A 72,089-nucleotide genomic window follows, 5' to 3' on the forward strand; every position below is an offset into this window, starting at 1 on the left:
AGCTGATGGAATACGCCTATCTTGCAGACTTAACATACAGAATAAGAGAACAGGAAAAACATACATTTAAAGAAGACTGGAAATTGTTTATTGAATAAATGGGGGGAAATTGTGTACAGTCGTACCTTGGTTTTTGAACAGCTTAGTTCTTGAACGTTTTGGCTCCTGAACACCACAAATCCAGAAGTGGGTGTTCCAGTTTGCAAACTATTTTTGGAAGCCAAACATCCAACAGGGCTTCCATGGGTTCCATTTGACTGCAGGAGCTTCCTGCAGCCAATCAAAAGCCTTGCCTTGGTTTTCAAACGTTTTGGAAGTCGAACAGACTTCTGGAACGGATTCCGTTTACTTCCAAGGTACGACTGTATGCTTGAAAATGATGGCAGCATTAAGATAAATTCAACAGTGTAAATAAGTTTTGATGGATGTAATAATGGAATACTGGATGGTTTAGTTTATGTAAAATATGCAGGGATTTATGATATGTAAAACAAACCAAGGAAAGAGAAGGGAAATCACTGAAATTGTAAGGATGTTTAAATGAGTATTTAAAATTGTTAAACAGAAAATCTAATAAAAATTAGTGTGTGTGTGTTCCATTCATTGGTCATCCGAGTACGATGGGGTGGAATGCACACACAGAGACACGGCTCCAAGTCAGCCTGCCACACCACGGAAATCAAAATGGCCGTGCAGTCATGGGATCTGCCTGTCTGTGCTGCCACAGGGTGACCTGATTTCTCCACTTACACTTCGGTAAGGAGGACAGATGGCATTGTGCTTATGAGAGGATTATCACATGGCAAATCCATGTTCTTATCCCTTGCCAGGCAGAAGGTGAGTCAAAGGGAAATTGTGAACTAAGTTTCCCCCCGCAACTGAAGACAGTGACGGGAAATGAGGTTCAATGGTATGACTCATTAGCAGAGATGTTGGAAGGTATGGAGTTATCTGACCTCTGCACTATCTGAAGGCAGCCCTGTACAGGGAGGGTTTTTTAACGTTTAATGTTTTAATATGTTTTTATATATGTTGGAAGTCACCCAGAGTGGCTAGGGCAACCCAGTCATATGAGCAGGGTATAAATAGTACTGTTGTGGTGGTTGTTGTTAATAGGAAATCCCTATTTTCATTCGAGAAATGTTGGAGGGTATGATAGGCTTGTTGGGTGTTTTTCATGATAGCTGTTTATTTACAAATATACATTATATAAAGATATTTTTTTTTGTGAGGGAGGCACCAAGTACCCATACAGAGCTAAGCCACTTTCTTTTTAGCTGAACACATGCATATTATTATTATTATTATTATTATTATTATTATTTAGGACATCCATATTTTCATTGGAGAAACGTTGAAGGGCATGATAGGTTTGTAGGGTGCTTTTCATATTATTATTATTATTATTATTATTATTATACCACCCTATACCTGGAGGTCTCAGGGCGGTTCACAAAACAAAATCAAAATAAAGGTAAAGGTAAAGGGACCCCTGACCATTAGGTTTAGTCGTGACCAACTTTGGGGTTGCGGCGCTCATCTTGCTTTACTGGCCAAGGGAGCCGGCGTACAGCTTCCAGGTCATGTGGCCAGCATGACTAAGCTGCTTCTGGTGCACCAGAGCAGTGCATGGAAATGCAGTTTACCTTCCCGCCAGAGTGGTACCTATTTATCTACTTGTACTTTGACATGCTTTCGAACTTCTAGGTTGGCAGGAGCAGGGACGGAGCAATGGGAGCTCACCCTGTCCCAGGGATTCAAACCGCCGACCTTCTGATCGACAAGTCCTAGGCTCTGTGGTTTAACCCACAGCGCCACCCGCGTCCCAAAAAATCAAAATACCAAACCACAAAATACGTAATCAAAATAAAAACAACGACAGCCCAATAACCCCCCTCCAAAAAGAGCCACATTTTAAAAGGGCATAGGATGTCAATAAAATCATCCAAAGGCCTGGTGAAAAAGGAACGTTTTTGCCTGATGGCTAAAGGTGTATAATGAAGGCACCAGGTGAACCTCCCTGGGGAGAGCATTCCACAGACAGGGAGCTACTGCAGAGAAGGTCCATTCTCGTGTTGCCACCCTCTGGACTTCTCGTGGAGAAGGCACACAAAGAAGGGCCTCAGAAGATGATCAGGGTCTAGGTAGGTTCATATGGAAAGAGGCAGTCCTTGTGGTATTGCAGTCCTGAGCCATTTAAGGCTTTATAGCTCAAAATCAGCACTTTGAATTGGACCCGGAAACTAATTGGTAGCCAGTGCAGTCGGACCAAGATAGTTCAATCTGCAAGCATGCCACAAATATGTTTGATGCAAAGTGGGTCAGGGCAATGGGGCTGCTCATACCTCTGGATTCGGCAGCCCTCTGCTGGTTAGTTTTTGAACTACTGTTCACCCCACCCACACCGTGAAATGAAAGTGAGTGAATCACAGAGATAAGTGCTTAAAGGCCATTCATTGCCGTGTAGAATTCCCCAGTACTGAAACTGCTTTACTCAGAAGGAAATCTAATAAAAGATCTGCAAACATGCCACAGTTGGAAGTAAGTCCTGGAACTTACTTTTGAGTAGACCTGTATTGTGTTACATACACCTTTGTGCAAATTAACTGAAACAAAGCATGTTTTCTATCTTACTCGTAATCCTGTGCTCAAAATACAGTGGTACTTCGGGTTACAGATGCTTCAGGTTACAGACTCCACTAACCCAGAAATAGTACCTCGGGTTAAGAACTTTTCTTTACACTGAGAGCCAGTGTGGTGTAGTGGTTAAGAGTGATAGTCTCGTAATGTGGGGAACCGGGTTCGCGTCTCTGCTCCTCCACATGCAGCTGCTGGGTGACCTTGGGCCAGTCACACTTCTCTGAAGTCTCTCAGCCCCACTCACCTCACAGAGTGTTTGTTGTGGGGGAGGAAGGGAAAGGAGAATGTTAGCCGCTTTGAGACTCCTTAAAGGGAGTGAAAGGCGGGATATCAAATCCAAACTCTTCTTCTTCTTCTTCTTCAGGATGAGATCACGCGGCAGCAGAGTGGCAGAAGCGGGAGGCCCCATTAGCTAAAGTTGTACCTCAGGTTAAGAACAGTTTCAGGTTAAGAATAGACCTCCAGAATGAATTAAGTTCTTAACCCAAGGTACCACTGTAAACACGAAAAGTCAGTTGATCATTATGGTGTCAGAAGCCTGCAGCCAATAGAAGGAATGATGTGCTCGCCACAATATATTGAGGTTCTACGAAACAGAGTTATTCCAGAGCTGGAAAAGCGGTATCCTGACGGTACTGGGATATTGCAGCAGGACCTAACCCCCGTCACACATCGAAAGTGATGAAGGGATTCATGACAGAGCAGCAAATACAGTACTTGATTGGCCAGGGAATTCCCCATACGTAAGTCCCATTGAGAATTTGTGGGCTATATGCAAAAGTCGCCTCTGTGCTGTAGACTGTACGACGATGGAGAAGCTCATTCAGGCGCTGATTCAAGTGTGGTACAGGGATCCGAAAATCAACAGTGACTGTTTGAAACTAGTAGACTCCATGCCTAACCGTGTTCAAATGCTGCTTAAAAATAGCAGAGGTCATATCCATTACTAATGTACGTGTTTGTGAGTTTTGTACAATAAACTACACTGTTTGTTTCAATTAATTTGCACAAGGGTGTAGGTAAAAGAGAGCTAGGGTGGTACGGAGTGAGTAATGGAGAAGAAAAAGGGAGGGGTGAGTTCAATTCCCAATTTCCCATGAATGGCACTTAGGCTTTCCTAGTTTACTCAGGAGGAAGTCTCATTGAACTCAGTAGGACTTACTTCTGAGTATAGGATTGGTCTATAAAGGAGCTTGGTTCAATTATTCACTTTACTCTAAGCTACCTCCTAGTTGCCAGTGAAAATAACATTGGGTAACCCCCTTGTATGCAGCCCTGAGCTCTTTGAAGGAAGCATAGGATAGAAATATGAAAATTAATTTAGTGAAACTGATTTCAGTGAGATGACCAGCCCTCTTAGCGGCGGCAGAGCAAAAACGAAGAATGGAATCTGATGCTTTTGGAGTGGAAACAAGTTGATTGGTGAGAAAGCTCAATAGCAACAGATCTTCACTGAACAAATTCCAAAATAAAACAAGAACCTCTGGATATGCGGGCACAGTATTGGGCACTGGGCACAGACGCACGCCATCACCACTGGTTTGGGGGCTGCGCTCGGGCTCCCAACTGGCTCCCAGATTCACTGGCTGGGCCGCTGGGGCATGAAGTGGCAACAGTTTATGTCCCTGATAATGGCAAGAATTGAGTCCCAAGGGCCCCCCAGACGCCTTGATCATCCAGCTTGGGGGGGGGGGGATGATTTGGGCAAAGGAATTGACTTAATGTGGGTAATAATAATAATAATAATTATTTACCGTATTTTTCCATGTATAACATGCCCCCGTGTATAAGACGCTATTTTGGGGGGCTCCAATTTAAGAAAATGGGGAGAATGGCCCAGAGTTGTTGAGCTTTTTAAAGGGGGGAATACATCGCAAGATCTGTCTACCATCTGTCCCCTTGTCGGCAGAAGCCGCAAATCACCCGCCCAATTGCCAAGGCGAAATCGGCACCAGCACATGACGCAGCCACAATAACACGCACAATAGCCGCTGACAATCAGCGTTGCACCAACCAATCCAAAGTCCTACCAATGTACTGTCTGTGTATAAGACGCCCTCCATTTTGAAACATTATTTTTTAATAAAAGATTCTGAATTCCATAACGTTGTGGCCTGTTTCGATCCCAACCAGACTTAGTGGTCTTTTATTTATCTGGGATTGGGGTCTGGAGAGCATGATGCAAGGATAGCAGAGCCATGACACCGACAGGGCAAGATACTCTGGGTGCATTCAGACACAGGAACAGTGCATCAGTTTTCCTAATTATAATGCTAACACTTCTGCCCTGTTTTCTAGTGTTATTTTCACACCGCAGTACTTGTTGCAATAGAGGTATGCGGGTGGCGCTGTGGGTTAAACCACAGAGCCTAGGGCTTGCCGATCAGAAGGTCGGCGGTTTGAATCCCCTCGACGGAGTGAGCTCCCGTTGCTTGGTCCCTGCTCCTGCCAACCTAGCAGTTCAAAAGCACATCAATGTGCAAGTAGATAAATAGGTACCACTCTGGCAGGAAGATAAACAGTGTTTCCGTGTGCTGCTCTGGTTCACCAGAAGCTGCTTAGTCATGCTGGCCACATGACCCGGAAGCTGTACACCGGCTCCCTCGGCCAGTAAAGTGAGATGAGCGCCGCAACCCTAATGGTCAGGGGTGCCTTTACCTTCTACTTGTTGCAATAAGGAATTGTGGCTTTGGGGCCAATATACTGGAATGTCACACTAAATTTCATTCATGTACATGTAGTGTGGAAAAACCACAAACTTCATGCGATGTTCCTACATCTCTATATTCCCCTATGACTCCCCCATGAAAACAACAGGAAAGGGTTGCTTGCCAGCATACGGTCTGCAAATTTCATCCCTTCACTCCCACAATTCTCTGGGGCTGCAAACAGACACAACCATGCACAATGTTGCGGAATGCAAATAACCTGCTGAAACTGAGTTTTTGGAACCCCCAGTTAGAAATCCAGATGTCAACGTCACTCAAGAATACCCTGTGAATGGATGGAGAAAGTTTAATGAGGGGATGAAGGCGGGAAGGGTGAGCTCAAAGCCATGTGCGTTTATGAAATGTGTGTGCCCAAATCTTCTGAAACTTTCACTTCAGTTGAGAGGAAGTGGTCCAACAGGAAGAGGTATGTTTGGATGTCTGGATCTCTGACAAGGCACACAGTTGTGTCGCTTGGCACTTCTGGTATTAATCTCTGTAAGACAAAGAGGTGGAGAATGTTCAACTGAAAGAATTTAGCATACATGTTAAGACATTTCTCCTCATGCTCTAGCTTAAGCCACGCTCCCTTAACTTAAAAAAGCTATAAATCTAGCTCTGGCCCTGTGCAGCAGAGAATAATTATTTCCCCTCTTCTGTATGACAGTCCTTCCGGAACTTGCAGAGCAACCTCAGTCTTTTCTTCTCCTGTTTCCAGAACTTATCTTCAGTCTTTCTTGTTCTTCCCTATTCCTGTTTGTCTAAATCCCATGATGTGAAATGTTGAGGGCAATGACTTTTCATAAAGTAACTGATTAAATAGATATAGATGATATAGATATATAGATATAGATATATAGACATATAGACATATAGACATATAGATACAGTGGTAAGGTAAAGGTAAGGGACCCCTGACCATTAGGTCCAGTTGTGGCCGACTCTGGGGTTGCAGCACTTATCACTCTTTATTGGCCGAGGGAGCTGGCGTACAGCTTCCAGGTCATGTGGCCGGCATGACTAAGCTGCTTCTGGCAAACCAGAGCAGCGTACAGAAATGCCATTTACCTTCCCGCAAGAGCAGTACCTATTTATCTACATGCACTTTGATGTGCTTTTGAACTGCTAGGTTGGCAGGAGCAGGGACCGAGCAATGGGAGCTCACCCCGTCATGGGGATTCGAACTGCCGACCTTCTGATCGGCAAGTCCTTGGCTCTGTGGTTTAACCCACAGCGCCACCCGCGTTCCACAGATACAGTTGTACCTTGGGTTAATAACTTAATTTGTTCTGGAGGTCTGTTATTAACCTGAAACTGTTCTTAACCTGAGGTACCACTTTAGCTAATGAGGCCTCCCACTGCCGCCGCCGTGCAATTTCTGTTCTCATCCTGAAGCAAAGTTCTTAACCTGAGGTACTATTTCTGGGTTAGCGGAGTCTGTAACCTGAAGCATCTGTGACCCAAGGTACCACTGTATGGACATTCTCCTTAAAAAGTAGTACCCAAAGTGAGCTCTGCTCTGTTCCAGCTCCTGCCAACCTAGCAGTTTGAAAGCATACCAGTGCAAGTAGATAAATAGGTACCGCTGTGGCGGGAAGGTAAATGGCATTTCTGTGAGCTCTGGCACTCGTCCAGTTGCGCCAGAAGCAGTTTAGTCATGCTGGCCACATGACTAGGAAACTGTCTGTGGACAAACACCAGCTCCCTCACCTGAAGCGAGATGAGTGCAGCACCCCATAGTTGAACTCGACTGGACCTAACCGTCCAGGAGTCCTTGACCTAAGCTTTACCTTTACATCAGAAAAACCTGATGTCATGCAATTGCAGTAATTTATAGCTACCATCACAGTTTTGGGATGGTATTTCCTATGCCATCCATACTGAAAATTTTATGAGTTAGGAAGCAACAAATGGCATGAGGCTTGGCTCCATGAACGAGTGGGTTGTGAGTGGCTACTGCTTCCATTTCCCTTAGTCTCATATACAATTATACAAGGGATTATTATTATGACCAGAATGTAATTGAGATCAATAAGATTTTGGAACACAGAAACAAGGAAAATAATCAAATCATCAATTCTAGCACGTGGGGGGGGGCACCTTACCTGAATTATATAATTTGGTTAAATGATTGATATTGGTAATTGTATTATAAATTGGTATTGTTATAATGAGGCTATTATTGGGTTATAATTGAAAATCAATAAAAAATTATTATCACAATAAAAAAAAAGTTCCTTTAGTTTCATTCTAGTTTCTGTCAGTGGGCGTTTGGTGTGGTTTGCATTAAGGAATGCCCGGCGGACAACCATATCTTTGTTCATCATTTAACAAAAGCATACTTCTCTTGTGATGTGCAGTCTTCATTTTGTGGCAGCAAATTCTTCTACTTTTAGGACCTAGGGAATGATTTAAAAAAATGTTGCTGATAAATATTAGGGGAAAATATAGATAGATACCGGTAGATAGATAGATAGATAATAGATAATAAGTTGTGAAAGCATCAAACAGCACTTCAGACAAGTTTGTTCTGAATCCTGGTAGGGTGCAGTAAATAACTAAAATCATATACAGTGACTAACAGAACAGAAATTTTAAATTCTTACAGCAAAACTTTGCAGCTCCCGCCTTGATCAGTTGCTCTAATAAGAATGATGCCGTTTCCAAGGGAGCAGTTCTAGAACTTTGGAGATGGAATGCAATTATTGATGAATCCTACAGGCTATAGAGCTGCCTGCTACAGAGAGGCCCAGAAATTCAACAATGTAGCAACAAGGGAGAACTTCAGGATGGATATGCCACACATGTTAAGCCTTGCATGGCCTCAGCCTGGAGGATAGAACCAGCATTGCTTAGCTTCGGCAAATGAAGGTCTTCTGAGCACTCCCATCCTCACAGCTGTAGAATTGCCACCTTAAGAACAGATGCACTTTTATAGGGGCAGTGGATGAAGGTGGAAGCTGAAGTGTTTTGCTGTAAGAATTTGAAATGTCTGTTTTGGAACCCAAAACCCCACACTGGATTTCTCCCCCAGAGGCGAAGGCTGTTAAGAAGAAAAATATGAAAGGAAGCTGGTTGACGTAGAACTCTTTATTAACAGAGGATGGTAATCAATTAAAGCTTAAGAACTATGATGAAATTAAAAATCAACTTTTGGGATAGCTAGAGTACCACCAACTCTTCGAAACATTGAAGCAGTGGCGTAGCGTGGGGGGTGCAGGGGGGGCCGGCCACACCGGGCGCAACTTCTGGGGGTTAGGGTTAGGGGGCGCAAATCCACGGGTTAGGGGGTGCAAATTACTTGCCTTGCCCCGGGTGCTGACAACCCACGCTACGCCACTGCATTGAAGCAAGATTAAAAAAACGGTTTTGTCACTGAGCCCTCTAAATTCGAAAGAGAATTACTAAACAATAATACTAAGATAATTTCAAAGGTGTAGTGACTCCTCCTTGACTGGGAAGTCAAGGAGGAGGTGGTTAAGGCAGTGGTGATAAAATGGGCTCAGGACATAGGTCACAGTATCCCGATGAGTGAGTGGGAAACTCTACGGAAAGCAAATATGAACTTCACAGCATGTTATACCGTTAAAGAAAATCTGATGAAGATGCAATTGAGAAGGTATTTTACTCCATCAAAACTCTCAAAGATGTATAAAGATATCTCAAATAAATGCTGGCGGTGTGGGGAATTTGAAGGAGATATGTATCACATGTGGTGGACATGCAGAAAAATTAAAGAGTTTTGGAATCTCATTTATGATGAGATGAAAAAGATCTTCAAATTAACATTCTTTAAAAAACCAGAAGCCTTCTTGCTTGGGATGTTAGGTAAAGATATACCAAAAAATGTAAAAGAAATCTTTCTATATGCAACAGCCGCAGCCCAAATACTGATTGCAATGTACTGGAAAGGGGGGAAAGTACCATCTTTATTGGAATGGCAGAATAAATTATTAGAATACGCAGAAATGGCACAGTTGACTAATAGAATAAGAGGTAAAACAAAACAATCATTTATTCAAAAATGGGATATGTTTAAGAGATATTTACAAAAACATAATAGTGGTATAATATCTATGGCAACATTTGAATGACCCCTGTGTAAATTAACAAACAAGAAATAAGAAAAACTGGTATGACTGTTTTAGGAAAGTATAAGAAAATATAAAAAGATTAAGGTAATAATGATAAGTACATTTGACATTAGAAAGGTAAAATACATCGGGAAATGATGGGAAGTCTATTATATCTTTGTAAGAAGTAAGGACAAAAGAGATTATATAAGTTTGAACCAATTTATTTCTGTAAATTTACATAAGATTGTTTGTACAAGATTGTTTTCTTTTTTCTTTACCTAATATTGTTTATGATATCTACGAATTTCAATAAAGTATCAAAAGAAAGCAAGCAAGAAAGAAATGTCTGTTTTGTTAGTTACTTCTCTCTCTCTCTCTCTCATCTATCTAGAGAGTTATGTCAGTTATGAACAAGATAGGAAGGGCTTTGGCTTATTTAGTCAGCATTTATCCTGATTTGCTTACACAGAGGTTAGATTATATCCATTCCTTATTGAGCATTTGTTCAGACTTGCTTGCAGGGCGGTTATACGACAATAAGCATTCATCCTGCATTTGCTTAACGGATGCTTATGCATCTTCCTGTTATTCATTCATCCCACACTTAACCATGCATTTTCCCGTCACTTTCCTAACTGCAATACGTCTCATCATTTTTTTAAAAAAGTGGATTTGTTGCGCTCGGGTGATGGAGCATTTTAGTGCACTCAGATAGCACAAACCTAAATGCACAGTATGTGCTTGAATCCCTCCTGGAAATTGGTGTGCTCTAGCACCCTAGTGCAACAAATCCACTTTAAAAGGGAGAGAGAGAGAGTTGGGCACAAAGCATGCTAGATGCAAAGAGCCAAGAGGCAGAGGGATTGAGCCACTATGAATAACCAATACATACACAAGACGTAACCGGCTGTGCTTTTGAATAAATAAAGTATACTATTCATTGTATCAAATTGTAGATTTCAAGATCTCATAAATTTCAATGAAAAAAGCAGAAGACCCAGTGGATCAGTTCATTCTCTAGTCAGTTCATGCATAAGGCCCATACATGTATATTAGCCTTATTTTGCCATCCTAGGCTTCATCAGGAGAACAGGCTCATATGTAATATTACAGGATAGTGGATCTTATAGCATAGTAATGGTTACAGTCTGTAACAACCCTTCATGTGGATTATTGGACTCTATGAACAGACAGGTGGAATAGACACTTATACATGTAAGACCTTATGCATGAACTGACTAGAGAATGAACTGATCCACTGGGTCTTCTGCTTTTTCATTGAAATTTATGAGACGTTGAAATCTACAGTTTGATACAATGAATAGTATACTTTATTTATTCAAAAGTACAGCCGGTCAGGTCTTGTGTGTTTATTATGTTTCACGTAACCATAGGTTTGTTGTTGTTGTTTTACTATGAATAACCAGCCAAGAATGAAAATCTGTAATGTACGTAAAGAAAGATAAGGATGAAAGATTGGTGACAAACTTCGCTCCCTCTGCGAGCAAACTTAGTCTTATAGAAGTACAGCAAATATTTATTTTTAAGGGGTTGCCTCTGGCACATGAAGCTAGCCAAATGAGGCCACAGAATTATGAGTTTCACTTGTGAAGAAAACTGGGCGATGGTTGGCTGGCAGGCAGGCACTCTGAAATGAGGGCACCTCTTAGGTCGTGAGGAGACATGGCAGCGTTTTGTTGTTGCCATTCCTACTTATGAAATAGCAAAAAAACAAAACAAAAACAGGTGTTGTAGAGGTTAAATTCTAGGCTCATATTCTGAAGACTGCAGAAGGAAGCCCAGCACTGTGGCCTGGAGAAACAGAGGATGTGTAGCTTTCCGTGATTTTACTCAGATTGCCATCAGAAATGCATCTTTAACACAACTAATTATTATTTTTTAAGTTTCTTAAGCTGTTTTCAGTGTATTTTAAATGCTCGTCACCCACCCTGGGAACCACAATTTTCAGAATATTCACTGGTGAAATAATGGTTCTTTATCTTTGGCAGTCTGAGGGCAATTTCCCCATTCCCCATGTTTTGGTTATTCTTTTCACGCATATCACTAGTTATGAGGTATACAAAATAATCCCCATAAGTTCCGATATACTTCTCTTTGCTCTTTTCAGTCACTGGTATGCTGCTTCTCCACAAGATTGTGTCCAAAGCAACTTGCAAGATAACATTTTATTTTATTTTTTTAAGTACAATTCAGAATATAATATGAAACACAGACCACCTGAATGAAACTCATGGACCATTGGTGGTCTGTATACCACTGTTTTTGGGAACCCCTGACATAAACAATTGCAGATATCAATCACAGAATCAATATAATATAAAAAGAAAGCATATGGAACAAAAAAAATACAAGCAGGCTAATAATTTTATGCCAACCATGAACAAATAATGGAGCAGATGTTTGAATCTTGTCGTAAGTTCCACCCTGTTCCCCATGCTAGAACCTGAAATAGCCTATTTGGGCATAGGATATTCATTTATTTAAAAATAAACCAATATTTATTTGATCTGAATATATTATAAAATATATTTTATAAGTATATTTAATATAAATATTAATTGCACTTTCATATAAAGTATCATTCAGACTAAAAAAAAACACATTATGACAGCTAACGCATTGGTAAGAGCTGCTTGGCAAAGGATCTCAGGTTTGAAAGGCCTGTGCGAATAATCAGACATCTAAAAATGAGCAAGTGCCGTATTGGCCCGACTATAAGCCGTACCCTCAAATAATTTGCACCTTTAAAGTTCAAGACTTATTTGCTGGACTGGGTCGGAGAGACTTTTGGCGCAACCCGGCAAATAAGTCCTTGTGAAAATAAAGCCCTGCCAAGTTTTCCCAGCTGTGGAGTCCATAGCTTACCTGCACTTTCAGCTGAAAAGGTCCCGAGGCAGAGAATCAAGATGGCTAGGAAGCCGAGGAGTTTCAAAAACTTCATGGTTCTACCCGGCTGCAGACTGTCACCCAAAGAGACTCAGGCAGTCGTTGCTGTTCACCAACAGCGATGCAACGTTTATTTATCGGGGCGGCCCGGTATGATAAAACATGATTGCTGTAGGAGCCTCGGCCTTTGTACTGGTCTATTCAGGATTAACAGATAGCCAACCCTTGCTCCCACGCTCAGAGCTGGATGTCTGCCAATATATATATATCTATATCATAAAGCAGTTTCACTGCTCAGATCGGGGATTTTGGGACTAATAAATCAAACCCCGCTTCCCTGACAGGGAAGGCGGAAAGAGAGGGAGGCCTTGCGAGGGGAAAAGGTCTACTTGTTTCACAAGCCTGGAGACTTTTATAGGATTCAGGGAGGACAATTGCTTTCTCCAATCAGGAGACTACAGTTCCCATAAACTCTGTCCCTTGACAGAGGGAGTGATGTTTTTCACCAATTTTTCATCCTTGATTATCCTTGATTATGTACATTATAGAAGCAGGACATTCCAGGATCGCATCAGAAACCAGGACAGCCTCTGTCAATCCAGGACTCTCCCTGGAAAACAGTGACACTTGGAGGGTCTGAGATGTATAGTGTTAAGTTGTGGGTGAACATATCAGACGACACAGCAATTCTTCAAACAGTTCTTGTTTATTCACAGGCCAGAACAGAACTGAACCGAAGGCTTCAGTCAGCCTGCTTATATAGAGCTCCAGTGCAACGTAACTGTAACAATTTTCTAAAACTATCCAATCACTGAACGTCACTTTCGATCCCCTATTTGCATAACTATCTACAGTATCCCCCTGCTGGGGGGTGAGAACTTCAGTACATAACATATAGCTTTATTCCATAGCAGTAGTCATACTTCAGCCCACCAGATATTTTAAACTGTAACTCGCACTGTCCCTTCATCTGGTTGTAAATATTAAGATTATACCAGCAAGAATGATTCTTTCGGGGGGGGGGGGAGATTTAAATCAAGTCTTACTGACTAGTGATTTAAATCGATTAGATTTCAATCAAATCCACCCTGGTGGCAAGCAATCCTGTGTACATTGAAGCATGTGCAACACACAATCATCTAATGCCAGTAGGCTTTTTCCGCGTGCAGAAACCTATTCCCACAATGGATCACTCTGGTAGAGAGAATATTATCATTACCATATTGGCCCAAATATAAGCCACACCGGCAAATAAGCCGCACCTCAAAATTCAAGAGGAAAAAAAGACAATACCCGAATATAAGCCTCTCCCTTAAAATTGGTTTACAGGCTGAAAATTGATGCGGTTGGTAGAATCATAACTCCAAGCCAATTTGAGCCTTTGATCTTGCAAGTCTGCAAAATCGCTAAAATCGCAAAATGATATTCAGTTGCAACAATTCCGCAGGCTCTCACACCCGTAAATGGCAAATGAACAGTCTTAAGCTTGCAAATCGGCAATAAAACTTTCGTTGTTGTTCCGCTTTACTGTATGTCTGTTTCAGCAGCGATATCATAAAAGCCAATTTTTCTAAGGTCCTGAATTTGGAAAAGAGGTGTGGCTTATATTCGGGCCAATAAGGTATTTAATCTTAATTTTTACTGTGCATTATAGAATAGTACAACAGGTGACAGGGGGCGGGAAATGAACATCATATATTAATTTATTAAACCAACAAAAATAATATATACGGTCTTAACATCTTCTCTAAATCTGTCACTGCCGACAGAAATAATATTACCCATATTTCAATACATCTGTTTTCATATGATCCCCTCCCCCCCGGCACAAGTACATATTAGGTTAATTTATGACACTGTGGCATTCCAGGATCAGAGCATTATGAACTGTAAATAATAAAATTCTAAGACAGCACTATAATGTTGGAGTTTATGATTAACAGAAGGATTTGAACCTTTGCAAATACTTTTGTAAAGCACCTCCCGGGCTGAAGGCGTGCAGTCTCATCAGGATGGTGTCAAAGTCCAGAAGGCCATGCATAATGAGTGCTTTTAAAAAACAATGAAGTTCAAAATAAGGTGTGACAGTAGCACACCTTTCTTTGCTCAAAGGAGCACAGCCATTGTAGATGCCTATGATTCACAACCCATCAATGGTTTCAAGGGACTGGGGGTCAAAGCTTTCGTTTCCCCCTGTGGAACACTCAAATGCACCACAGACATTAAAGCTACAAGAAATTTTTGGAGGGTTTTTAAAAGGCATTTTCGGCACTATTTAACCCCTGTGGCTGGTTTTACAGGGCATTTGCCCAATTTCTGAAAACTAATCTGATGGCTCGTTTTTTGGCCTACGTGGAAACACGGCGTATGCAGCACCAAACTCTGCAGGGGGCAATTTGCAGGTGTTTTGTGCCGTTTTCGAGTGAATCAGACGTTGGAATTTTGGCAAAAACTGTGTCAGGGCACCTAGGGCTCATTTTGGGGCCCACCAGGAAATGCAGCACCTGCACCGGTTCACTCGAAAACGGCGCCAAACATCTGCAGATTGGCTACTGCAGCATTTAGTGGTGCGAACGCCATGTTTCTACGTAGGCCAGAAAATGAGCCATTGGCGCTCTGACCAGGGGGTCACGGTTTTCGCCAAAATTCCGACATCGTATATGATTGTGTATCATCTGACCCGTCTACTGCAATTATTAAGTTTGCAGATGACACTACCATAATGGGTTTAATAACAGGTGGAGACGAATCAGCGTATAGAGGGGAGGTCCAAAAAATATCTACATGGTGCCTAGGGAACAACTTGCACCTTAATATCAGAAAGACAAAGGAAATGGTGTTGGACTTTCGGAGGAAGAGAGAGCTAGCCCTGCTGTACATTGGGGAGGGCTGTGTGGAAAGAGTCTCTTCCTTTAAATTCCTAGGAGTTTACCTCAGTGAAAACCTTACTTGGAAAATCAATACAACCCAGGTGGTTAAGAAAGCTCAACAGAGACTCTATCTCCTCAGAGTATTGCGAAAGAACGATGTCAATCAACATTTGATGATCTCCTTCTACTGGTCCACAATAGAAAGTGTCTTTTCATACTGCATCATGGTGTGGTACACTGGTTTGACATCATCTAATAGGAAGTGCCTACAGAGGGTGGTGAATATAGCATAAGATATTATGGACTGTCCCATGAATCTGCTGGATGACATCACGGAAGAACGTTGCATCAGGAGAGTGAGGAAAATTCTTAGGGATGATTCACACCCTGGCCGGCACTTTCTTGATCTCCTGCCCTCAGGCAGAAGATATAGAAGCATGATTAGTTGCACCAACAGGGTAAAGAACAGCTTCTATCCATGGGCTGTTAGGCTGCTGAATGAAAAGATAACAACAGGGCAACTGACTTTCGGGTTTGGTGGATGTGCATCAGTAAACGAGGGGAATTAAGACTAAGAGAGCTGAGTGGGGGGTGCTCATGTAATCTCACTGTATACAAGTTGTACAAGTGACAATTTCAATTTCAATTCATTCAAAAATGGCACCAAACACCTGCAAATTGGCCACTGCCTACCAGGAAAAGCGACGTTTGCAGTGCCAAACGCTGCAGGTGGCCATTTGCAGGTGTTTGGCACCGTTGTCAAGGGAATCAGACATCAATTTATGGCCTACTGTGAAACGTGGCGTTCACAATGCCAGAGGTTGTAGGGAACACTTGCAGGTGTTTGGCGCCGTTTTGGAGTGAATCGGACGTTGTAATTTTGCCGAAAACCGTGACCTGCAGGTCAGGGTGCCGAGGCCTTTTTTTTTTGGCCTACCATAAAACGTGGTGTTTCCACCACCCAAAGTTGCAGGGGGCCATTTGCAGGTGTTTGGTGCCGTTTTCGAGTGAATCGGACGACGGCGGATTTTTGGCGAAAACCGTGACATGCAGGTCAGGGTGCCGAGGGCTCATTTTTTTGGCGTACCTGGAAACGTGGCCTATCTGGCACCGGTTTTGGCCTACCAGGCACCACTTTCAGGTGAATCGGACGTAAGGCTGCAGGTAGCCAAGAGCCTGTCCCAGATAGGTCAGCCCTTCAAGAACAAAAGGGTGGCATCCTGTGGCGTGTAGACATGAGCCAGCCCCCTCCCCTCTTTTCCCAGTGTACCAGGGACCCAGCTATATAGCTGCAGATAAAACGTTTTAAGTTTGTTGTAAGGTGCAATATACAAACGTGACACTAGATGGTAACAGTGAGCTATGGTAATTTCAATTTATTTTTCGAAACGTTAACATAAAGCATTTTCACATCATTTTTTATATGTGTGTAGATTCCATCCAGAACCTCTAGGAGTGCTGGAGCAAGCTTTTCAGGTTTCCTACACCTGGGCAGGTGAGGGAGTCGCTGATGCTGGATTCAGGGCATATACCAGGATCCCTTGCACAAGTGCCCAGGGTCCCCAGACTCTGATGGGTCTGCAGAAAGACCCATCTCCAAAAACATGTCTCCTCTCAAGGAAAACCCCTTCCGACGGTTTTAGCGACTTCCAAAGGCTCCCCACCCTCCCCAACAACATCCAGAAGCCTCTGAGACTATAGGCGTAAAACACAAGGAAACAAAAAATGCCCCAAATATGGATGCCTGGTGGAGCGAAAGGAGAGCTCTATGGAGCTGGCAGATTACTAAACAGAGTACGACCTGTGAACACTCAATTTTCCCCTAAAAAGGAGAAAAGTATATGCCTTCAAGTATATGAAAAGTGTTTTTAAAAGTACAGTTTTAAGTAAAGTATCTCTGTAGCACCTTACAGAAAACAAGACCAATAAATTTCTCAGCTAAGACTTTATTGTTTCAGAAGCTGGTACAAGCACAAATGGCAAAGGCGGATGGAAAATAAAGTTACTGAATTGCTGTGCCACAATCCTTAAAAATAACAGACGAGTACTATGGTAACAAAGAGGTCCAGCAATTTCCAAAATAACTTCTGTTCCGTCTGATGAATGAATTCACATACATCTGCTTTCCCAGCTTTAAAAAAATATTCTTTTCAGAAGTGTGGCTCTTGAATTAGACATCTTTTAGAAATCAGTGTTCTGTAAAGGAGGCTACATGTCTTTAGTTAAATATCAAAAGAAACTGCCAGTCGATAGGTAACATTTTGAGCCCGGAATAGAGGGATGAGGGCTTCAAAGTTAAAATTGTGTCCCAGTTTGACTTTGAAGGAAAATGCAGGTCAGAAATGCTCAGATTGATTCCTTTACCCTTGCTGTTAGCGATAGCGAAAAGCAACTCTTGAGTTAACCTACACTTCAGCGTTGCTTCCACAATTTCTTCAAAGAGAAGAAACACTTAGCTGATGGCATTTGTGTGACAGTAGTACAAATACAATATAGTCTGCTGGTAAGTTCCCCAATTGTCTGCAAGGGAAAGCAAAGAGGATCCTAACAAATATCCTTTTAGAGGTTTTATTTTATTAGCCATTTCTGTTATCAGTCCTGAGTATGTTACATTCAGTTACCACCAAAGAGTATGCTGCGGAGCACAATCTGTTGCAAATAACTTCCAAATACAGCTCCCTTTGACGTTAATTTTGGTTTAAATGCAGTGCCCTTTGGGTCTGCTCCTATATACGGAGTTAAGACCACAACTTCACCTTTGAAGAGGAGGAAGTTAAACTTACACCGGCTACAAATCTACATATTTTAAAATAAACTTCTTACACATTTCCAAACCCCCCCAAATCAGGGAGAAATGATTTAATGGCATGCAGCAATTTACTTTCCACTCGTGTTAAGATCCAAATCACATTACTCCGAAAACACCTTAAAAGGTCATGTGGAAGTGCTAGGAATATCTGACTGCTACATGAAAGCTGCCTCCAACCCAGCGGCAGTTTTAGGAGATATAATGTGCTAATCAGACAAGCCAAAGTTCTTGGTGAGCTATCAGTTTGGCCCAAGGAAGGAAGTTGCGGTCTATTTTCTCCTGTTGCCACTGCCGGTAGCAAGCATGGTGGCGACTCTGATGAAGATGTTTAGAGTATCCATGTATATACCCATACACCTGAAAGACAAGAAAAGCAGCCATTAGTTCAACAAACTTTCCTTGTCCTCTAGCAAGGAAAAAAGAATGATGCAAATGATTTGGCACAGCACCCTGGTGTTCAAACTGAAGTCCATTCGCGGTTTTGAGACAAAAACACAGCAAACTAAGTTCACGGACCTTACTAGTGTATACAAACAAATATTAGTGAATACTATCCACAAATGGCTTCCTCCCCAGTCATCTGTACTCCTCTTGTATACTCCTTGCTGCCACCAGTACAGTCGTACCTTGGATCCCAAACGCCTTGGTACTCAGATGTTTTGGAACCCAAACGTCCAACGGGGATTCCAATTGGCTGCAGGAGCTTCCTGCAGCCAATACAAAGCCGCACTTTGGTTTCCAAATATTTTGGAAGTCGAACAGACTTCCGGAACAGATTCCATATGACTTCCAAGGTACGGCTGTATTTGCAAAGCTTTCTTGCAGAATGGCCTGGAAATTGCTCTCCTTAAACTAGGTAACAGCTGTTCTAAGCCTGTAACACAAAGGGTTGTTTTTACTGGCGATAGCTAATGAAAATCAGAGGTTGTCTATTGCACACGGCCTCCTGGTGCAGCTGCTCCTCATCTTCCTAACCTTCTAAGAAGCAATCCCTGAAAAGAATGACAAGGCACCCTTTATTAAAAGGTCTGGTGGTTCCCTCATTGCGAGAAGCAAAGCTACAGGGAACCAGGCAGAGGGCCTTCTCGGTAGTGGTGCCCGCCCTGTGGAACGCCCTCCCATCAGATGTCAAAGCGATAAACAACTACCTGACATTCAGAAGACATCTTAAGGCAGCCCTGTTCAGGGAAGTTTTTAATGTGTGACATTTTAGTGTATTTTTGGTCTCTGTGGAAGCTGCCCAGAGTGGCTGGGGAAACCCAGCCACATTGGCGGGCTACAAATAATAAATTATTATTATTATTATTATTATTATTATTATTATTATTATTACTACTATAGACTTCTAGGCAGACCTAAACATAGCATGCACACAGTTTCTTGTATTCCAGAAGACTAGGATTCTCTAAATGTTTCATTTGCGTCACGTTTATCAAGAGGAAGCACTTACATGTTGATGGGGTCATACTTTTGCATCCCTACGCCATACAGAGGTTGAGTTTCTGCACGGTGTACGACTTTCTGGGTGTCATAGAGCAGGAACATGCTGAAAAGTATCAAGCCACCGTAAACAGCGACAGAATAGAGGCCGGCGCCAAAAGCAGTCGTAGGAGGAAAGAACATTGATCCTGGAAGATATACACAAAGGCTATCAAGAACCAAGTATGCATTTTGGGGACACACACAGTTATGCCACATGCAAACAGTGCTTTCATATGCAAAATGCACCATTGAATGGAAAGCATTATCTAAATAAGATATTGATCATGAAATCACTGAGGACATGTTACTTATAATCAGCCTCCCTTTTTCTTACTTTAGATGTCCGATATTTGCTCTTTACAAGCTCACTGTGGGGCGGGAGGGAGAGCCAGAGCGACATACAAACCTGAGTAGGTCTGATTTCAAACAGAACATTTTTAATATGCCGAGAAACGTAGATGGCCAACCAGCAAAAATGTACATAACACAAATTTTCGGAACACATTTGTTAATGTAAGGGGTTTATGCGGCCAAAGCTAGCAGAGATAACTTTCCCGGCACACAGCCATTTCTGTCTTGAAAATTTATTGCCAAAAGTTCAAAGCTGTTACAAGAGTTCAAAAACACGTCCGTGCCTAGCTCAATCAGATGTCTCGACTGCCAATCTTTTACTCCTCCTCCCCCAGCAGGCCCATCGCCGTAGTGCACCCCTCCTACTTCCTCTGATCTGGGAGAAGCTAGTTCCGGACACTGGCTCCCCCGTCCCTATTTCCTCCTCTGAGTCGGATGAGAGACTGCTGATAAACTCTTTAGGCTCTCTATAATTGCCTCTCTCCCCTCTCGGCTTTTCAGCCGTTCCCACTTCCCTGACAGTTAAGGAACAGATGGAATGCATAAAGCAAGCTTGATTCTAGGCAGGTCAATCACACTCTACACCCAACATCATCCACTGACCAAGGGAAGAAGCAAGCACGAGGCCAAAGCCCACTCCCAGTGGCGCTCCCATGTTCAGAAACTTCTCACTCGGTGCGCACATAGCCACAGTCGAGAGACCACCAACGATTCCTGCTGTGTACCAAGCAGCTCGAATAAGCAGGGGGCCACCCAGTAGAGTAAGGGGAGCCACAACGGCACCCATGACACCTGAGGGAAGAAAGAGGCACAAATATTAATTCAGTTACTCAACTGCATCCATGGCACATCAAGGCTTTTAAGGACTGCGAACAGAAACCGAACTTAGAGGAGCTTAGACTTGCCATCTATTTAAATCGCCTGTTGCTGTTTTAGTTCGAACTTTTTATGTTTTACTACACTGTCAGCTGCCCTAGAAACAAATCAGTGTTGTAAGTTTGGGATACAAGTTAGATAAATGGGAATACGTATTGGGCAAAGTTAACTTAGGGTTGCCATATGTCTGGATTTTCCCGGACATTACTGGGATGTCAAAGCCATCTTAAGACGTCAATCGAAAAATCACGGTTGAAGAACGCTTTTGGGTTTCCCCTAAAAACAGCTCAACAATTTTGGGATCTTCCTAAAACAAGCTCAACAATGTTCAGCGTGTCCTGGTTTTTACTTTTTGAAATATGGCAAACCTAGTTAACTACCGACTGGTGATGAGGCAATCACATTTTCACCCTGCTGCAACGTTGGCCTCAAGTGCCAATATTTTAAATCACCCCAGGCTTCCTCAGATTGGAGTTCCACGACACCCTTATGAGTCAACAACAACCCAAGTCTATGCTAGATGCCATGAAAATTCTGTAGAACTGAACACTGCAAGGGAACTGCAACAGACGCTCTGGATCCCATCTGACCCCCTCCCCCCCCCAGACTGCAAGATGTCTATGACAAAAGTGTCACTCCCTAAATGTAAATGAACTGAGAATAAGACTCTATGAATTAAAAGTGGAGAGAAGAGACAGACTGTGAAAGGTACATATGTTTTGTAATAGAAAAATTCCTTAATATATATCTTTTTAAAACCCACTTCCATGCATGCATGAAGACTGTCCAGCTTCTAGCAAGTTATCCCTTGCCCTTCCAGGGGTGCTATTCTTGAGGGATCCAACCTTTGGACCTGAGGGCTTTTGGGGGGGGGGGGGGCAGAAAGAAATGACACCAGGAGAAGCCAAGATTGCCACATATGGATGTGGAACTGCGTGCATGGTGTTTGGAACCTGATAACTGCATGTTTAAATATCTTCACACTAGATGGCATGTGTCTTTAAGGCCAGTGTTTCTGGGTATAGGGCAGTATATACATTCTAACAACAACAACAACAACAACAACAACAACAACAACAACCCTTGATTGCCTCCCTCTAAATGTATTTTAACCTCAGCACTATTCTACAGCTCCACACCAAATCAGCTGGATTGTCAAGTATGTTTCTGACGGCAAGTGAGAACTATCCATCCTTCAGTGAATCAATAAATAAATCAGGGAGCTGATCAGGGGAATTCTCAACGCAACTTACATTTGAGGTCAACAACAGCAACAACAATAATTGTTTGGGAAAATCAGAAGCCACCTACCTGCATGCAGCATCCAAGCCAGATGTTTAGGGACAGGGCTCTGTTCATAATCTATTGATCTAACCAGCATTCCAGCACCAATCATTGCAGCAAATGTCGCACCAATTGCCTGTAAAAGATTGTTGTTATTACTAGCAAATTGTTTTATATTTTTGGGTTTGTTTTTGTTTTTTTACTAAGCATTTTACAGCTGACTAAAGTTCACTTATGATACGGCAATATTCACTCGGGGTCTTTCCCCAGATAACATAGCAGGAAATTATACTCGTGTCACAAAGGTCCTATTCAGGCAGCTTCGTCCAATTCTGCTTTGGCAATGGCTATACTTGTGCAATACATTTGCTTCCTAGCCAGTGTGTTTCAGTCACACATTATTTTGCCGAAACCTTCCACGCAAAGGCAATATTTGACTAAATTAGCGGCAGCTCCCTCTAGTGGGCACAATGGATCTTCAGGTTGTTTTTTTTGGCAAGATGGCAGATACTGGGTGTTTTAAAAAGTGAGATTTGAGGCTTATGCTGCAGTCCCATCCATCTCTATTCAGAAATAAATCCCAGAAAATTCAGTGGAGCATATTCCCACGTAACTGGGGTTGGGATTGCAGCATAATGCCATCACCGCTTCAGCATGTGACTGCAAACTCTTCAATTTACTGCCATGTGGTGAAACTAGGTCCCTTGTTTCTCCACGTCTATTTCCAACCACACTGTTAAAGAAATTAGGAAGATAAGCTTTGAAGGGGCTGTGTTAATAGGCGATTAACCTATAGCAAGCACAGATCTGCTGCCGACCAAGTGCCATCCCTGGCAAAATAAATTATATTCCAACAAGGTATAAAATCTCCTTGTTTCTGGAAGAACACGCCTGCCCCCCAAAAGAACATGCAATACTTGTCCCTCACTGTGCGGACAGACTTCAGCATCAATACTGAAAACCCACCTGTTTTAATTGTTAACTAAGCAGCGTGAGAGAGATTGTGTTAATCCCGGCTCTGTGCAAACCTGGCCGTAAGTGCTTCACTCCAGAAACAGTCTCTCACACATGAAACAACACGTAATATTTTGACGTTTTTCATTTGGCAAGCGGGCAACTAACTGAGCACGCCTATGCTACAGTTCCCTGGGTTCTCTGTGAGAAGCAGCACCACTCAAATAGGGTCAAAACCATGGGATATTTTATTGAATCCTGTCCACCTATTGGTCTTTTCATCACTTGCGATTTAGAGAGCCCCTACAGGTTATGAGAAAATTTAACTCAGTCAACAGGAGGTTGAAGAATTCTTTTGAGAGATGCATTCTAACCGATGTTAGATAGAGAACACCAAAAAAACTGAACTTACCAGCCAAGACCCCCTCATCATTAGCCCCATGAGGGCTGGAGATCTGCTAACTAAAACAGCAGACAATGCTGTCAAACCAACACTTCCTGCAAAATACATGTAGGTGGAACGGATTCTGTCTTTCACATACTGCGGCCAGATGCTGGAAACAAACAGAATATATTTAAGTTATATGAATATGTTAAAGGGGGCAAGAATACAGCAAGTAGCAAGTTTTCACTCTGAAGGAAGAAAAAATGTTTTCAATACTTGCAATCCAGGCTTTCAATGAAATGGGTTTGTGACACTCCCTTTGCTCCCTTAATATAGCATGTGTTGTGGATGTCATGTTAGTTATTAAGGTGACAGTAAAAAATACAATGTGAGGAATCTGAGACCATATTTCTCTGCAACCACATGTCTCTAGCCACAGAGTAGTTTTGGATCTCTCAGCTGGTTTTTTATCATTTGCCCATTGGGCAATTAATTTTTGTTCACTTTTACATTGTGTGTTAGCTCAAAAAGGCACCTGTACAAAGGCATTTTAACAACTATGAGAAGGAAAGGTCCTCCTATTTTTCTCTCTCCTTTTTTTTTAAAATAGCAACATGCCACAACCAGAATAGGGTAGGGATGGGGGTAGATTAAGGCGAGAAAATTCTCTTTAATAGAACCATTTTCTCTTTTGCTGTAACCATTTCTCCCCAAAATTTCTAGCCAATTATATTTCTGACTTCAAAACCCAAAATTTCAATGGCTACCGTTATGATTTATTCAAAAGACTAATAGCGATCAGAAAAGCACAGATGTTTCACATATCACACTTCCTCCTTGCATCCTAAACACAGAATAGGCCAACGGAATATTTACGACTCGCATCTAGGATGGGCTGGAGAAGATGCATCTTTAAATACATCTACATAGCAGGAAAAGCATGGCTTCTTCTGCCCCTGTTATACCCAATCTGCTTCCCACAGAACACCGATTCTCTGCTCCACTGCTATTTGAGCACCATTTTTTTCTTGGTTTCATTTTAAAATGATTTCAGTCATTTAGGGGTCACATTATGGATGGGATGGTGCCACTGAGGACAAATGAGGCCTTTTTAGAAAATGAGCTACGTTTCTTTCTTACAATGGTCACATAGATAATCCAAACCTGTCAGTGTTCACTCTATGGATTTAATGTTTTTCAACCAACCCCTAAAAAGTTGATGGGGAAATGCCACTGCTGACACCAAAATATTTTTGCAAAACACTCCCCACCCTAGCCCTCACCTAAACCCTCCTTTCGGCTCAGCCTGGGTAACCCGATTCTTGCTGAAACTCTGCCAGTTTCCAGGCTCAAAGCGGGCCTGCTGCCATCACAGGACAGAAGCCAGCCAGATCAGAACTGCTTGGCTCCTTTGCTGGCTGAACTCTGCCCCTGAAACATCCTGACTGGTAAAGCTAGACAGCGCCGGGTGGAGAAATCTTTCTGCCTCATCCAAACTCCCTCCAGCCCAGCTGACTGGGGGGGTTGGGTTGCAGCCAAAACCAGTAGCTTCTGTATCTTTTTGGTCACTGGTTTAGCAGAATCATTAATGACAAATCAAGAGATTCTTTCTGGTTCTGAGTCCCTCGAAGCAGAAGGGCACCACACATTTAATCACGGTTTTGTCATGTTCAGAAAAAGAAAGAAAGAGTGAACTTTCAAAAACACAGCTCTAACTATAGATTGATTTCACTGAAATTGCTTTTAACTGTCTTGTTGTGACCACAAGAACTCGACACATTTTGGGTATTTTACTTACATGGCCTTTTCAATGGCTCCGATCTCGTTGGACATCCCCAATCCGTAGTAACAAACTGCCCCAAGGCCGATAGCAGCACCTCCGGCGACAATCCATCTCCCCATTCGATCAACTGGTAAAGAGAATAAAATTAAGCTTACCCCATAAAACGTTTTCCCCATTTTGTGGCAACACCAATGCAATGTTATGATTTCAGAAGTAAGTAGTTTTCTCCTAAGAAATACACATTGAATAGCTGAACAAGTGAGTGAGTGGGTTGGTATGATTTATACTGGAAGAAGCAAAGATCACCAGTGTCGAAGCGATGATTCTTTAACATCAACTTTAGAAGATTTCATTTGTATTCTTCTTGAATGAACACTGAAGTTTCTAGCTCTTCACTATGTACTTATGGCCAGAGAACTGAGAGAACTGCCATGCATCCTGTTTACTTTATGCCTATAATCTTTTGCCATGCATACAGAGTTCACTACCAATTGTTTAGAAGGGCAAAAGTTTCATACAATTAATGGTGCAATCCAAACCTTGGTTGCAAGAACCATCACTGCATCTGTTGCTCGGCTGCCCAGCAGTCAGGGTGGAGAAAGACTGCCATGCTAACCTTGAGCAATGGGGCCTGATGCCATCATGAAAAGGCAGTTAAACTGGCTCAGGATCCGACAGATCCCAGGGTGGCTCAGCCCTGGCCCTCTCCTGCCCTCAGAACCTCACATTTTGGAGCTTGCTGCTGGCTGCCACCAGCAGGGATCCCACCTGCACAGGGGCTGGTTGGTGAGACAGCCCAAATTGAACAGTCCTTTGCAAGGAGATTTGGATTGCACTGTAAACTTCTAAAAATAAGGAAACCAAGGACCATTTTAATAGAGCTGCAATAAAATGGCAATTATCCGTAAGCCACAAGGCTGTTCCGAGATTTTGACAAAGAGGAATTGCTTTAAAGCACGTTACCCATACAGTTCAGAACCACCATGCATACTAATAGGCTACTATGACAATTAGCTCATACTGCTTTGCAATGTATTCCAAAACCTATAATCATTCATCCCGCATGTCTGTTGCTTCATATAATAATATCTAGGCAGAGGCAAGAGGAGGTGGGAATTCTGATGTGAGGACTCAGGCAAGATCACTTATTTGAAAGTCAAATGTCCAAAACAGTGTTTTGCCATGCGATATAAAATAAATGTGGTTTAGCTGGCGAAATTATATTTATATATTCGTGGTTTAAGAAATGAATGTACTGCAGAGCTCAGGTAGCTATAGGACATAAAACTGGAGTACATGATCTCCCAGAGGGATCAATGGATGAATCCTGCTGAGAGGCAGGATGGTGTATTCAGGAACCTGGCACAGAGTCCCTGTGCTTACAAGGCCCCGAATCCATAAGAAAGCTCTCAATCATACATATGCTATATGTGTTATCTATAATGCTTGCCTGGAGTCTTTTTTTCTATTGTGCAAAGCAGGCAGTCTATAAGCCAATCTTAGGACAGTCCCTCTCCAATTTTGCCTGGGGCTACTTAAAAGACCTGTGTCCTGAATGGAAGGAGAGAGGAAGATGTTGTGGAGATCAGTTCTTCTGCCATCTTATTGTTTTCATTTTTTTTATTGTAACATAAACTGTCAGAAGTTTATTGGCACAAAGTTACTATGAGTGATATCCAACCAAGTTGCACTCAGACTTAAATCCACTGACATTGTGTGATTTGGGCCCCATTTAAAGCAGTATCATGTCACTTTAAGCAGTCATGGCTTCTCCCAAAGAATCCTGGGAACTGTAGTTCATTACAGTTGCTAAGAGTTGTTAGAAGACCCTTAATCCCCTCACAGAGCTACAGTTTCCAGAGAGGTTTAACCTGGGAACTATAGCAGTGTGAGGGGAATAGGAATCTCTTAACAACTGTCAGCACACTTAAGAACAGTTTCCAGCATTCTTTGGGGGAAGCCGCAACTGCTTAAAATGATATGATACTGCTTTAAATGTATAGTGTAACTGGGACCTTAGCTAGATATCACCCTATGTAAATGCAACAAATAAAACAGTTTGCAAGAGGATCACGAATCAAGTTTAAGAGATATTGATTGTATCAGTTTTGAAATAAATCAATTTAAAAATTGGCAATTGTGCTTTTATATGCTTTATCTGTATCATGGCTCTTTTTAAAACTTTTAAAAATTAAAGCCAAAAAGTAAAAATACAGAAAGTCATTGATTTGCCTCCACACTACTTTTGAGTGTTGCTTTGCCTCTCCTTTGTCAACCACAGTAAGTGAAATCTGAGAGAGATATACAGGTACCTTTTAACACTTTCTCCATTGATGGTTCAAAAGCCGCTTCCTTAATTTCTTGACCAGTTCTCCCCTTGCGTACACCAAACCTGGCTTTGGAGGCATATCCCTGTTACAACAAAAGGTAAGGAAAGAAAGACTCTAGATTGCTGTCAAAGGAACAGATGATAAATATGCCTCCAGTTAATCTGGAGAAACAGCATACTGCACAACAAGGATCAAATTAGGAGGAGTTGAACAATGGGGAAAGATAGCTGGAGTCTAACCATGTATCACACAATCATCTCCCAGTTTGCAGAAATATCAATGTGACAGGCCAAACTTACTCAACTGGGTCATTCACATGCATAATGTATGTATCAGGCCGTTCAAACCGTGGATAGGGGCATGGACTCCATGATGGGCTAAAAGAGGACCGACAAACTATGAATCCAGCAAAACAGGAGGCCTTGTGGGTGGGTGGTTCCTCAATCCGGAAAACTGGACTACTGACTGCTTGGGACAGGACTGTATTCCCCTTGAAGGAGCATGCGCCTGGTATGAGGGATGCTCCTGTATCCTGTAAGCATCCACATGACTTCCATGGCTAGGAGTGTCTTTTATCAGCTTCAGCTGGTAAGACAGATCTGTCTGTTTCTGGACTGGGATAGTCTGACCACCATTGTCCATATGTTGATAACCTCCAGACTGCATTACTGCAATGGGCTCCATGTGAGGCCACCCTTGACGTTGGCCCAGAAGCTGAAGTTAGTGCAAAATGCAGGAGCATAACTACTCACTGGGGCAGACAATGTTATGCTACTGCTGAAAGAATTGCACTGGCTGAAAATGAGCTAACATGCTACGTTTAATGTGTTAGTATTGGCACATAAATTCCTATACCTGCTCCATCACTGTGCTCTGCAGGAGAGGATGCTCTGTAGATACAATCTTATTGACAGCTCTATTTTACAGGGTACGAATCAGAATATCAGACCAGAACCACCTCTGCTGTCCCTTCATCATCTACAGAAGACCACCCTCTTTCAACAAGCTTTTCTCCCACTCTGCATCTGTACTTTAACTACTTAAAGCTGTTTTTATATGTGGAATTGCTAAATGTTTGCTTTGTTTTTAATTCTGGATCTGTTTCACATGGTGCTGTTTTTACACGATTCCTCTTTTATGTTTACAACCATTTTGTTTTATATAATTGTATACTTTATTGTAGTAACTCGCGCTGGGACCTTAAAGTAAACGGCAGGCAGGAATCTATTAAAGTAAGTAAATAAATTCCATGTTGGAACATACCACTAAGAAGTGGGGCCCATGAAGATAGTTGTGGGGTGTGCGTGTGTGCAAAGACAGGGCAGATTTTGGGCTGGCTTTGATGCAGCTGCATGAACATGTCAAGTTGTGCTGCCTTGACCATGACCCATACTCTGCAGGGCTAGAGCTATTAAACAGAAACTGTCCAAATGTAAAAGAAAGTTATGGTTTTCTGTTCACATGAAAGGCTTCCAAGGACTAAGATCTTGGAGCAGATCCGTATGGTTTTAAGAAGCAAAAGAATAGGATACTTTAATTCATGTACTGAATGTATTAACTTGCACATAAACTGTTTTTAAAAGAGAAATCTCAAAACTAGTATAAGATTCCAAAGAGACACCTACCTTAGAAGGCTGCAAGAGCCAATGCTGTGTCTTTACAGCAGAATTTCTCAGTGCAGGTGAAGCCTGAAGGTGTGCAGGCCGTAGGCAAGGGAGAGCCCGAAGGCACACCAACCTTGCTGCCAACATGGCTGTGGTCGTCAATGGCAAAATTTTACCTGTAACAACACGAAAGAGAGTTACATAACAGCAACTGCACTGCAAAGCACAGCATGGAGCCAAAAATAATAATTGCTAACATCATTATATAAAAGAGAGCAGATATAGGAAGCTGCTTCCAATCATCCCTCTGCTTAACTGTTGAACCCAGTAGTTGCTGGAAGCAGCTCTTCAAGGTCCAGCACATTTTTACCTGGAGATCCCAAGGATTCAAGACTAGGTAAAGGACCCCTGGACGATTAAGTCCAGTCAAAGGAGACTATGGGGTTGTGGTGTTTGTCTTGCTTTCAGGCCAAGGGAGCCAGCATTTGTCCATAGACAGCTTTCTAGGTCATGTGGCTAGCAGGACTAAACTGCTTCTGGCACACGGAACACCGTGACGGAAACCAGAGTGCAAGGAAACATTATTTACCTTCCCGCCACAGTGGTACCTATTTATCTACTTGACTGGTGTGCTTTCAAACTGCTAGGTTGGCAGGAGCTGGGACCAAGCAATGGGAGCTCACCCCGTCGTATTATAATGGCCAACCCTCTGATCGGCAAGCCCAAGAGGCTCAGTGGTTTAGATCACAGCGCCACCCGCATCAAGACATACATGAACTGGGAACCTTCAAAATGTAAAGCATGGGCACAAACAATGTGCTACAGCCCCTCCCTCTTTATGAATGAAAAGAATCAAACTTCGATAAAAAATAGTACTCAAAATTAAATTAGGACAGCAGACTGCCTTGAGTAGTAGCAGCTTTTTGTTTTGTTTTTGTGTGTGAAAAAAATAAAGTTTACTCTGCCACTTTTGAGTGTGTTCAACTCAGTTGCTGGGAAAAGAGGCTTCAAAAGAGATTATCCTCTCTCTTCCTTTGCAGTCTTTAAAATGCCAACATTTTAAAAAGGTATACTACAATGTTTCTCTGGAAGTTGTCGCTGCAAGGCAGGAGCTGGAAGATGGCGACTTCAAGGCAAAGGCAACTTTCCCAAAAGGTTTCATTTGCCACCCTGGTCATGTCCAGCTGCTGACAACATTATCCCCAGCAGCTGAGCTTCTCCTCCTTGCGGTTCTGTTTGCTGTGTTTTTATGGAGAGGAGGAAAGGGAGAGGATCCCAGCAGCAGAGTAGAATTCAAACCATTGTGATGCCACCATCTCTTAGGGATTCCACAGCCTGATAATCTGCCCTCAGAACAGTGCAAGCTAAGTTTCAGTTACATTAGCTGCTGTGAAATTTTAAAGTGGAAATGCACATTTAGGAGAGGTATAAGCAACTCTTTGGCCCTCCAGATTTAGCATTCTCACTGGGTATGATGGGGGGGGGGGTTGTGGTCCAATAACAGAGGGCCACAGCTTCTACATCTCTCATCTACAAGGAATAAAGGAAAGACTTTATTTTGTTATTCCTAGTTTAAGCTAAGCAGAGGCAAGACTACTCTCTTTTCACCTAGACTTTCCAAGGGACAGGGGTGGAAAGGCAGAAAGAAGAAAAGAGAAGCTAGGCAAACTGGAGTAAATATGATCCTCGCTTTGCCCCTTTATGTCGTTTTTCCATGTTGTTATTCTCAACACGGAAGAAATACTCATTAATGAAAATACACACAACCTCTTTGAAATTTAAAATGTGGTCATATACAGTGGTACCTCGGGTTAAGAACTTAAATTCGTTCTAGAGGTCCATTCTTAACCTGAAACTGTTCTTAACCTGAAGCATCACTTTAGCTAATGGGGCCTCCCACTGCCACCATGCCGCCGCTGCTCAATTTCTGTTCTCATACTGAAGCAAAGTTCTTAACCCGAGGTACTATTTCTGGGTTAGCGGAGACTGTAACCTGAAGCATCTGTAACCTGAAGCGTCTGTAACCCGAGGTACCACTGTAGACAGACTTGAAAGTTGCTGATCCCCAGAAACAGAACAGGGTCAGTAGAATACAAGAACCAAAAGGGTTTGTTGGAATGTGGTGAATACAGTTCTAAACCTTTCCAAAAGCTTCAAGCAAGTAAAGACTTTTTGTGTCTCGGGCAAAACACACACCAACCCAGTAAGCTGTTTAAGAGGCTGTAATTTAAATGACAGCCAAATAAAAGTGGCAAGGATTGCAGAGCTGTGTCACTAATACTTCCCATCCACTTTAAACCTGTTACATGGCTGCTACTGATCCCTTGAGGCTAAGCCACAAAAATTAAAGAAATATTTAACTTTCACCATAAACAAAAAAAACTATCCGGGGAACAGCTGAAGTCACAAGCTGGGTTGCTAATTTAGCCTTAAACTGGAGAAATCAGAAAAAATCAGACACATGATGATAATTCTCTCCTTACCCAAGGTTTTAAGAATTTAGCAGATTTTTTTAAAAAATAAAACAAATCTTGTGAAGAGAAAGGAAAACCAGCAAAATTGTGCTGAAAATGCTTTTAAAAAGCTCCAAAACCCAAAAAACTCTTGTAACTTTTACAAAAAAAGCTGATAGTTGTTAGTTCCCTTCAAAAACAAAAACAAGCTCAATAACTTTGTCCTGAGTTTCACTTTTGGAGATATGGCAACTCTAGGTTTGTCAACAACTTTTGTTGTTCAACAATTTTGGTGGTGTCCTAAAAAAAAAAAAAGGAAACTTTTAGGATGTCCTGGTTTTTACTTTTTGAAATACGGCAGCCCTAGTTAAGACCTTCTAAAAACAAGAGGGAGCAGCTACAGATGAAAGCAACACAGTAACCATGTCTGTCACCAAGCCCGTTATAAAGTAAATGCTGAGTCAAGGCTGTATGATGTAATAAGGGGAAAGACATGCATGCATGCATACAAGGATGTCCACCAAGCCTTGTAATCCTCAAAATAGAGGAATAGAGATTGATGCTGAAACTTTCAACCAAAATAACATTATTTCTGTGGTCCCCACAGATCAATGATACAGTCGCTGAATGTACCAAACGCAAAGGATCAGCAAGAACGGGCAATTTCTTAGCGGAACCAGTCACTTTTATTCTTTCAGTTGCTGTCCTACGTGGGCTTGGAGCAGTGTTCGAAACTCCCACTGTACTAGGCCTCTCCACTTCCAGCTACTCGCTTAAGACTAGAGAAGGGACCCTCTTTAGAATATTAGGGGGATGGGCAGGGGAAGGACTAGACCAAGTGAAAAATGAACATAATATTTTAGCTGCAGTTCATTCATTTTCAGCTTTGTATTATTGACAATCTTGGTGGGTTTCCTTAAAAAAATGCTCCACAATCTTGGTGGATTCCTAAAAAAAATTTAAAAATGGTCGACAATTTTGTTGGTCTTCCAAAATAAAGCTCGACAATTTTGGTGCGTTTCCTAAAATAAAGCTTCACAATTTTGGCGGTTTCTAAAAAATAAGCTCGACAATCTTGGTGGGTTTCTAAAACAAAACAAAATAAAACCTCCACAATTGGTGGAATTTTACTTTTTGGAATATAGCGAGCCTAACCTAAGTGCCATTGAGCTAATATCTGCGTATACGCATTTAATATCTGCGTGTATCTTCGCTTCCTCACACGGGGACTATTCCCACCCGTCCCTCTCTTACCTGTGAACACGGAACCCCTCCCGGAGCAAAGAACGGCCACAGAGGGAAGCGCTGCCCCCCCCCTCCGCCAAAATAAACCGATTCCACGCCGAATTCCGACCTCACTCACCTACCACCGTCCGTCTCGCTCCGCGTTTGACACCGGGAAACGGCGCCGGCGCAAAGCCTTCTGGGAAGAGCGGCTCTGCTCACGCGCGCCTCTGTTTTCCGCCTCTCCCTCGTAAGGCTCGGCCGGCCATTTTGACTGAGGGCAAACTAGGACGGTTCCCTTCTCGACGTCTCGGCGAAAGGCCGCAGCCGTCGCCGCGGAAACGCCTAGGGCGTGCGTCATGCGGCGGGGAGTGGGGCATCCATCTTCGTTCCGGGTATGGGAAGCTGCGGACCGCCATGTTGGATGAGGGCAAGCGCCTCTGGGTCGCTTTGTACGGAGGGGGGGGGGGAGGGCAGAGAAGAAATGTGCAAACAAACAACCAGCAAATGCAGAATTTTTTAAAGTTCATTTATGATTTTCATCTACAACAGATAAATATTTCAACAAAGAAAATGAAACTGTGCAGCATCTTTTTTAAGTTCATTTTTTATTTTCATTTACAACAAATAAACATTTCAACAGAGAAAATGAAACAACCATAAATTATTTTATTTTATTTTTTGAAAAAGCAGCTTCCCGCCCCCTCTCTCTGCGGTTCCGTGAATTTATTTCCTCCCCCCCCGCAGCTCCCAATTAACTCTAATTATCCATTTTCTCATCTATTTCATACATGTTTTAATAACTGCAAGTTTCTGCAATAATCCTGCTAATGTCTTAATTTGTTTGCAATTTATTGCGGCAGTAGCAGCATACATACATAAATTTCTATATTGTTTAGGTAATTCTGATCCTATACTCCCCAAGAGAAAAGCTTCTGTTTTGTTTTTGTATAAAAAAACCCCCCAAATGTTATCTTAAACATACTTTTCATTATATATCATTTCCCAATAAGCTTTAACTTTATTGCAAGACCACTGCATACGGAAAAAGGTGCCTTCTTTCTCTTTACATTTCCGACACTTAATCGATTTGGATTTGTACATTTTTGCCAATCTGCTAGGTGTTTAGGCACTGTCTATATAACATTTTCACATAATTTTCTCTTAAACCATAACATGCTGTCAATTTTATACCCATGTTCCAAAAGCAGCATCTTCACCAGCTTCCATAAAAGCAGGAAACTGGCTAAAGAGGGACAGCGCTTAAAGGAAATCGGCTGTATTTAAGGGAAAATGAGCATATGGAATTCAAGTGCCTCTGAGCATACGTCCCGGATTTCTGTCTTTGGTTTTTTAAAAATACTTTTCAAATTTACACATTTCACAAATTTTATACATTTCTCTAATTTTACAATCATTTTGACATTTCAAAACTTCCTTCCCCCTCTTTCTGCAGTTCCTTAAATTTATTTTTAATATCTTCTGCATAGCCAAATTAACTAAATTAAGGTTTTCTTTTCTCTTCTCCTCCGGAAAAGGAGCGAAGGGGGGCAGAATGCCTCTAGACATGTGCAGAGTGCCTTCCCTTTGTGAGGGGAGCCAGTGGTGAAAATGGTGCCAAACGGTGCCTCTGAACATGTGCAGCTCTTTTTCGCAAAAGCTAAAAAGAAACAAACAAGCCAGAACCCACAGATATAGAGATTGCCTCTGAGCTTGTTGCAGCTAGAAGGTTGCATTGAAAAAAGCATCTTATTCAAAACAGATAAATTGCAGTTCGGAAAAAACCCGCTACATGCAAACACCTTTTTCTTGCTTTATAGTATCGGCAACTGGCCAATATGCCACTTTCTGGTTGTGAAAAATAGAGCACACATACGGTAGTTGTGGTTAGTACATTTTATGAGCGGAACAAAATTACTTTTTTTCTGCAAGTGTAACTCTCTTTCTAAACTGAAGACCGTTAAGGATAAGTTCAAATTTTAGGTTTCTGCTGGACTTGGAAATCCATAATCCTTTGGAGATCCACAGGATTCTCATCCCTGTTTTTTAATCTGCTCCAGATGTTTCCTAGCAGCAGTTATTGGGCAGTCTGGTTTGTAAAATTTCGATTCTAGGCCAGAGAGATTTTCAGGTTGCCAGTGGTGCATCCATTTGCAAGCGAATACCAAGTGAGCTCGCCCTGCCTAGCTCTTATGCATTCTCTTTGCCTTGCCAGCCGCCTTAAAGAAGACAACAAAGCATACTTCGCCAAACCTTTATTTGGCATTACAAATATAGGCCATCGGAAACATCCATATATCAAAATGTAAAATATATACGAATAAACAGCTGTGTAAAAATAGGTAGTAGCAAGGATTTTAAATGGGAGTTTCTTCCTGCTAAATATGGCCATTTGCCACTCTAAGAGATACTCTTGAAAAAAACTGATAAAAACTCAGCCACCCTTGCAGTTAAAGGTAAAGGGTAAAGGGACCCCTGACCATTAGGTCCAGTCATGACCGACTCTGGGGTTGCGGCGCTCATCTCGCTTTATTGGCCGAGGGAGCCGGCGTACAGCTTCCGGGTCATGTGGCAAGCATGACTAAGCCGCTTCTGGCGAACCAGAGCAGTGCACGGAAACGCCGTTTACCTTCCCGCCGGAGCGGTACCTATTTATCTACTTGTACTTTGATGTGCTTTTGAACTGCTAGGTGGGCAGGAGCTGGGACCGAGCAACGGGAGCTCACCCCATCGCGGGGATTCGAACCACCGACCTTCTGATTGGCAAGTCCTAGGCTCTGTGGTTTAACCCACAGCGCCACCCGGCACCCTTGCAGTTACTTCTGGGTTAATGTCAGAATCTGATATTTTCATTGTGTCATGGTGTTAGACTACCCAAAAAAGGGGAAAGCACACATTTGCGTAGCTGGTTGTACAATGGACAGCAGAAAATGATATGTTCTACTGTGTCTGCCACATTCAAATAATACCTGCAATGTATATCATTTCTGGGGATGTTTAAATACCTGCCCTTGACAAAACACAACTTGAAAAAAGAGACAATGCACGTATTTTTGTAAATTAAGAAATCTTTAATAAACATATTTTTTTTAAAAAAGCTGAGGAAAAATGTTCAGTCGGGCTAACATAAAGGCCCTGCGTTGGACTGGAATTATTAATTTTGAAATACAGTAAGTGACCCTGTTATTTGTTGTATTTAAACCATAAAACTTGAGGAGAAAAAAACGACAAAATATATTTAAATGTACCCAAATGCTGGAGCCATGAGAGCAGCAAACAACCCCGTAATTGCATTAAGAAATAGGGTGGTTATGAAGTTTGAAATGCAAGCTTACAGCTCTGGCGTGCCAGTTGGTTCCCTCTGCAGAAAAAACCAAACCAAACCGACAACTTTATCAATTGTTCACACGGCTGTGTTCATCAGCAGAAAATAAATGAGTCTGTGCTTAGCACAATTTCTCCTCAGAGCAAGCTGGCTCGCTGAAGTTTTTCAAATGAGATCAGAAGCGCAGGGTGGTGGGGAGATACCAAAAAAAGAAGTGTAGCATTCTGGAGCCCGGCTGACTCTTTAGCATTCCAGATGCCTCTGCTGGCATATTGCACAAGATTTGGGGATTTATCTATTGCTGCCATGTATATTATCAGAGCCCATTTAATAAGAAACTCGGCTCCTATTTTAGGCTAGATAATAAATAAAGGAGTGTGGGGATTTGAGGAGACAATAGCAGTATCTATTGCCATCGCTGTATCTCACAAATGGGAAAGGGAAAAGAGTTTTCTGTTAAAAAGACCGAGCCCTTCAGAATTGCCACGGTTCCCCGTCTCATGACAGAGCGGTTTAAAACATGGCCACTCTCAAATTTCAGCTGGGGGAATTCAATGGCGTACTTAGGGAACATAGGAAGTATGCACATGGAACCAACCCTGGTCCACCTTGCTTAATAATTCTTTCTGTGTATGTACATGTTTTAAATGGACCTGTGGGTACCTGCTTCTTTATGAGTGAAACTATGTTTTTGGGATGGGGAAGGAGGCAAGGTGCTCCATTTTAAAATGGGCCTGACAGACAGATTCCCAAATAATAACAACAACAACAACAGCAAGTTTTTCTTTGTATAATTTTTTGGAATAGTTTTTATTAAGTTTCCAGTTTAACATCTCAAAACAAACATTTTACATAACACCATATAATCAATAACTTCCCTCCTTCCCCTTCCATTTTAGTTGTCTATATCATTTCTGCATATTTTCCTATAACCATTTTGGTCAGTTCTCCAAACCTACATCACTGAAATATTAACCAAACAGTCAAATTTATCTTACTGCTGCCAGTGTTTTCAACAGTGCACAGCTATTCTCCATATACGTGGCAAAAGTTTTCCACTCCTCTTTAAATGCATGTCCTACTTGTTCTCTTAAGCTAGACATCAAACCTATAATTTCCGCATATTCTATCATCTTAAGTTGCCAGTCTTCCTTATGTGGGACCTAACTCACTTTCCATTGTTGGGCTAAGTTTTTATTTTTATGCCACCCATCTGACTAGGTTGCCCCAGCCAATCTGAGCGACTCCCAACAAAAGAACAGTAAAAACACAATACAACATCACACGCTAAAAACATCCTTGCCTTTTGATGTCTTTTGAAAATCACAAAGCTGTTTGACATCTCCTGGGAGGGTGTTCCACAGGGCGGGCTCGACTCCCAAAAAGGCCTTCTGCCTTTTGTGTGATTCCTTGCGGCAGAGATGACCCAGTAGCTTTCCTTTACCTCCCCTGTGATCTTTCTTAAAAAACACACAAATATTTGGTTTTTCAAGTTAAAGTTTTACGGAGATATATCAAACATAAATCATCAAAACAAGATTCCAAGGAATCTCCTGGACTTCCATCCTCCTCTTTGTGGATCCTATTATTAATCAGTTCCTCCCACATCTTTTATGATAATCCAAACCCTTTACCTCTTCCATTGTGTCCAGAATTCAACCTTAAACCACAAGTGATATTCCAATCCTACTAACTATTTTAACTGTTTACTTTTTTTTATAAGATATTTATTAAAGTTTCAACATAATACAAAAATAAGCGAAAAAAAGAAAAAAAGAAAATGAAAATACAAAATAAAAACAGTTAAAAAACAGATTAGTCTTTCCATATCTTAACTTTCATTTGCTTGTTTCCCCGACCTCCTCACACCTCCCTTTTTTGTATTCCAGTTCAAATTAGTTAATTCAGCAAATCCTTTCCCTCTTTGATTCTATCTTAATCTTTTATCTTAATATATTGTAACTTTAGATTATCACCTGTTAACAATCCACTTTTACATATTCCTTTATAACATTGCTGCTAGAAACCATTTAACTTCAATCCAACATCATTCTAACATTCATTAATTTTGCAGTATTTCTGTAGATAGTCTTTAAATTTCTTCCAATCTTCTTCCACCAACTCTTCTCCTTGGTCTCGGATTCTGCCAGTCATTTCCGCCAGTTCCATATAGTCCATCACCTTCATCTGCTATTTTAACTGTTTACAATGGTCTTTATGATAAGTTAGAATTTTTTCCCATTCCTTATTAAAAATTTGGTCTTCCTAATTTCTGATTCTTCCGGACATTTTAGCAATTTCAGCATAGTTCATTACCTTCATCTGTCATTCTTCTCTGGTAGGAACTTTATCTTCTTTCCATCTCTGGGCCAGTAACATCCGTACAGCCGTGGTCGCATACATAAATAGTTTTTTTCTGCTCCTTTGGGATTTTGGTACCTAGAATTCCTAAAAGGAAGGCTTCAGGTTTGTTTGTTTTTTAACAAAGGTTATTTTAAACATTTTTTTTCAACTCATTATATATCATTTCCCAAAATCCTTTTACCACCTTACAATTCCCCAGAGATCTTTTGGGACTCTCTTCTCTCTCCCAGCTTCACATTGGCCTTGCAAGGTGCTCCCCATTTTGCAAGGAACCCTTCCGAACAGGAAACAACTCTTACTCAGAGGAGAACCTGCCAGATAAGAAGCAGAACCTCTTGTGTTGCTGCTTTCTTGGTCCCCCGAGAGCAGGCAGAGCATCGTTGCAACTCAAGTTCTGCTGGACTAGATGGGCCTTTCGCCTGATCGAGCAAAGCTTCTCTGACATTCCCTGTGCATGCACCAGCAGCCCCTGGCTCCTTGCAGAGGCATGACCTTTCCCACTTTCCATCGGGAGAAACACCCTCTGGCTGAGGGAGAAGCAGAACATTTTCCTCTGCTTTTGTACTTTGACAGCGGATAGCTCAGTCTGCAGGGCCATGGGTTCGAGCCCCACATTGGGCAAAGAAGATTCCTGCATTGCAAGGGGTTGGACCATATGATGCTTGGGATCCCTTCCAACTCTACAATTCTACAATTCTTTTTTTTTTTATAAATTATTTTTATTGATTTTCCAATAAAAAACATCCAATTAATATATCCAATCATAATACTCCCATTAAAATAAAAAACTAAAATAAAAAGACCAAATTATAGTCCAAATTATAATTATTAATTTTTCAGAGCTCCCCACGGTCTGGATCTCTGAAGCATATCTCCACATCTCAGTCCTGCCTCTCCACAATTCTACGATTCTAACTTGTACTACAGATATTAAATCAAATGGCTTCATCTTGCCTACTCCACATGCATCCGTCTGCTTTGTTTATCAAGATTATATGTGTTCATGCTGATACAAATCCATGCTTACACTTGTTTTCTCTAGATTCATTAACTTTTTCAAAGAAAGTTTGCAAACCACCTTCACTATCGAGGAGAAATGTGTTGATGATGTCACAGGCACATGCCATCAGGCATCCTTTTCAACTAGTTTTGCACCAGTTGAAGCCGAGCCATGCAGAAAACTCACAGAACCATTTGTCAGAGGAAAGAAATAGGTCCATGTCTTTGGAGGATGGTGATAGGGCTAGCAAAACCCTTCTCGTACTCTTAAAATGTTAAAACGTTAACATTTACTTTCACCCTTATGGAAATATTAATCTACCAATGATGCCTGTAATACCAAACAAACCTTTTCCTGCATATAGTCGTACTTTGGACCCCGCATGCCTTGTGAGTCAAACGTTTTGGCTTCCGAAAACCGAAAACCTGGAAGTGAGTGTTGTGGTTTGCGAATGTTCATTGGAACCCGAACATCTGACATGGCTTCCACAGCTTCTGATTGGCTGCAGGAACTTCCTGCAGCCAATCAGAAGCTGTGCCTTGGTTTCCGTATGTTTTGGAAGTCGAACAGACTTCTGAAATGGATTCCGTTCAAATTCCGAGGTATGACTGTACTGTCAACAAGCCAGGAGGCCACAGGAGCATTCGATCCTCACAGTGTTCCTATTAATAAATACCATTAAACTGAATTGATGGAAGTTTTTGGCAGTCATAGATTTTCTAGGAATGAAACTCCAACTCCCATCAGCCCCGGCTAGCATGGCCAATGGTCAGGGATAATGGGAGCTGTAGTTCAGGAACATCCGAAGAAGCATACACTTCTCACTTTAGCGTGTATGTAACTGATATTCATTTCCCTTTAAATATACAATCAATATGCACTTCCCTCAGCAACCAGGAACAGTGTTTCTTGGGAAATAAAACCCGGGACTTGTTTTTGAAATTGCTATTTGTGCTTTCTAGCTATTTCCAATATGTTCTTCTCCCACAGCCTTTCCAGAAAAAGGAAAATACTCTTTGAGCTCCATCAGGCTATGATTTAAAGTGATTGGTTTCCACCGGGATGCAGGGAAATTTTCTTCTTGGGAGGTTTATTAGTCTATTAATACATGCATGGTTCTTTTTAATTCATTCTCCTGGGAACAATTACACAAAGAAAGTATTTAATGCGCAAGAAAGACAACAGTAAGTTCTCCAAAGGATAGGTGTGGAATATTTGCAAATATTTTAGCACCCGTAGCATCTGTCTGACAAATATAATAAACACTTCATGAATCAATTTCAACAATTATTAGTAAGATTACTTATTTGTCTCTTGGTGTGCAAAGGTTTGTGGTGAGCATCATCAACCCTAGATATCCCTTATCTATACAGATTGAGCCATTTTATACTTTATACAAAGCTATGAGTGCCATTGAGTGAACTACAACCATTTATTATTACAGTGGTACCTCGGGTTAAGTACTTAATACATTCCTGAGGTCTGTTCTTAACCTGAAACTATTCTTAACCTTAAGCACCACTTTAGCTAATGGGGCCTCCAGCTGCTGCTGCGCTGCCGCCACACAATTTCTGTTCTCATCCTGAAGCAAAGTACTTAACCCGAGGTACTATTTCTGGGTTAGCGGAGTCTGTAACCTGAAGCGTATGTAACCTGAAGCATATGTAACCCGAGGTACCACTGTATTATTATTATTATTATTATTATTATTATTGTTATTGTTATTATTATTATTCCCTGTTGCATATACCTTTTTTTACCCATGTTTGCAAGCATGTTTGCCACATTCGCAGTTCTAAAAATTGTGATTGTTTTGAAGGAAAAACAAACCGATACAAAATAGATGCCACGGAATAAGCAACATATCTCATCTAATAATATTTCAGTTACAACATAAATGCATGCAAAGACACAAAGCATATATATATATATATATATATATATATATATATACACACACACATACATATATACAGTGGTGCCTCGCAAGACGAAATTAATCCGTTCCGCGAGTCTCTTCGTCTTGCGGTTTTTTCGTCTTGCGAAGCACGGCTATTAGCGGCTTAGCGGCTTAGCGGCTATTAGCGGCTATTAGCAGCTATTAGCGGCTTAGCGGCTTAGCGGCTATTAGCGGCTTAGCGGCTTAGTGGCTATTAATGGCTTAGCGGCTATTAATGGCTTAGCGGCTTTAAGAAAAAGGAAACAAACTTGCAAGAACTCGCAAGACGTTTCGTCTTGCGAAGCAAGCCCATAGGGAAATTCGTCTTGCGGAACGACTCAAAAAACGGAAAACTCTTTTGTCTAGCGAGTTTTTCGTCTTGCGAGGCATTCGTCTTGCGGGGCACCACTGTATATAGCATATATGTGAAGCGTAAAATATTGATCATAGTGCACGGGAGACACGAACTCTCAAAACAGCCGTATGAAACATCAACATAGCCACCAATATCTATTCTAAACTTGTGTATAATATTAATGCCCAGTTTCTCAACCCTTGTTCGCTTTCCTTTACAGTACAGAAGTGGATTTCACCAGCCTATGCATTGCTAGAGATTTAGGTGAGTCGGTTCCTTTAAACCATTGTCTTATTAGTCTACTCCATGCATTCGCTGTTTTTGCAGTGTGGAGTGCATCTGTGCAGGGGAAATTGTTGTAGGAGCATAGGCTGAGACCTAAGGATCCACATCACAAAGCAAGTCTAGCCACACAAAGCAGGTTCCTCTCTGTAGGTGTGCCCCCAACATGTGAATAACAGCGGGCAGTGAGGCTCAGCAGAGACAAAATGTGGATATGACACATACCCTCCAACATTTCTCTGATGAAAATAAGGACATCCCATTCCATACTTTTACTAGTTATACCCCACACATCTGAATGGGTTGCCCCAGCCACTCTGGGCAGCTTCCAACATATAAAAACCCCATAATAAAACAATTGGTGCTAACCTTTAAAGCCCTAAACAGCCTCGGTCCTGTATACCTGAAGGAGCATCTCCACCCCCATCATGAGGTCCAGCGCCGAGGGCCTTCTGGTGGTTCCCTCGCTGCGAGAAGTGAGGTTACAGGGAACCAGGCAGAGGGCCTTCTCGGTAGTGGCACCTGCCCTGTGGAATGCCCTCCCATCAGATGTCAAGGAAATAAACAACTATTTTACTTTTAAAAGACAACTGAAGGTGGCCCTGTTTAGGGAAGTTTTTAATGTCTGATGCTGTATTGTTTTTAATATTTGGTTAGAAGCCGCCCAGAGTGGCTGGGGAAAGGTGAATTATTATTAAAGGTAAATTATTATTATTAAAATGTTAAGAAAACCTTCCCTATACAGTCAAACCTCGGGTGTCGAAAGTAATCCGTTCCGGAAAACCATTCGACTTCCGAAACGTTCGACTTCTGAGACACGGCTTCTGATTGGTTGCAATAGCTTTTTGCACTCAAGCGGAAGCTGCGTCGGACGTTTGAGTTCTGAGGAACGTTCGAAAACTGGAACGCTTACTTCTGGGTTTTTGGCGTTCAGGAACTGAAACATTCGGCAGTGGAGCCGTTCAGATTCCGAGGTTTGACTGTACAGGATTGCCTTCAGACAGCTCGCAGGTCAGATAACTCCATACCCTCTAACATATCTCCAATGATAATAGGGACAGCCTGAACAAAACTGGGACTTTCCAGAACCAAATCTGGGACAGCTTCTCTAAATCAGGGGTATCCCTGGAAAACAGGGACACTTGAAGGGTCTGTATGACAGTGGGGCGAGGTGAGAGATAGTTTTTCTTCACAGATGTTTATACAACTCTATACTATTACAGTGGTGCCCCGCAAGACGAATGCCCCGCAAGACGGAAAAACTCGCTAGACGAAAGGGTTTTGCGTTTTTTGAGTCATTCTGCAAGACGAATTTCCCTATGGGCTTGCTTCGCAAGACGAAACGTCTTGCGAGTTCTTGCGAGTTTGTTTCCTTTTTCTTAAAGCCGCTAAGCCGTTAATAGCCGCTAAGCCGCTAAGCCGTTAATAGCTGCTAAGCCGCTAAGCCACTAATAGCCGCTAAGCCGCTAATAGCCGTGCTTCGCAAGACGAAAAAACCGCAAGACGAAGAGACTCTCGGAACGGATTAATTTCGTCTTGCGAGGCACCACTGTATTTTTTTTGTCAACCCTGGCTATTGAAATGCTTTGAACTGTCCTCAAAATTCCTCAGCGTTTATCCAGAGAAGAACCTCTACATCCATTTCTAAAGTTTGTTTTAGGCAAAATCCAGTGACAATCTGGTGTCGGCGTGGTGTAAGTAAACACAATGAAATTTAACGGGTCTTATTTGAAACAGCTTCCCTTCACATTTCTGAGCGGTTTCACCAAGCAGGAAACTCTAAATTTGTGTTGAAATAGGTGTGTACTCTAGTTTTCTCCCTACAGCGATCACTGTATTTATTGCAGCTTCGTAAAGAGATTGCTGAGGAGAGAAGGTCAAGGAAAGAGACATGACGTGACAACAAATATAGACACCCGGTTGTTTTCTATCACGAGTAGCAAGAACAGGCTTGTTTTGTGCGCATTGACCAGTTTATCTTTACAACCGTGAAGATAGGAAAATGATACTTTGTAGGGAGAAAACACACACCCCAAATGTTCCCTCTCACAAATCACCTCCCTCCTCTCTGTAGACTAACTACAATGGAAGGTTCAATAAGATCTGAGCAGAAGAAATAGAAACGGCACAACAACCATCTAAAAGTGAGAATCTCCCACAGGAGAATGCTGTGTAGACTTCATGAAACGGACATAAAAGCTTTCAGCAAAGCTTTGTAGTTTGCGGTCACGGTGGTGGTGGTCGGTAACTTTTAAGAAGAGCCACTTTCAAAACAAAACAAAACCCAGTTATTTGTGTCTGGGGAAAAGATGCTTGCACCCGATTCAGAGAGCAGAGCAGCTCTGCCTAGGCAGTTGTTCTGCACTTTCTAAGCCACTTCCATAGCACAAAGAGAGAAGGAAAACACCCTTTCTACAGTACCTTGCAGGATATAGCCCCTCCCACTGAAAATTAGGAGGTCACCCCAAAGGGTGTTCCCCACACAGGTAAAATTCCCCAGAAGCCTCCATTATACCACATGATACCTCTAGGATGACCTCTAGGGAGTTCGAGTTCTGAAGAACATTCGAAAACTAGAAGACTTACTTCTGAGTTTTCGGCGTTTGGGAACTGAAACGTTCGGCAACGGAGCCGTTTGAATTCTGAGGTTTGACTGTATCAGCTGATAAGCAGTTATCAACTCCTGGAAGCAAGATACTGGACCAGATGTGATCCACCAAAGTTCTGTTTCTTCGGTGAAAATGTATACTTGTTGAAAAGGCTTGAAGATCTTTAACTGCAGTTGTAATCTGTCCGTGTACGGAAACCAAAAGATTAATACCTAAAGCAATTTGGAGGCCCAAAGGAAAAAAAAACATTCAGTGATAAATGGGGGAATTTTTCTTAAAAAGAGAGAGAGAGTCTGCAATCAGCTCTGATGATTATTGTAAGTGGTTTGAGATACTTAGATGGAAGGCGCTAAATGAAACACATTTCTAATAGTCATAAAGATCACTTAAGAGCACTTCATTTGTTAAGTAAAGTATCAGCGAAACAATTTGTAGGGTGTTGAGCTCAGTTACACATATCTTTCAAGAGATGGCACTCTTTCCTCTTGCTAATTTCCCCGCACTCGGCAACTTATTGCTGGACACCATAAGCTGATGGAGGTGCCATCCTACATGTTAGAAGGGAAAGGAAGGAGTTGACCCATCCAACAAAACATCCCATAGTAACTTTCCACAAAGAGCAGAGATGTCACTGTCACCATCCTGGCTCCAGTCCAACTTGAATAATTGCACCTCATCTCCAAATTATCCTCTGCCTTTTTTGTAGCTCTGTTTGACACGGCAGTATGACACGCTCTTCGTCCTGCCCTAAACTGTTTTGTGAATTTGCTTAGCCTTTTTAAACAACTCCCATATTCCCATTGTGAAACGATAGCAGTTTACCAATAGGAGGAGGAGGCCCGGTTTATGAGTGCCAAAAGGACGGAAGTTCTCCTAGAAATAAGATATTATTATCAAGATGGCAAGAAATTTAAAAAAAGAATGGGAAATGTTTATTATGAGCCAGTGTGTGAAGTGGTTAAGAGCGGTAGTCTCGTAATCTGGGGAACTGGGTTCGCTTCTCCGCTCCTCCACATGCAGCTGCTGGGTGACCTTGGGCTAGTCACACTTCTTTGAAGTCTCTCAGCCCCACTCATCTCACAGAGTGTTTGTTGTGGGGGAGGAAGGGAAAGGAGAATGTTAGCCGCTTTGAGATTCCTTAAAGGGAGTGAAAGGTGGGATATCAAATCCAAACTCTTTTCTTCTTCTTCTTCTTCTTCTTCTTCTTCTTCTTCTTCTTCTTCTTCTTCTTCTGTATGTATTTGCAAAAGTCTTGTAAACAGATTAATACAATGGCAGGATTTTAAGAACACTTGTAATTTTAGAAATACTACAGGAACTTTGAGGTAAAAAATAATTTTGAGTAGAAATGATATGCGGTTGAAAAGAAAAATGAAAGAACCAGGGGTGCGGGGGAGGGGGGAGGGGGGAGTCACCGGATTAATAGAATCCCTTTTTATGATATGATATTGTTTTAGTGTATATTTTTCTTTGTTTGTGGCTGTTATTGTACAGTGGTACCTCTGGTTATGAACTTAATTCCTTCTGGAGGTCCGTTTTTAAGCTGAAACCGTTCTTATGCTGAGGCACGCTTTCACTAATGGGGCCTCCTGCTGTGTGTGCGCCTCTGGCGCGCAATTTCCGTTCACATCCCGGGGCAAAGTTTGCAACCAGGAGCAGCTACTTCTGGGTTAGCAGAGTTCATAACCTGAAGCGTTTGTAACCAGAAGTGTTCGTAACCAGAGGTACCACTGTATTTGTATTTGTTGTTGTTGTTTTTCTTGAAAATTTAATAAAAATATTATTTAAAAAATAGAAATGGGCTCAGGCAATTTGCTTTCAGGCATCACTTACAACTAATCCAGAATGATGCAGCTAGACTGGTGACTGGGAGTGGCCATATAACACTGGTCCTGAAAGACCTACATTGGCTCCCAGTACGTATTTGAGCACAATTCAAAGTGTTGGTGTTGACCTTTAAAGCCCTAAACAGCCTCGGCCCAGTATACCTGAAGGAGCCCATTGTTCAGCCCGGACACTGAGATCCAGCGCCAAGGGCCTTCTGGAAGTTCCCTTACTGGGAGAAGTGAGGTTACAGGGAACCAGGCAGAGGGCCTTCTCGGTAGTGGCCCCTGACCTGTGGAACGCCCTCCCATCAGATGTCAAGGAAATAAACAGTCACCTGACTTTTAGAAGACATTTGAAGGCGGCCCTGTTTAGGGAAGTTTTTAATATTTGATGTTTTATCGTGTTTTTAATATTCTGTTGGGAGCCACCCAGAGTGGCTGGGGAGGCCTGGCCAGATGGTGATGATGATGATGAAACCAGCACCTACCGAGCATATCAAAGATTCAGCGTGGTAGATCACAGGAAGATCACAGCTCATGTGTGCACCTTTGCACAGAGCGATGCAGTAGGGATTGGTGGCAACCTACCTGGGCAGTCTGTGGGACCTTATCGATGGCCAACTTGGCGCACTATTAGTTGTTCGCAACCTGTACAACCATCAGTATTCTGAGAAACTTTGCAGTAGATCTTGAGTAGGGAATATGTGGCCCTGCAGATGTTGGACTCTTGACTCCAGGCAGCCCCAGACAGCATGGTCCATAGCCCAGGATGATGGAGCCTGAGCCTAAGAACAGGTTTCCCCATCCCTACAGTAGACGAGTCTCAGGCAGAGGAAAGCATCTGTGAAAAAGGTCGCAGAGATCAGAAGGCTAAGCGAGTGGGAAACCCGGGAAAGGAATTATCCACTTAAGGAAGCTGTTGCTGTTCTCTCAAGGATGAAGGTTGGAACGACTTGCCTAGAGCAATAAGATGTTAGCAGCTGTTCATTATGTGGGGAAGCAAATGGTTTGCCTAGAGCAACGAGATACAGGGGTCTTTTATGCCTTTTTTTGCAGATTGGCTGAAGTTTAAAAGAGGAAGAGGAGACAGGAGCTCATTAAAAGTGTTTGGTGAGGTGTCTTGAGGGATACCTCAGTGAGTATTTGCTTGCTTTAGACATGCAAAGGTCATTTGAACAATTCCAGCTTCTTGGGGAAAGCGAGGCTTTAAGAGGGATGCGGTAGCAGCTGCGGCAGAGAGGGAGGAAATGAAGGTATCTTAATAAGCGTATTAATTTAGCCATCATGACAATCACTGAATGATAGAGCGTCAAGTTGAGACGGCGTGTTTTCAGAGACATCCTGATCTTTTTATTTGTAGAAGCATGGGAAATTGGTGGCATACATGATGTGCCTGCAGAATAAAGCCCAGGTTTTTTTCCTCCATTAGCTAACCCAATAAATGTCCTTGCTATTATTTGCTTTCATTCTGTTCTGCTGAGAGAAAAGACAAATCCCCTTATCCATGGATAATGAAACCTGCAGTTAAAAACCGTTAATGGACTGCCAGCTTCTAGTTATATTTCCATAGCGTAACAGAAATGGCTGAGAGGAGAAGGGAGATTCATCTAGGGTGGCTCATCGCCGTCAGACATTCCACGTGTTTTCCTCATTGAGTGACATGTGGCAGGAGTTAGAATGTGAAAAACACAGGTCATTTGAGGCCCATGCATTTCATGAAAGGGGGAAGCAAATACACAAAATGCTAATTGCTGACTTCCATTTTGGGGGAAGGGATGCGGGTGGCGCTGTGGGTTAAACCACAGAGCCTAGGACTTGCCGATCAGAAGGTCGGCGGTTCGAATCCCTGTGACGGGGTGAGCTCCTGTTGCTCGGTCCCTGCTCCTGCCAACCTAGGAGTTCAAAAGCACATCAGGTGCAAGTAGATAAATAGGTACCACTCCGGTGGGAAGGTAAATGGTGTTTCCGTGCGCTGCTCTGGTTCGCCAGAAGCGGTTTAGTCATGCTGGCCACATGACCCGGAAGCTGTACGCCAGCTCCCTCGGCCAATAAAGCGAGATGAGCGCAGAAACCCCAGAATCAGTCACGACTGGACCTAATGGTCAGGGATCCCTTATTTACCTTATTTTGGGGGAACTGATGGCCTTGCTAACAAACATTCCCCCCCACATCTCTTTTCAGTGCATTACAGTAGTACCTTGGTTCTCAAACTTAATCTGTTCCAGAAGTCCGTTCCAAAACCAAAGCGTTCCAAAACCAAGGTGCGCTTTCCCATAGAAAGGAATGCAAAATGGATCAGTCCGTTCCAGACTTTTATAAACAACCCCTAAAACAGTAATTTAACATGGATTTTACTATCTAACAAGACCACTGATCCATAGAATGAAAGCAATAATCAATGTACTGTACTATAAAATAAATAAGAGAGCGTTGTAGATGATTAAAAAATAAATTCTTACCTGCACTAATAATAGTCATTGTTTGGATGGGGGGCTTTTATCCATTTCTGCAGTCACACAATCAATCAATCAATCAATCAATCATTAGCTGAATTGGGTTCCACAAAGTCACAAAAACAAATTAACTGAAAAAGCCTCAAAAACAAAAACACAAAATAAATAGCAAGAACAAAAGCGCCAAACTTAATCCATTCCGGAAGTCTATTTGACTTCCAAAATGTTTGAAAACCAAGGCACAGCTTCTGATTGGTGCAGGTGCCCCAGAAACAATAGCCAACAACTGCATTCGATGTTCAGCTTCCAAAAAACGTTTGAAAACTGGAACACTTACTTCTGGGCTTTCAGTTTTTGGGAACCAAGGCGTTTGAGAACCAAGGTACCACTGTACTTGATTTAGGCTTAGGCTTTGACCAATGATTTATTCATCTCCACTGCCTTTGACTTGCTAAGGGTCTAACGCTGAAGGCCGCCTGCTAAAATATTCCTGCTAAATTTCAACCCATTGTTATGTTGGGGAAACAGAAGGGGAAAGAAGAGACAGATAATATAACAAAAAGGCCATCTATGACACGGTTGGCAGAAGCCGGAGAATAAATAATGGATGAAACCTGCCTTGCGTAAGTATCGGTTGCATGAGAAGACTCAGGTGGGTTTTCAATTTTTAAAGTTTCTTATACACAAAGATCTGCAGGGGTTTGAATCAAAGATAAATGTCCGTGCAAGGAAAGGCAAGTGTGAAAAAAATAAAACATTGCTAAGGTGACAAAACTACCCAGGGTAGATAACTTTTTCCTATCTGTTGAGGTGCAGGGAATCTGTATCCTTTTCGTAGGAGATCACACAAAACAAGATTTTCCGTAACTCTTAAGAGTTCAGTCTGTGACACAGGAACATGGGAAGTGAAGGAATGGGTTTCCCAAAACCCAAAACTGACTGTGCAGGCAGTTTTAAACTACACCAAAATCCCTATTTTTCCTTAGCTAAAATGCATAAACTTGAGCCGTTGAGCAAGAACACAGCTCTCTCCTTTATCAGTTTGTGACGTCAAGGATGACCCTGACTGCACCAGTAGAATAGAGAAAACATGTTTGTGCCTTATCTTATGTTCTTACCACAAAGACTCACAGACCCAAGTCTGGGAAAAACACCAGATGATGATGATGACCTCTTCCTCCAAGATAAGAGTAAGAAGAGGAAGATCCTTTTATGGTCAGGAGTGGAGGAAGGAAATCCCTTTTATGGTTAAGAGTGCCGGAGCAGGAACATCTGTGATGTCAACCTGCGTGTACAAGCTGACGTGGCTGGGGAAGGGGGAGAGGGTGTCTGGAGGATATATATACTGCATGAAACTTGTCATTTCTTTGGACTTGCTGTGGACTTGATCACGCAAGTGCCTTCTGCTATCTGGAGAGCAGAATAAACTCTTTCTTTGAACCAACCTCGGTGTCATTTGACTTCCTTCCTCCTGTCCCGGAGCAACGCAGACCCAATCGGTGAACTCCAATAAGGCTACAGAAGCTGCCTTCCGCTAAGCCAATATGGCTCAGTATTGTCTGCCCTGACTATTGGTCAACTGCTCTCCATGGTTTCAGGCAGGGGACATTCCCAGCCTTACCTAGACATTGAACCTGGGAACTTCTACGTCCCAAGCAGATGCTCTAGCCTTTCCCAAATGTTCTTTTTTATTGGCCCCCTGCTTCAACTACATGCAAATCTCACAGTGACCCTTAAACCCTTCCCCAAGTATGTGAACAAGCTTAGCAGTAGATAAAGAGACTTTGCTTTTGGCTGAGTCTCAAACATGTTTTATTCTTGGATGTCTCTAAAACTTGCCCTGCTCTTTCTCATAGAATCGCAGGTGTTCAGAGTTTGGAGGGACCTTCCTTAAGAGGTCCTCTGATCCAGTCCTGTGCTCAGTGCAGGAATCCTGCAATTCTGAATGTTATAACTTCAAGCAGCACATATGCAGCATAATGCAGTCACCACTCTCCTTTCAATTCGATGTAGTGGCAAGGATGGGATGGGAGGCAAGTGCAGCAGTCGAAATTTGTGCAATAGCCTGATGAGAGAAGAGTTATTGATTAAAATAGTAGCAATTTATATTCAAGAACTGCTAAAAAATGACATTTTGATTTTTGGCGATATATCCTATGCACTGCAAAACCACAGTAGCTTAGAGGAGATAACATATGCAATCATGAGTTTTTCTATATTAGAACAAAAAAACTTATGAACTGGCTTGCTGTGTCAACCAAATTTTCATCTATCTATTCCATCACTCTGGTTCTACCGATGTCCAGTCCATGGAAGCTCATAAGTCAATATACAAAGTTGAGGCATCTCCTCTTATTTATCACTAGTATGCAGGGCTTTTAAAAAATAAGAATCCAAATTACCATATGTGGTGGACATGTAAGGTTATAAAAGCATTTTGGGAAATGATATATAATGAATTGAAAAAAATGTTTAAAATAACTTTTGTAAAAAAACAAAAACAAACCAGAAGCTTTTTTATTAGGAATTGTAGGTACTAACATTCCAAAGGAACAGAAAAGACTTCATATTTGCGACAACAGCCGTGCAGATGCTACTAGCCCCAGAGTTGGAAAGAAGACAAAGTCCCTACCAGAGAGAAATGGCAAATCAAGCTGTTGGAATACGGTGAAATGGCAAAACTGACTGGAAGGCTCAGGAACCAAGAAGACCAAGACTTCAATAAAGAATGGGGGGGGGGGGATATATATAATTTATCTAGGAGACCACTGTAAGCAAATACAAACATTAGCAGGATTTTAACAACACTTGTAATGTAGCAAATATCATGGACAATATGGAAAAATACAAAATATGGATTATGGAATAATATGCAGTTGAGAGGGTATACAATAGGACCCATGGAGGGGAAAGTGGGAGGTCCAGAGATTTGGTGAAATCTTAAAATATGGATGTGAAATTCAGAATCTTCAAATTAAGACTGTTCCTTGAGATCTCTCCATGCTAGATGTAGCATGCTATTCTAAGAATTCTCTATAGTACTAGATTCATTTCAATAGGAATAATGTTGGCATTCATACTGGAATTCTTTCCTGTGCAAAATATGAACAGGCCTGGAGTAGCTTTGCTATTACGAGTGCCAGCACTTTTGAACAAATCCAAAGGAACTTTGGGTATAAATTGTGTTTCTTTATGCTCCGTACATACACTAAGAGAATAGCTTGGTTAGGAGACTTCATTTAACCTGTAAAAACATCATCTGTTAAACGATGCATGTTTTCCCCCTAAAGGGAACCATTTATCATTGTTTGATGGGGAGGCCTTATTTTAGCAGTTTAATGGAAATAACACTCTCCTTGGGAAACATTTCTCTTGCCTCAAGCCCCAGGGGAATGGAACAGAGATTGGAACAGGAAAGGAGGAGGCCTGTCCAGAACTGTTCTCATGGTTACCTTCTTCTGCCTCTCCAGATCAAAAGGAAGGTTTGATAGGTAGCCTGTTTGACAACACAGTTAATAGACATTTAAAGAAAACCATACATTTCCTTCTCACAGGTGAACACGGAGTGAATGAGAGTTCACTGGTTTGAAACACAGGTGGAGATCCTAATGTAGGGATGGGCTAATCTATCAATGTAGGATTCTCCCAGTTTCTGATTTTTAAAATCTGAAGATCAGTTCTGCACATTTCCATACCAGTTTGCATTTTTTTTAAAAAGTCCTCATGAAAATTCAAAAAGGCTTTAGAGCAGATTTCCCGATGTTTAGTCAGAATCTCCTTTCTTGTAACGTGAAGGCCTGACCAGGGTGGTCGTCCTCTTATATACCTACTGGGATTGACAAGGCATCTGACCCTCACCTGAATCTCATAACTCTCCTGACCGGTGATTTGGCCTGCAGTCACAGTGTGGAAACAAGTCCTTGAGTCTGTACTCTGAATGGTGACACCAGGGCCCTAGAAAGTGCAGGGCTTGTCAGTCCAACCTCTGCACAGTCTCATCAGGGCTGACCTTAAGGCAATTGGAGCAATTGGACCAAATTGGGCCCTGTGGGCTGCTCCTAAGGGGGTCCCCGCACCAGGGCAATCTGTTTTGTTGTTGTTGTTTAGTCGTTTAGTTGCATCCAACTCTTCATGACCTCATGGACCAGAGCACGCCAGGCCCTTCTTTCACTGCCTCCCGCAGTTTGGTCAAACTCATGCTGGTAGCTTCGAGAACACTGTCCAACCACCTCGTCTGTCATCCCCTTCTCTTTGTGCCCTCCATCTTTCCCAACATCAGGGTCTTTTCCAGGGAGTCTTCTCTTCTCATGAGGTGGCCAAAGTATTGGAGCCTCAGCTTCAGGATCTGTCCTTCCAGTGAGCACTCAGGGCTGATTTCCTTAAGAATGGATAGGTTTGATCTTCTTGCAGTCCATGGGACTCTCAAGAGTCCTCCAGCACCATAATTCAAAAGCATCAATTCTTCGGCGATCAGCCTTCTTTATGGTCCAGCTCTCACTTCCATACATCACTACTGGGAAAACCATGGCTTTTACTATACGGACCTTTGTTGGCAAGGTGATGTCTCTGCTTTTTAAGATGTTGTCTAGGTTTGCCATCGCCTTTCTCCCAAGGAGCAGGCGTCTTTTAATTTCGTGACTGCTGTCACCATCTGCAGTGATCATGGAACCCAAGAAAGTAAAATCTCCCACTGCCTTCATTTCTTCCCCTTCTATTTGCCAGGAGGTGATGGGCCCAGTGGCCATGATCTTGGGTTTTTTTTGGATTTCATTTATATCTCTAAGATTTTGCAGACTTTGGCTGTGAACTGGGGCCCTACCAAAAAACAAACAAAAAAACCCCAAACTTCAAGTTGCGCCCCACTGCTTCAAATTGGGCCCCACTGGCTAGCCCTGAGTCTCATAGTTGCTGGGCCCGAGTTGCCCTGCCCTTGCATGAAGTCTTGGGTTTGCAATTTTGGGAGAGGGGAGACTGGGGCACTGGGGAGCGGGCAGTCTAGTTTGGCCCCCTAGATTTAGAGACCCTAGGCTTCAGCCTACTTAGCCTATACATAAATCCAGCACTGTTGGTGTGGGATGGCATCATGAGGATATGGCTCCCATATCACTCTATATGTGTTAGAGATTGAGGTATGGGCTTCACATTTTAATGTAAAACCTCTGTAGGGACGTGGGTGGCACTGTGGTCTAAACCACTGAGCCTCTTGGGCTTGCCAATCAGAAGGTTGGTGGTTCAAATCCCTGTGACAGAGTGAACTCCCGTTGCTCTGTCTCAGCTCCTGCCAACCTAGCAGTTTGAAATCATACCAGTGTAGGTAGATAAATAGGTACTGTTGTGGCTGGAAGGTATATGGTGTTTCTGTGTGCTCTGGCTTATGTCATGGTGTCCCATTGCTCCAGAAGTGGTTTAGTCATGCTGGCCACATGACCTGGAAAGGTGTCTGTGGACAAACGCTGGCTCCCTTGGTCTGAAAGCAAGATGAGCGCCGCAACCCCATAGTCACCTTTGACTGGTTTTAACCGTCCAGGGATCCTTTACCTTTACCTTTTCCCTAAAACCTCTTTAATTCAAACTTCCATCACCAAGGCTTGTACTGAAACAGAGCTATTCCTAAAAACTCAAACTTCTCAAAATTCTGCACTGTGGTTCTCCAAAATGTGAAGTGTGCACAGGATTGCACACATCAGAGAAAATAATGCAGAAAAAAGGCATTCTGTTAAGGAAAAGTGCTTGCAAGAATGCCTCTATTGGGGAAAATGCACATGAAGAGGTGTCACAGGTTTCATGCAGATTCCTTTAAAAATAAATAAATCTGAAGCTGATGTGGAAATGGGGTGAATGGAAAAGGAAAAACTGAAATTGATAGGTTTATCCATCCTTTGTGTGTGAAATGGGGCTGGAACTAAATGCTGAAGGGGACTCAGTCCATGTTATGTTGACTTCTTAAAATACACATCCCTCTATCACTCAGTGCTGTGGTTTGGAAGGGAGAGCTATGCAATTCAGCCAGAGTCAGTGGAAACATGGGAGTTGGCATGGAAGGACAGAATAATAATAGATATGAACAAATGAATAGCCTCTGCCATTTTATGGTGACACATATCTCCCCGCAGATGCCAGAGGTATTTATGTTGCCGAAGGGAGAGCTACCGAGAGCATTCATAAAGTACAGCTTTTATCTCATTGCTTCTAGCTTGCTTCCAGTGATGTCTAAATAATTTTTTACAATATCCGCAGAGACAGATGGATTTTGCAGGTGCATCTTGTGAGTGTGATGTGGGACTGTGTTCTTTCCCCACAATAAAGTGGTTTTCTCTTCCCCGGCTTTCAATAATTAATCCCGCATCCAGCCATATTAATTTGTCAGACTAGGGTTAACAGGAATCTTGGCATAGGAGTGGCCTATAATCCTGTTCCTTCTGCAAGTCCGCCTGACTCTTTCTGCCTGTCCACTTTCCCCCCATGAAGGATTGGTGGGAGAGTGTCCCATTTCCTTCCCTTCCCTCCTCCCTCCCTTCCTTCCTCCCTCCCTTCCTTCCATCCATGATTTCTCTCTATCTCTATCAATATCAATATCAATCTCTATCATCTGCCTGCCTGCCTGCCTCTCTCTTCTATCTGGGAAAATGTTTTATTCAACTTTCAGTCCCCGTCCCTTAAAGATAACACTCAAAATCGGTCCATATACGCACAAATCAACCTTCAGTCTTAAGAAACAAAACTACTTCTAGCTAGGTTTCCCACATTATAATGTATATTGAAAAGTTTGGTTTGTTCTTTTTTCTTCAATTAGTTTCTACTGAAGATCTTCTTGTGCTACAAAATAAACAAGGGAAAGTATACAGATTGTCTCCACTTGTGATTCAATCTTTTCCCCAGTTTGTCAATGTTCAGTATGAGTCACTAACTTGTGGACACATGCAAACAAGCCACACTGCAACCATCTGAACACAACCAACCAATCTCTGGACCCCGCAACCCCTCGCAATGCCAGTGAAGATAAATAGATATACAAGGAAAGGACCTACCCATGGGATGCTGACACAAACCCCCACACAAACACTATGCAATAGAATGATTGAACAGTACCCTGTAGGGGTATCGCGGAGAGTGGGGGGTGGGGTCCAGAAGGAGCACATTCCCCCACCCGCAGGCAGCATCAGTCTACCTGCATGCGTGACCCTGGGGTGCGCAACATTCTCCCCCTCACGGAAATGTCTGAGGACATCATAGCCTGTATCTAACCTCTTTTGCGGTCTCAGCAGCCTGCCGTGCCCTGTCTGTAACCTCTGTCCTTTGAGACCTTTGTCTCTTTCTAGAAAAACATTATGCAAGGGAAAAGTGACGTGTGGAAACAAGTGCCAAAATAACTTTGTGCCACCCCTCGATCTCGGGATTCGAAGATTTGTAAAGGTCACAGCCCAAAATGTATCTGCTTGATTTTGCATGTGTGCATCAATAAAAAGAGCTACTGCGGGCTTGACAATTAGCGTGCACCTGCATTGCTAACTTGCTGATCAACACCTGTCTCGTGCCTTCACTTCAGTACCCCCATCTCTTTCCCACTCTTCCCCCCCCCAGCCATAAGAGTGTCCCATTTCTGCCACCATTGCTGTGTGGTTCAAATTTTCATCTGACAGGCTGGGCTAGGGAGCTGTCCAAAAAGGTTTCCAAGCAGCAGAGGAGATGTCCAGCTACCGCGTCATATAGAACTAGGAGTTCAGCCTATCAAGGTGTTGCATCAGCAACTTCCGAGCACTAACTGAATAGCTTTACAGCACCACTTCCAGGCGTGGGAACCTATGGCATGCTATAGACTGGGGCATAATTTATGTGTCCCTGATGATGAGCTACTTAGATGGGTACTGAGATTCTTTTAACAGAAAACGCTGTGCCGGTCCTTAGACGTCTGATCTTGCAGAAACTGAAGACCAAAACTGGTGTCTTCCACTTGCAAATTGTTTGCTCTGTCCTTGGGTAAAAGGGCAGGCAGGTAGGTTCAGCATCAGCACCTAGCTTTTTGGGACATTTGCTTGGGGCCCCTGTGTCCCAGCAGGACTAATAGAGCTGACATCTTGACTGGGCTATGTCCTTGATGCAGCAACCAGACCAGCCTCTCATTCGCCTTGAAAAAAAGGTAAAAGGGTAAAGGACCCCTGGACGATTAAGTCCAGTCAAAGGTGACTATGAGGTTGCAGTGCTCATCTCGCTTTCAGGTCAAGGGAGCCGGCGTTTGTCCACAGACAGCTTTCCATGGCATGTGGCCAGCAGGACTAAACTGCTTCTGGTTCAATAGAACACCGCAACAGAAACCAGAGTGCATGTAAACACCGTTTACCTTCCCGCCACAGTGGTACCTATTTATCTACTTGCACTGATGTGCTTTCAAACTGCTAGGTTGGCAGGAGTTGGGACAGAGCAATGGGAGCTCACCCTATTGCAGGGATTCAAACTGCTGACGCTCTGATTGGCAAGCCCAAGAGGCTCAGTAGGTGGTTCACCTGGTGCTACTACAGTTGCCTTGGAGCCAAGCAATGCTTGGTGACCACCATATTTGATTTATCGCAATGCTATAAGAAATCAGGTATGAAAATTGCCTTATGTGGATCCGGGTTGAGCGGCAGCTCAGCTCCGGGGTCTTTGCAGCGTCACCACCATAGAATCGCAGCAGGAGGGGATATGCATACAAGACCCCTAAGAAACAAACAAATCGACCTTGCTTCTATTAGTGCCCTCTTCTACCAGACCAAATAAATCTGTACCATTGCATTTAGTATGAAGGCCGTTCCATACATTACAAAGCTTAATCTAAACAAAGTGGTGGTGGTTTTTTTTGGGGGGGGGAGACACACAACCCCCCCCCCCCAATGCAACTGAGCTTCCTGGGAGCTTGGACAGCCTCTTCCCTGAGGCAGTGGAAGAAAACGTAATCTCAGAGAAGAGGCCCTCGTTTGATGTAGAAGGACTTTGCCAAAATATGCTCACAGCTTTCAGAGCAGGCTGCGCATACATTATTGAAGAGCTGTGTTTTTATTTGCTGTTCCAAGTTGGCAGCGATGCAAATGTAAAATTTAGAAGCCACAGGAAAGGAACGAGGGATTGAAGTGGAGGCGAAGAGCTCGGGAAGGTCCCCCTCCTTTTCCATTGGGTGTTTTTTGTGTGTGTGTGTGTTAAAGTTGCATCATGGCAAAATTCTTCATTTCATAATCATTTTTTTTCTCTCCCCATCATTCTTGTAGCAAGCTCTGTCTGAGTGATCCATGGAAAATGGTGAAATCCGAAAGCTGCTCTAAGCAAAAGACAATAGCAGCAGTGCATTAAGCCGCAGAGGGAGACAAATAAACAAATGCCAACAGTAGAAAAGAAAAAAGACACAAAGAGGCTCATATTGTCCTGTGCATGCATGCAACGGCACACGTGGGTTTTGTTCTTAAGTTGGATTTGAGAAAGGGCCATAGCTCAGTGGCAGAACACTTGCTTTGCATGCAGAAGGTTGCCGGTTCAATCTCCCACATCTACAGATATGGCTGGTAATGTCCCTTGCCTGAAATCTTGGAGAGTTGCAGCCAGTTACTGTGGGGAGCCCTCAGCCCACAGACCACATTTGGCCTGGCCCGGCTCTCAGTTTGCTCGTGAGGCCATTATCCCCAAACCACGCATGCCTAATATTGTATATGACATCAGATGAGAGACAGGCAGAGGCACAGCTGGCTTAGTTGCCAAACTGAGATTCTCGTGAGCATCCCTACAGAAAGCAAGTCTGAACTCACTTCTCCCACCAGCTGATATACAGTGACTTCCAGAAATGTAAAAGTAATAAGTTGTAGAGGCAGAATGTAGTGGAATTACATGGGTTCTTTTTACACGCCAAGAGGAATCACAGCTGGAATGGCAGCTTTTATTTTCTGGAGAAAGGCTTCCCCTCCATTAAGAACTTCCTAGACATTGCTTGTTCACCACCCTGCAGAGGGCACAGTGTTTCATTAAGGTTTTAACTCTAATTAAACTTGTGGTTGGGAGAGGGTCTCCTTGCCGTCTCCCCCTACCCCCAACAGACCCAGATCGCTTTGAATGGACCTGATCTGAGGCCGTCTCAACCTGCTGAATGAGAATCACAGGTAGAACGAAATCAGCCTGATCTGGCTTGGGAGCTAGGATTTGGCTGGAGTTATTGCACAGCTCTAATTATATTACAGCTGAGCATTGAATATTATGGTTTTGAGCAGCCCCCACGTGTTTGAGAGATATGCGGCTGGATGCACAATCCTGTCTGTATCATGTCATTTGAGCCCTGTTGATCTGACTTACGTGTTTCTTGATATAACTGGAAATTTACCTTTACATCATGGCCAGGGGTCAGCAAACAGCCTTCTCAGGCAACTCCTGAAATCCCAGAATGTCCCACCACTGATGTCTGCCCAAAGACCTCCTTATAACCAAGAAGGCTGCTGGTTCTGGGAGCTGGCATGTTAATTTCTCATCGTATCCTGATGGAGCATCACTTTGGGACATTGGGTGAAATTTATATAGCCTTTAAGTGTGGGATCTGGGGGTTGCCCTTTAGATTTCCCATAGTGCTTTGGTGTGATATTATATGAAATTAAAATTGGTGACATTCTACAAAATTATAATTGTGGCTGCATAGGAATACCGCTGTCTGCCAACATTGCCATCACCAGCTAAGCCTGGCAGGAGGGCCCATCAGACTGCGTTTGCTGAGTCTCGCTCTAAAACTTAGATCTTTCTATATTGGACACCAGTTTTCCACTGACTGTGGCGACAGTTATGTTAGAACAATGGTATCATGTCTTCATTTAGATTTGCATTTTTTAAAAGTCAAATACCATTCCAATGTTTCTGCATATGTCTCAGCTCCCTGATCAGACCTGATGCTCACTGGACAGCCTTGGGCAGATCAATCCATGTCAATCTTATAGGATTGTTGTGTAGATTGATGCATACTTGAGGAACCCCATGCCCTCCAATAGGTTAATAATAATAATAATAATAATAATAATAATAATAATAATATCCCTCCCATCTGACTGGATTGCCCCAGCCACTCTGGGCAGCTTCCAACATATATAAAAACATAATATAACATTAAACATTAAAAAAACCCTTCCCTATACAGGGCTATCTTCTAAAGGTTGTGTAGTTCCTTGCTTCCTTGGCTCAAGGATCGCATAACTCCATATGCTCCAACATTTATCTGATGAAAATAGGGACATCCTAAGGAAAAGCGGGACTTTCCGGGATGAAATAAGAAACAGTGATGGCTTCTGTAAATCTGGAACTGTCCCCGGAAAATAGAGACATTTGGAGGGTCTGGAACCCCAAAGCACTCTGCAGAATCTGGAAAAAACAACAATGAACAAACCCTGAAATGGAACGGATTCCTAATAAGATAAGATCGAGGGGCAGGGTTTAATTAGGCAGCATTGTGTCTGAGTGCCAGCCTATTTGTTCTCAATATTTAAAGAGCCTAGTTAGCAAGGCAATCAGCCAGGATATGTCAGTAATAAATAAAACGGAACAAACAGATGTCTGCAGCTGACACATTTTTCAAGGCCGCTTGGCTGGTACAGCTCAAATGGTGCAGAATGGAAGGAGAAGCAGAGCTGCAGGGAGACAGAATCCCCCCAACAACCTGATTAATAAGATCTGGATGAAATCCAGGCATTTTACTAATTTCCCATGCCCTGATGTTTCGCTGGCTAATTACATGTACGCTTTTTGACACGCAAGGAGCAAAAAACCAAAACATTTTCCGAGACGAAACGTCTTAGCAGTGCTTAGCAATGCAGCCTGGAAACGGCAGCATCGCAATGCTCACATCTCCTCCTGCGCACCCGAAAAAGGGAGACGAGCAAGACGTTAAACAGCTACCGTGTCTCAAAGAAAAGGAAGGCAGTTCTGTGTTGACATGTTTAAATGGAGGCTCGGCTTTCAAGGCAAGGCATGAAGTGAAATACGGACAATTATCGGAGAAAGACAGTCCGACAGATAGGCAGGCTTCTGGGATAGCAGCACGCTTAGAAGCCCAGCCTATTTCCGCAGGAAAATGCAGGAAACCTGCTCTTCACACCTGAAAGATGTATGTAAATTCCTGGCTGATATATCATCAAGAGACAGTCTGTAATTCTGACATCAGCTGTGCTTTTTTGCACGCCTGGGACAGTCTGTATGACGAACTGCTATGCTAGCAAAATGCAATCCTCTACTTCCTTTCACCCAGGTACATTCCCCCACCCCCCTTGAAGCATTCATCAAAGATGAATTGTAGTGGCTGAATGTGAGTCTCGAGCCAGGAAGTCCTTGACTTCAAATGTCTCATCTACCATGAACTCATTAAGCTGCAGCCTGGTCAAGTGGCTGTGTCACCTGGTTGTTCAGCTTTGATGGGTAGCTGCTGAGCTGATGCTGGAAGTTTAACAAACTGAAGGAGGTTTAACAAACTGAAGGGCATTATCCTCTTCTTCTTTTTTAAAAAAATATTTTATTTACATCTCGCCTTTCTCCCAATGCAGGACCCAAGGCGTCTGACAGCAGAAATTGAAACAGATACAAGAAAAAGCACACTGTATGGATATTTAAAAGCAATTCAGTGAGTGATTCTATTAAAAACAAGGATGAAAACTATTTAAAAGCATTGCTTTCCTCCAAAGACCTGTTTCTTCTTAAACTATGGAATTGGTTTAAATTGTTTTATATATAATGTTTTCTTTCTATGCTCCTCCTGATCGAAACATGCAAATGGGGACAGATATACCCCTTCTTTAAGTCATTTACATACTGCCTTCTCTCTTGTATATTATTTACTACAAAGCTTGATGACTAAGCTCTTTAGCGACGAAACGTCTGATTACTGGAACAATATCTGAGTGCTGAACCACTGATATATTGCAGAAAAACTCTTTATTTACTATGTTTGCAATCATTTAAGATAAAACCTGTTTGGGAAAGAAACTACTTTTGCCATTTTTATGGATGTTTCTTGTTTGTTTACAGAGAGTTGCCTTGGTTATATTATCTTGGGTCTATTGAGCTGCTCACACAAGGAATCATTAGCTCTTCCTGTTTCATCATCCCCACAATATAGCTTTAACCTTGTATTTTTCTAGAGACATTTTTTAAAAAATAATTTTTATTAAATTTTCAGTTTTACAATTCCAAATAAACATTTTGCAAACATTAAAATACTCAATGACTTCCCTTCTTCTCTTTCCGTGGTTCGTTTTACGTTATCTACATCCCTGCATATTTTATTTTAACCATTCAAATCTGTTTCCCACTTTTACATCCATCAAAAATTATTTACTCTGTTGAATTTATCTTAATGCTGCCAGTGTTTTCAGCTGTATATAGTTATTTTCCATATATTCAATCAATGTTTTCCAGCCCTTTTTAAATGTAGGTTCCACTTGCTCTCTTATTCTACATGTTAAATCTGCAAGTTGGGCATATTCTGTCAACTTAAGTTGCCAATCCTCTTTAGTCAGGACCTCGCTCGTTTTCCATTTTGGGGTTAACAAAACACGGGCCGCAGTTGTTGCATACATAAATAACCTTTGCTGACACCTAGAAATTTCCATCTGGGTTATCCCTAACCAAAAGGACTCTGACTTTCGAGGGGAAAGTGGTTTTGAACATTTTTTTACAATAGGAGAACAGTCCAATTGGAGAACAGTCTTTACCAAAGGTGTCATGGGCTTTGAAGATGCTCAAACTCAGGAAAAAAAGGGAGAAATGTGCTAAGAGGAAGGCACATTTGGCAAACCATTGCCATAATCAACTCTCACCTTTGTCCCCACTGTGGAAGGACTTGTGGATCCAGAATAGGCCTCCACAGTCACGTATGGACTCACTGTTAAGACCGTGTTCATGGAAGACAATTTCTTTTTTCCTTTTTTTTTATAAAAATGATATTTATTAAGGTTTCAAAAGAAAAGAAAGATTACATAGATAAAAAAGAAAAGAGAAAAAGAGAAAAAAGAGAAAAAATACAAAAAACAAAATACAGAAAAAAGATAAAAAACACTTAAAAACAAATCAATCTTTCCATACCTTACATTTCATTTCCTTGCTTCCCTGACATCCTCTCACCTCTCTTTTTTGTATTCCAGTTCAATTGGTTAATTCAGCAATTCCTTTCCCTCTTTGTTTTTGTCTTAATCCTTTAACTTAATATATTATAACTTTAGATTCTCACCTGTTAACAATCCATTTTTACATACACCTTTATAACATTGCTGCTAAAACCACTTAACTTCATTCTGACATCATTCTAACATTCATTAATTTTGCAGTATTTCTGTAAATAGTCTTTAATTTTCTTCTAATCTTCTTCCACCGACTCTTCTCCCTGGTCTCGGATTCTGCCAGTCATTTCTGCCAGTTCCATATAGTCCATCACCTTCATCTGCCATTCTTCCAGAGTGGGTAAATCTTGTGTCTTCCAATACTTTGCAATAAGTATTCTTGCTGCTGTTGTGGCATACATAAAGAAAGTTCTGTCCTTCTTTGGCACCAATTGGCCGACTATGCCCAGGAGAAAGGCCTCTGGTTTCTTCAAGAAGGTATATTTAAATACCTTTTTCATTTCATTATAGATCATCTCCCAGAAAGCCTTAATCCTTGGGCATGTCCACCAAAGGTGAAAGAATGTACCTTCAGTTTCTTTACATTTCCAACATTTATTATCGGGCAAATGGTAGATTTTTGCAAGCTTGACTGGTGTCATGTACCACCTGTATCTCATTTTCATAATATTCTCTCTTAAGGCATTACATGCCGTAAATTTCATACCTGTGGTCCATAACTGTTCCCAGTCAGCGAACATAATGTTGTGTCCAACGTCTTGTGCCCATTTAATCATAGCCGATTTCACCGTTTCATCCTGAGTGTTCCATTTCAGCAGCAAGTTATACATTCTTGACAAATTCTTAGTTTTGGGTTCTAACAGTTCTGTTTCTAATTTTGATTTTTCCACCTGGAAGCCAATTTTCTTATCCAAATTGTATGCCTCCATTATCTGATAATAATGAAGCCAATCTCGCACTTTGTTTTTTAGTTTCTCAAAACTCTGCAGTTTCAATCTATCTCCCTCTTGTTCCAGAATTTCCCAATATTTCGGCCATTTGGCCTCCATATTGAGCTTTTTCTGAGCTTTCGCTTCCATCGGTGACAGCCACCTTGGGGTTTTATTTTCCAATAGATCCTTATATCTTATCCAGACATTAAACAACGCTTTCCTGACAATATGATTTTTGAATGCTTTATGTGCTTTGACCTTATCATACCACAAATATGCATGCCATCCAAATACATTATTAAAACCTTCTAAGTCCAAAATGTCTGTGTTTTCAAGAAGCAGCCATTCTTTCAGCCAGCAAAAAGCTGCTGATTCATAATAAAGTTTAAGGTCTGGCAGGGCAAATCCACCTCTTTCCTTTGCATCCGTTAGTATTTTAAATTTTATTCTAGGCTTCTTGCCCTGCCAGACAAATCTAGAAATATCTCTCTGCCACTTCTTGAAGCAATCCATTTTGTCCAAAATTTGCAATGTTTGAAACAAAAACAACATTCTAGGCAATACATTCATTTTTATCACAGCAATACGGCCTAGCAGTGAAAGCTTCAAATTTGACCAAATTTCTAAGTCTTTTTTCACTTCAGCCCAACATTTTTCATAATTGTCTTTATATAAATTCCCATTTTTAGCTGTCATGTTGATCCCCAGGTATTTCACTTTCTTAACCACTGTTAAACCTGTCTCATTCTGAAACCTCTCTCTCTCACTCACTGTTAAGTTTTTCTCTAAGACCTTTGTTTTTAGCTTATTCAGTTTAAATCCTGCAACCTGACCAAATTCTTGAATCAGTTCCAAAACCCTTTTAGTGCTAGATTCTGGCTCCTGTAATGTCAATACTAGGTCATCTGCGAATGCTCTCAATTTGTACTGTTTAGCTCCGACTTGTATACCTTTAACCAATTGGTCCCTTCTAATCATATTTAGCAGGACCTCCAGGACTGATGTAAAAAGCAATGGGGAAATTGGGCAACCTTGTCGTGTCCCTTTTTCTATCTTAAATTCCTCCGTCACCACGTTATTTACAATTAATTTAGCCTTTTGTTCTGAGTAAATTGCACTTATACCGTTTTCAAAGCCTTGGCCTACCCCCATCACCTGTAGGTTCTTCTTCATGAAACTCCAAGAAATGTTGTCAAAAGCTTTCTCCGCGTCCACAAATATCAAAACTGCCTTAGTATTTATATTCACTTGTAATTTTTCTAAAATATTGATTATGTTTCTCACATTATCAGACAAATGTCTACCCGGGAGAAAGCCTGCTTGATCTTTATGTATGTCTTCCACTAGCACTCTTTTTAGTCTTTTAGCCAAAATATCTGCGAAAATTTTATAATCCACATTGAGCAGTGATATGGGGCGGTAGTTCTTAAGCTGCGTCTTTTCAGTTTCTGTTTTCGGTACAAGTGTAATATACGCTTCTTTCCACGACTCTGGTGCCCTTTTCCCATCCATTATTTCATTGCAGACTTCCTTTAAAGGTTGTACTAACCATTCTTTTAAAGATCTGTAATATCTAGAAGTCAGTCCATCCGGTCCTGGAGATTTACCTAATTGCATATTCTGAATGGCACCTTCTACCTCCTGTTCAGTTATTTTATAGTTCAGCATTAATTTATTTTCTTGAGAGATTTTTTGTAATCCATTTATTTTCAAAAATTGGTCTACGACAATTTCTTTCTGTGGCCCTTGTGTATATAGTTGTTTAAAGTACCCCTGGAAACAGTTTCTAATCTCAACTGGGTTCTGTATATTCCTTCCTTCCACTTCTAAATTTGTAACAGTATTTAGTTTTTGTCTTTTTTTCATTTGCCAAGCCAACAATTTCCCACATTTATTAGCCGACTCAAATGTCTTTTGTCTCATTTGTTTAATTTTCCATTCTATCTCCTGGTTCATCATTTTCATGTATTGTACTTGATGTAACTTTATTTCTCTCAAAATCTCTTGCGACTTTGGTTTTGCTCTCAATTCCTTTTCACTTTCCTTTATTTTCTCCAATATTTTATCCTTCTTCTCATTTTGGATTCTCTTCTTTATTGCATTCTGTTGTATCAAGAACCCTCTCATAACAGCTTTGCTTGCGTCCCAGATTACTCTTTTTTCGACATTGGTGTTCAAATTTATCTCAAAATAGTCTCTCAAGGTTTTTTGGGCCTTCTTAATCACTTCTTCATCTCTAAATAAGGTGTCATTCATCCTCCATCTGAAGGAGCCAGTTGGTGTTAGTTTCATCTCCAACTTCACAGCATTGTGGTCGGAGCAGGTTTTTGGGCAAATTTCCACTTTTCTTGTCTTTGGTGCCATTCCTCTAGTTACCCATATTTGGTCAATTCTTGTCCATGTCAGTTTGGCTTCAGAGAAGAAGGTTCCCTCTCTGGCCAAGGGATTCTTTGTTCTCCAAATATCAACTAAGTCCAAGTTGTCTGTCATCTCAAAAAAGGTTTTTGGTAGTCTGCCATCCTTAGTGACTATCTGTCTTTGTGCCTTGTCCATATGTGTAGTTACCACTCCATTCATATCTCCCATCAAAATCACGTTATAGTCCAAATAGTCCATCAAGGTCTCATGCAACTTTTTAAAAAATTCAGATTTCCCCTCATTTGGTGCATAAACTACTACTATTAAAAATTTCTCTCCTTGTATTTGAATTTCAATTGCCACAAATCTTCCTTGGTCATCTTTAAAGATAAATTTCGGTAATAGTCTCTCCTTTGCATAAATCACTACTCCTCTTTTTTTAACTTTATCCGATGAAATAAACTCCTGGCCCAGTCTTTTATTGATCAATACTTTCCTGTGTAACCTTGTTACATGTGTTTCCTGTAAACAAATCAAGTCCAATTGTTCCTTTTTTAGTAAATGAAACACAGTTTTCCTTTTCTGAGGGGAGTTGAGACCATTACAATTCCAACTTAATAGTTGCAGAGCCATGATGTAGTTACTTTACTTCTCCTCCAACTGCGCCAAGTGCCTGTTCCTCTTCAGTCGGTGGTATCACCTTCTCCAGGCAGTCTTTTAATTCAAAAGGTAGTCTTGGTATGTCTAAAATTCCTCTTTCCAGTACTCTTAACTCTTCTCCAGCTTCTTTCTGCAGGTCTTCTCCGTGGTCTCTCAAAAATCTTTCTTTGTCGTCCACTGATCTTATTTTTATCTTTCTTCCTTTGAAGCTAAATGATAGGCCTTGGGGGAATTTCCACCTAAAGATGATTCTGTTACTTCTCAGCAGGGCAACCAAATCTCTATAATTGGACCTAAGGTCCAAAAGATATTTCGGAATGTCTTTAAATATCTCCACTTTTGACTGATGTATTTCCAAAGTCTTCTGGAAGTGCAGACTCAAGATTTTGTCTCTCTCCTCTTTTGTTCGGAGGGTGATCAAACAGTCTCTCACCCTGTTCTTCTTCCCTCCTCTTCCAAACCTGAAAGCACTCACTATCTTAAAGTTTTCCTTCTCCAAATCTGGGTTCCAAAAGTCTACAAATTCCTGCGTAAGAAAGTCAGTCAGGTTGTCTTTCTCAAGTTCAGGTACGGCCCTGATCCTCAAATTCGTTTGTTTCTCCTTCAATTCAATCATAGACAATATTGACCTGTGGTCTTCAAGTTGCTTATGTATCGGTGGTATCTTCTCTTCTACAGCAACTGCTATTTCCTTTGCTTCTTCAGCTGTTTTTCGAGTCAAAGTAGATTCCTGTAGCAATTTCTCAATAGTTTCTGTGTTAGTATTTACCTTCTGTCCCAAATTGTTAATACTTGTGGTATTTTGATCAATTTTTTTTTTTTTTATATAATCTTTATTAATTTTCCAAATAAGATTACATTAAGAATCAAAGCTCAGGAACATAGAAACATACATCCAAAAAAAAAAGAAAAAAAAGGAAAAAGAAAAAGAGGTTCACCTCTTTACACTTATTTTCAGTAACTTCTTTTCAGGACTTCCCCACGTCTCCTCCTATTGTTTCCCAACTCCAGTTTATTTATTCTAGCAAGTTTTTCCCCTAAACATCCTGTACCTTATTTTATTAAAATTACTTAACCCTAGTTTGATTAAATTCATTTTAATTATAAAATTATACTTTAATTCATTTGTTGTGCTAGCATTTTATTAACGTATACCCCTTAATCCTCTGTATAAGAGTAAAAGAACAGAAAAAAGATATAAGCATGTTTCTAAAAAAGAAAAGAAGATACCTTTCCTAAAATTGCCACCCTTTCCCCCCCACGGATTCCCCATTCTTATAAAATATTCTTTATTCTATAAAAATTAAAAGGTAGAAAACAAAACAAAAAAAAACTTCAACCCCCTTCGGACTGTTAAGTCCCACCCTTCTCCCCCGGCTTCAATCCTTAATCAAAGTACATTTAGTCCATCTTTCTAGCCTGGTGATCTCACGTCCGAGGCGCGCAAGTCTCTCACAGTTCCTTTCAGCCGATTCCTTCGAAAGTCTCTCATGCTTAACTCCCAGGATCGAAGACTTATTTTCTCAATGTTGGCGATGATTCTTTCAGTTAAACCTGTTTGCTTGTGTCCCATATTCCAACATTGTTTCATAAATCTATATGTCCCAAGTAGTCCTGTTTTCACCTTAGTCAGTTTAGATTTCTTCTTAGCAGATCTTGGTCTCTCCTCTCCTTTATGTGGTGTCTCAGCCTTCCCTTCCTTCAGCTCCTTTTGCTTGGCAGGTGTCTTTTCCTCCTCAATCTTGGGTTCTTTCCCTTGTCCAGCTGCCTGTGTTTCAAACGATGAGTCCCTTTCCAAGTCAGTTAGTGTATTTTCAGATAGCTTCGGGTCTGGTGGGCTCATAGACAAAACAAGGCCTTTCTCATTCCTCTGTATCAAATTTCCCACAAGAGAGATCAGCTCTTTCAAACCAGCACGTATTTCCTGTATTCCTTGTTTTAGTTCCATTCTTGCAATGTCCAAGAGTCCCCTCTAGAGGGATTCTGGTTTTAATGATCTTTCCCTCTCCGATCCAAAAGTCAGACTTGTTTGTGTCGATCTTTCCTTATTTGTAATAATTTGTAGCAATTTAATCGGTTAAAGTTTCAATTTTCAGTTCTTTCAACTTTGACAGCTAATTTGACAGCTGTCAAAAGTATCTATGTCTCAGCAGGCTCTTAGCTCGGATTGCTCCCGGGCTTGAGTAGGGTGATACTTAATTTCAAACAAAATAATCTCTTGTCCTCCAGCACCTTAGCTTAGGTCTTTTAAATCCGTGAGGTCTGTATTTTTTATCCAATCTCACAAGTTTTCCCGCAACTTTAGTTGTCAAATCCTTGCTTGCACTGTTAACAATATGGAGGAGGCGGACTTCCCTTTTTTTTCATCTCCTCCGTTCGTACCAAATCCAATCCGAAAAATTTATAATCCAATTTTCAAATTACTCACGGGTTGTTGCTCTTAGTTTTGAGTCCAAATTTAGCAGGAAGAAGTTAGCGCTGACTGAAGAATGGCATGCGGCTTCGCTCGGCAGGGGTAGCAGAAGACTCACAGCACCACGCCGCTCCCAGGCACCCGATCCTTAGCCTTTAAAAAGGCTCTCTCACGGGTCGGGGGGGCGCTTACGATGCCCGCCGAGTCACCATGTCCACGTACCCCGTGTACGTGGTTTGTGAGGGTCCCCGTGTCGCCGGCACGGTAAGACCCGATCCCCTGCTGAGCCGATTCCCTCCGGAGCTCGGAGGGAATCCGCCATTAGACAGACGCGCCAACCCGGAAGTCTTGTATTTTGATCAATTTTAACTGATGCTTCAGCTACTTGTTTACTTAGTTTTTCCAGAGATTCATTAATTTTGCCTAGTGCCTGGGCTAAAACATCTTCGGATGCCATTCCTTTGGGTTTAGGTTGTACTAATGCAGCCCCTGTTGATGAGCCAGAAGGGCCAGATGTTGATGCTCTTCGCTGCAGCCCAACGTCTGTACGAAATAATCTACCAGACCTCGTTGTTTTTTCCTGAAGCAAATCTATTTTCTCTTTTCTATTTGCCATAACAGTCTAGATAAGGCCCAAGGTCAGTCCCACGACCAGAATTTGTTTTGAAGTGGAAAATTCCCCTGGCCCAGTTGTTATTGTAACAATCTCAAACTTCCTCTAGGGGGACACCATGGAAGACCATTTCACTCGGCTACGAGTGATAGCCACAGAAGAAGTTACATGTGAGACCTGAAAATGCAAGACAGGGAAGAAGACTATGTTTCCTGTCTTGCCATTTTGGAACAATAGAAAAGCCCTGCTGAATCAGACGAATGGCCCATCTAGTCTAGCATCACATTCTCACAGATGCCTGTGGGAAACTCAAAAGCAGAACTTGAGCATAACAGCTCTGTCTACAATTGTGATCCTCAGAAACTCGCATTCAGAGGCATACTGGCTTTGATAGTGGAGACAGAGCATAGCCATTGGGATAACTGTTATTTGCCTGGAGCATCACAAATAACAGATTTATTTTTAAAAAAATATATAATAATAACATATGTTTTGGCAAAGGCCATATGTTGACTGTTGAAAAATCAAAGTATTCCCAGCTCACTGAATTGTCCTAGTTAAACATTTACTTATCATGTTTCAATAAACCCTCACATGTATTCATCTTCTCCACCTTGTCTATACTCTGCCCTGCTTGTAGCACATTTTTCCTGTGGTTGCTCATGAGGGTCAGCTATAAATAAGGCAAACTGGCTTCATCTGACACTCCTAAGGGAAGGAAATATTTTCTCTCTCTTTCTTCCATTTCCCTCACACCACTGAAAACACACACATGCGCACACTTAGATTTACAAAAACACAATTTATGTGCAGCGTTTAAGAACAGAGCTGGTATCTGTGCTGAAAGAATGGGGGGGAAATGGGGCAATAGGAATAAATATCAATGCATTTGCAGATGACATGGATTAATTTCATCATTTTCAAGGCCCTCTGCAATGTGCTCAGAAACTAGAAAAAGGCACTAACTCCTCTGTATTAAAAGTTTTAAGACTGAAAGCTTTGATCAACAGCTTAATCCACTAAATCTTAAATTGATTAATTCACAGAGGCCAATTTTACTTGGTGAGATTGTCAATTATGAGCTACTCTGGTTCCCAAAACATAAAGTCCAAATGGAACCCCTCCCTCCTCAACATTTGTGCTAAATAGTTAATAATAAATAGTTTCTATAATAATAAACTATATAAGGAAAAAATTGTTGAGTCACCCATAAATTGTGCCCAATGGTCTCATTCTGTCCAATTACTGGGCTAGCCCTTCATAATAGGGTTTATTTAATATTAAAAATGCTGTTTCAGTTTTGATGTTTTGTAACTGGATGAAAACAAAATGTGAGGTTTTCTTTCCACAAAGGAGTGATGGTGTCTGATTGTACATACACCTTACACTTTTCCCCAGTTCTCAAAAATGACAACTGTATCAAGGTTTTGGCAATCTGCAAATTTATTTTTATGCAGGCTTATTAATTGCTTATTCTATTGAAGGACAGACTCAATCCCATAAAACGTCTCTGCATGGTGTGCAGGTGACAGGAAAGGAAATAAGTTTCTACTATAGTCCCCTTTTCTGGAAAATGGCTGAGGGTAGGTATGTGGAGAAAATAAACTATTTCTGATTACAGAAGTTGCAGATTTCATTTCATTTCATTTCATTTCATTTATTTATTGAATTTATATACCGCCCTATACCTGGAGGTCTCAGGGCAGTTCACAGGGCAGTTCATAGAACAAAATAAAAATATAAAACAAAATATATAATCAAAATAAAAACAACAACCCAATAACCCCCTCCCCCCCAAAAAAACACATGTTAAAAGGGTGTTGGATGTAAATCAGGTCAACCAAAGGCCTGGTTAAAAAGGAACGCTATCGCCTGGCACCTAAAGGTGTACAATGAAGGTGCCAGGTGAACTTCCCTGGGGAGAGCATTTCACAGACGGGGAGCCACTGCAGAGAAGGCCCATTCTTGTATTGCCACCCTTCAGACATCAAAGGGAGAGGCACACAAAGGAGGACCTCAGAAGATGATCTCAGGGTCCAGGTAGGTTCATATGGAAAGAGGCGGTCCTTGAGGTATTGTGATCCTGAGCCGTTTAAGGCTTTATAGGTCAAAACCAGCACTT

At 41.9% G+C, this 72,089-nt stretch overlaps 1 protein-coding gene and 2 long non-coding RNA genes across 6 annotated transcripts; 1 reads left to right on the top strand and 2 right to left on the bottom strand.

The window, feature by feature from the left end:
* Positions 1 to 5,641: 5,641 nt before the first annotated feature.
* On the bottom strand, positions 5,642 to 12,466 carry LOC308476932. The gene is made up of 3 exons (XR_013986223.1): positions 12,311 to 12,466; positions 7,691 to 7,747; positions 5,642 to 5,844 (listed from the first exon to the last, which is right to left on the bottom strand). It is a non-coding gene; the product is annotated as an uncharacterized lncRNA (long non-coding RNA).
* Positions 12,467 to 17,131: 4,665 nt separating this feature from the next.
* On the bottom strand, positions 17,132 to 33,034 carry GHITM (growth hormone inducible transmembrane protein). Of its 4 annotated transcripts, none has more exons than XM_081005057.1 (9): positions 32,876 to 33,034; positions 29,081 to 29,235; positions 27,438 to 27,537; positions 25,141 to 25,252; positions 23,370 to 23,511; positions 22,031 to 22,139; positions 20,447 to 20,635; positions 19,461 to 19,638; positions 17,132 to 18,367 (listed from the first exon to the last, which is right to left on the bottom strand). In XM_081005057.1, the coding sequence occupies exons 2-9, from the start codon at positions 29,204 to 29,206 to the stop codon at positions 18,280 to 18,282; spliced, it is 1,044 nt and encodes a 347-aa protein (XP_080861183.1). In that variant the 5' UTR covers positions 29,207 to 29,235; positions 32,876 to 33,034; the 3' UTR covers positions 17,132 to 18,279. The 4 variants fall into 4 exon arrangements, with proteins under 4 accessions (XP_080861183.1, XP_080861186.1, XP_080861184.1 ...); XM_081005060.1 differs by having other exon boundaries at positions 32,867 to 32,947; XM_081005058.1 differs by having other exon boundaries at positions 32,767 to 32,914.
* A 27,766-nt stretch (positions 33,035 to 60,800) lies between these two features.
* Positions 60,801 to 61,541, top strand: LOC308477013. Its single transcript, XR_013986343.1, has 2 exons — positions 60,801 to 60,986; positions 61,420 to 61,541. It is a non-coding gene; the product is annotated as an uncharacterized lncRNA (long non-coding RNA).
* The last annotated feature ends 10,548 nt before the right edge of the window (positions 61,542 to 72,089 follow it).

Source organism: Podarcis pityusensis (genome assembly GCF_964106645.2).
Source record: "Podarcis pityusensis genome assembly, chromosome: 5".
NCBI lineage: Eukaryota > Metazoa > Chordata > Lepidosauria > Squamata > Lacertidae > Podarcis > Podarcis pityusensis.

Excerpts from the sequence above, each read along its gene's own strand:
- GHITM (XM_081005057.1), bottom strand. The coding sequence starts at position 29,206 with ATGTTGGCAGCAAGGTTGGTGTGCCTTCGGGCTCTCCCTTGCCTACGG. Across the intron at positions 25,253-27,437 it reads AATGGAGAAAGTGTTAAAAG|TTGATCGAATGGGGAGATGG; the intron begins GTACCTGTATAT and ends TCTCTTTACCAG. Across the intron at positions 20,636-22,030 it reads GGCTTGGATGCTGCATGCAG|GTGTCATGGGTGCCGTTGTG; the intron begins GTAGGTGGCTTC and ends TTCTTCCCTCAG.